Below are 72,089 nucleotides of genomic sequence, written 5' to 3'. Positions count from 1 at the left end.
GTGACCAAGAGACATTCATGAAACTCCACAGACATGATTTTGGCTGATGCTTCTCCAGGGAGATTGACAGTTGTCACTGGTAATCACAATCTTTCCTTTCTCACTTCCAGCCCTGAGAGACAGAGAGCTACTGTATCAATCATGGGAAAATTCTCACTACAAAGAGCAAGAAATAGAAATTGAAGAAAAAGCAATGCCTCTTATTGTAAATGGTTTAAATTGCTTTCCAGAAAAGCAACAACCTAAATCTTGCTCTCCAACTAACAAATGAGGAAATAGGGTCACACGGAAGAGAGCCAAACCCTTCACCCACTGACACAAGATCATCCAAGGACTGCCAAACAGAACAATGTAGTCCATCCCCCACTAACCTCCCCTCCAGTGCCCTCAGTTTGTTATAAGAAAACACAAAGAGAGTAACTTTACTGCACATACTAAAAGCAGCTTCAAGAAGCTTAATATTTTAAAACAAGCTAAATAATATGAAGGAAATTATAGAAGCTACAGAAGAATAAAATGAGTCAGAATTTAAGGAAGCACTCTTCAAAAAGTAAAGGAGAAAGGAAGATTAGAAAAGAAAGCTAAAGGGGCGCCTGGGTGGCTCAGTCGGTTAAGCGGCCGTCTTCGGCTCAGGTCATGATCTCGCGGTCCGTGAGTTCGAGCCCCGTGTCGGGCTCTGTGCTGACAGCTCGGAGCCTGGACCCTGTTTCAGATTCTGTGTCTCCCTCTCTCTGACCCTCCCCTGTTCATGCTCTGTCTCACTGTCTCAAAAATAAATAAAAACTTTAAAAAAATATATAGAAAAGAAAGCTAAAAATGTGAGGAATAATTATTCCTTTTTTTGAAATTGAAGACTGGTATCACAGCAACATAGAACATGCCTTAAAAGAAATAGAAAAAGCAAAGGAGGATGTTTTCTTAAATTCAAAAAAAGAAATGAGAAAGAGATGAAATAAAAAACTAAGAAAATGTGCAAATGTGTTTCGATGCTATAAGAAGATACTTTAAAAATTAAATATGATTTGAAAAATACACATGCAAAGGATATTTTGTGCATCTTAGAAATTCAACCCAAATGAATCACAGCCATGTTATACTCTGTAAAGTTATGAGAGCCTGAAGGAAAAGAAAAAGTTATCATCAGACTTTTCAACAGCAATCCTTTATGCTGCAAGATAATGTGATAATATACTGTAAAATAGTCAAAGACTAGAAATGTGAGCCAATGTTTGTATATCTGGTAAACTAGTCTTCATGTGTGAAAGGCACAGAAAAACTGAACGTGCAAGAACTTAGAAAATGTATTTGTAGAAATGTTCTTGAAAAGAACAAACAAGGGTCAACAAAAATGGCAGGAGTGATATTGTTGACAGGATTTGCACTGAGCATCAAATGTGTATTGTTCTATTGTGATAACATTAAATTGCAATTACAGTGCTTTCACGATTTTCAATGGTTATAAGTTGTGACAATATAAAGATAATGGTGGGGAGGTCATGAGAAAAGTATATGAAAAGATAAATGATAAATATGTACCAGACTGACTTATAGGAATTAAATGGGAATAATAGGATATTACTTCAAATTAGATGCTGGTGGAAAGGGATGGGAAATAGAAGTTATTAGCTAGTATCAATCTTGTTCATAGTAGAGATTCCATAGAGATAGGCCCTTCTTCCATAAAAGAGAGAACTATGGTTTATTATTCAGTAGTATTGCATACAAAACTGGCCAAGATCCCAAATAAAAATCAAAAACCTTTTCAATATCAAGGGAAGGGAAACAAAAATAATATAAAGAAAGGGAGGGGGACAAACAGAAGAGACTCATAAATATGGAGAACAAACTGAGGGTCACTGGAGGGGTTGCGGGAGGGGGGATGGGCTAAATGGTTAAGGGGCATCAAGGAATCTACTCCTGAAATCATTGTTTCACTATATGCTACCTCATTTGGATGTAAATTTTAAAAAATAAAAAATAAAATTAAAAAAAAAAAAGAGTTACACCAAAACTGACCACACACAGATAAACTGCCTGGTGTAAGACTATATAAAACACACACACACACACACACACACACACACACACACACACACACGTTCACATAAAACAATTTAAAGAAATGAAAGTTAAAATTATTGCAAATGGGTTTAACTCACTTATAATAATAAGGCAAGCAGATTTTAGTCTGACTTAACAAACAAAATCAGTGGGGAGGAAAAAATAAAGAATTCATAAAGTAAAGGAAAAAAAAATAAAAAAAAATAAAAAAATAACAGGTTAACACACAAAAGAAGACCAGGAATAACAATATTGATTATCTGTCACAGTGGAATTGAGACCAGAGAGTGTTAAAGGGAGAGGGAGAGCAAGAGAGAGGGAGAAAGAGAGAGAAGGGCATTTTATAATGCTTAAGCCTGAAATTTACCTAAGGAAATACCAGTTATTCATATTTATGCACCCAGTTAACAAAGCAACAGCTTTCATAAAGCAAAAATTCCTAGAGAACAACCAGAAATCAAAACTCAATAGAAGACTTTAAAATACCTCTCTCAATATCCACATATGAGTGAAAACATATGATATCTGTCTTTCTCTGCCTGATTTATTTCACTTAGCACAATACTCTCCAGTTCCATCCACATTGCTACAAAAGGACAGATTTCATTCTTTCTCATTGCCAAGTAGTATTCCATTGTATATATAAACCACATCTTCTTTATCCATTTGTCAGTTGATGGACATTTAAGCTCTTTCTGTAACAGAAGACCATGGGGGAGGGGAAGGGGAAAAAAGTTACAGGGAGGGAGGGAGGCAAACCATAAGAGGCTCTTAAGGACTGAGGGCAAACTGAGGGTAGATGGGGGTTGGGGAGAGGGGAAAGTGGGTGATGGGCAGGGAGGAGGGCACTTGTTGGAATGAGCACTGGGTGTTGTATGGAAACCAATCTGACAGTAAATTGTATTAAAAATAAAAAGATATGGGAAGAGAAGCACCCACTGTCTAAACCCTTTCTTAAAGAAAAGTTAAAAAAGTCTAAGTAATTTAAAAAATAAAAAAATAAAAATAAAATACCTCTCTCAACCTAAGACAGATAAAGCAGTAAAAAATTAGAGTATAGAAAATCTAAACTACGTAATCAATAAGGTAGATTTTATAGATTTAAAACCACAACGTTTTCTGGCTGTGATAAAATTCACATGTTCTCTTGTCTCTTGTCAACATTAGCTCTCTTCCCCTTGCATGTAAATGCTGTTCAGAACTCTAAAACACTACTCATGCTGTTATCACCTAGCATTTAGAGGGGTATTCATATTTAAGTGTATTTTACAAGGTTTAATTGGAATAATATTAGATACTAAGAAACACTTGCCCTTTATAGAGGGTAGTCACCCAGAGATGTGTTAAAGGGAACAATTTGATGTTTCTTAACAATAATTGGCTCATTATGTTGTATCCACTGTAAAAAGGAAAGAAATCCATTTTTTTTAAGTAGCTTTCTTTGTACCAGGCACTTAGCATCTATTAATTGATGTTTGAGGCTGACAAAGGTTTGAAACCAGATGAGTCAGCCTCCTCTTATGATTCTACCATAGTATATTATCTTTGTATTCTTTTACAGTTAACCCAAACTCATAGATACAAATTTTTGTCATTGTGGTTGGTATGTATGATAATATCAGTAAGAATAACTTACCAGCTTATTGTGGCCACTTACTCAAGGCCTTGTATGTGCCAGGAACTAAAAAGAGGTATATTATTTCCTATAATTTTTAACACTTAGAAAAGCCCAGAGAGGGGGCACCTGAGTGTCTCAGTTGGTTAAGCATCAGACTGTTGATTTTGGCTCAGGTCATGATCTCATGGTTCATGAGATCAAACCCTATGTTGGGCTCTGTCCTAATAGTATGGAGCCTGCTTGGGATTCTCTCTCTCTCTTTCTTTCTCTATCTCTCTCCCCCACCCCGTCCCTCACTCGTGAATGTGCACTCCTGCACATGCTCTTTCTTTCTCTCTCTCTCTCTTTCTCTCTTTCTGTCTCTCTCTTAAAATAAATAGACTTTAAAAAATCTCAATGAACTATTGATACAGGATCATTTTTGGAGCAAAATGATTTAAAAAGTCAAAGTGATTAGCAACATCTCACGGAGCACCTGGGTGGCTCTGTCGGTTAAGTGTCCAACTTCGGCTCAGGTCATGATCTTGCAGTCCGTGAGTTCGAGCCCTGCTTCGGGCTCTGTGCAGACAGCTCAGAGCCTGGAGCCTGTTTCAGATTCTGTGTCTCCCTCTCTCTCTGCCCCTCTCCTGCTCATGCTCTGTCTCTCTCTCTCTGTCTCAGAAATAACTAAACGTTAAAAAAAATTAAAAAAAAAAAAAAAGTGATTAGCAACATCTGAAAGTTGTTCTTTAAACCTGGCCCCTGATCCACTTGAGCTGATGAACAGATGAATAATAAGTATCTGGGCCAAAATTAAAGTCTGTTTCCTTTTTGAAAGTTGATTTATTTTTGAAGAGAGAGAGAGAGAGAGCGCACAAGCAGGGAAGGGGCAGAGAGAGAGGAGACAGAGAATCCCAAGCAGGCTCCACATTGTCAGTGCAGAGCGCATGCAGGGCTGGAACTCACGAACTGTGAGATCATGACCTGAGCCAAAACTGAGTGCTATGGCTTTACTGACTGAGGCACCTGGGTGCCCCAAGCCTGTTTTTTTTTTTTTTTTGAAGGCAAAATATGTGCTTTCTTTCACTTGACAGTCTTGCAGGTTGCCATATCAGCTCTATTTGTCTATTTGTTCCTAATCATCATGAGAAAACACGTCCCCACCTGGTGTGCTGTGGTTGTATTTTCCAACCTTGGCCATAACCCCACCCCTCTCGTAAGCCCCTCCAGAAACTTGTCACTTCCCTATCAGGATGGACAGTCTAATTCTCAGTCCTTTGATTGCCTGTGGTCTTTCTTACCAACAGGATGCAGTGGAAGTGTCACTGTGCGACTTTTGAGGCTAGATTATAAAGCCACTTTGGCTTCCCCTTTGCTGGCTGGCACATTCCACTGGAGCGCTGAACTGGCACATAAACAGACCAATACCACAGTGCCACTGTGGTATGAGGAAGTCCACCTGACCCATGACAGCAGCCAGCTTCTAGTTGCCACTCCTGCAGCTGCCATCTAACTACAATCGCGGAAGAAATTTGAGCTAGAACTCTCCAGCACCGTCCTCTCCGCATTTCTTACTTACCCAGACTGGGAAACTTTCTGCTTTAATTAATTTATTGTTTAAATGTTTCATTTATTTTTGAGAGAGAGAGAGTGTGAGTGGGGGAGAGGCAGAGAGAGAGGCAGACTGAGGACTGGAACCAGGCTCCTAGCTGACGGCAGCAAGCCAGACGTGGGGCTTGAGATCAAACTGTGAGATCATGATCTGAGCTGACGTCAGATGCTCAACTGACTGAGTGACCCAGGCACCCCAGAGACATTATTCTATTTAACCAGTTTTATGTTGATTTAGTGCGCAGCAATTACTGGAATAGGTACCAATGGCAAGAGTTGCCTCCTGTGCATACAAAGTCTGGCCCACTACCTTTTTTTGTAAATAATATTTTCTTAGAACCTAGCCATACCCATTTACTTATGCATCACCTAACGTCTTTAACACTAATAAGAGTGGAATTTAGTAATTTCAACAGAGACTGGTCTGTGAAACCTAAAATGTTTATTATCTTACCTTTTACAAAAATGTTTACACCCCCGACCCCAGCCAACCGGTGTCTTTCCTTTTTCATGTTCCTGGGCATGCACAGAGCAGGAGCTAGTTTCGAATTTAATTTTAATTTTCTCACTTAATGTGCCATTTGTTAATTGGCATCTTTATTTCCCTCCTTGTATCAGAGCCTTTGTGAGGACCCTCCCATGCTGACTCTGAACTTGTTCCTGAGACTTTCTTTGGCCACTGTGATGCAAGCAGAAACTTGAAAAGTAAATGCACAACAGCACTTGTGCTCTCTTGCTGCTGGGAATGTCACTGCCACCACCTGAAAAAGTTGGGGCTCATCTTTTGGAAGATCAGAGACCATGTCCAAGCTATAATATGCACCGCCAGTTCCAATGGTGAGCTGGCCCAGACCTGTAGCCGAGAACAGAGATGTTAGACCAGCTTGGATGAGCAAGCCCAGAATCATGAAGCTTATTGGTACCCATTGTTCTCAGCCATTGAGTTTTGGGGTGGTTTGATACACAACCAAAGCTAACTGATAACGTCTATAAAGCCAGCTCTAATGCTCTCTGCCTGTACTCTTTTTTTTTTTTTTTTTGGTAATGTTTATTTTTGAGAGAGACAGACAGAACGTGAGTGGGGGAGGGGTAGAGAGAGAGGGAGACACAGAATCTGAAACAGGCTCCAGGCTCTGAGCTGTCAGAAAAGAGCCTGATGTGGGGCTGGAACCCACAAGCCATGAGATCATGACCTGAGCCAAGGTTGGATGCTTAATCTACTGAGCCACCCAGGCGCCCCTGTCTGTACTCTTTACATGGTGTAGAGCAAATTTAGGGAAATCATCAGCCTATATAGGCTAAAAACCTATATAGAATACAGAAAAAAAAAGCTGTCTAATGGTATATTCATTTTTCTTTAATGTGAGAGGCTAGGAATTAGGAGTTTGCATAGAAAAGAATGATGTTTCACATCCCTGATCCTTTGAGTATGATTTTTAATTATACTATCCTAGAAGAGGAGTCTTTGGTCCTAACCCAGGGTGACCTCATTTAGGTTCTCATGGATTTCAAGAGACATAACAATCATATGAAGAAGAATCAGGAAGAGATGGAGATTTTCAGATTAAATGAACAGGTAAAGAAGCATTTACAGGAAAAAAAAATGTGTCAGGAGCAGATCACTTTAACAGCTCCTAATTTCATTCCATCAATGGTAGGCAAATTAGCTCTAGAATCTAGGGCAGCCAACAAGCCTAGAGGTTTGGTGGGCGAGGGGGGAAAGTCTCCTCTCAATGCCCCCATTCTCTCCCTCGGAGAAAGATACTTATATATGTGCTGTTACCACATGCCTGAATAAAATAATCTTTCAGCAAATTTCATTTTCTAGCATTTCATTTCCCAGTGGTAATGCCGAATAAAATGCAGATAAAAACATTAAGTGTAGTTACCTGCTGCTTCAGCACTGGGCAAGATTCCATCTGGACGCATTCTAATAAGCTCACAATGAGCGCTTTTTGTGCTGCTGTACAATCACGGGATAATTTAGAACAAAAAGTAAAGGTCAGGCCTTTAATGCTGCTATGAGCGACCTTTTCAATCCCAACTCTTTGTAAAAGCATCTGTATTAGCAAGTTTAGATGCATCTCTTAAAGAAGCTGTACAATTCCCTCTAGGAACCGTGTTTCCCCTTTGAAAGGGCCCCCACGGGGCATGGAGCTCTGCTGAAAACACTGGCAGGAAAGCAAAATCCTCCCTGTTCTCCTGAGAGATTCCGTGACAATGGGAGAGGCTATGTAGGAGAGCCAGCAGTGCCCATGCTAAATATTAATACTGAGAATTCAGATACTTTCATCTTCAGAGTCCAGCACGTGCCGCTTCCCTTTCCTCCCCAGGAAGAATGTGGGCTCTGTCAAAGGTCAGCTGTATTATGAGCCTTGGGTCCACAGTGTACTTAACTGGCTATTATAATTCTGTTATTGGATGACCTTCAGCAACAGAATGAGACATTCTCTTTAACCTGAATTCCCAAGGTCACGTGAAACAAAAATAGCATCTTGTAATAGAGCTGGAGTAAGTGCTTATTGTATAATAAATAGCCAATAGATGTGATTTAATGAAATCAATCGCTTATGTTATTTCATTAGAGAAGAAACTGCAGATTCATATTTTGAAGAAAATAATGGGAAAAACTGGATTTCAGTTCAGCAAATTGCATTGAGCACTCACTACAGATACTCAGAAAATTGAGAAAAGTCCATACTGCATTCCTTCACAGCTAATCTTCTACACACATTGTCCCCAATTCTCCAATGTGTCAATAACATAGTGAGTTCTCTACAGTTCCTTTTCTAATTTTTAATTAAAAATTTTTTTGTGTGTGAGGTTCATCAGAGAACTCTATTCCTGTATCTAAAAGACACGATTGGGGTGCCTGGGTGGCGCAGTCAGTTAAGCGTCCGACTTCAGCTCAGGTCACGATCTCGCGGTCCGTGAGTTCGAGCCCCGCGTCGGGCTCTGGGCTGATGGCTCAGAGCCTGGAGCCTGCTTCCGATTCTGTGTCTCCTTCTCTCTCTGCCCCTCCCCCCTTCATGCTCTGTCTCTCTCTGTCTCAAAAATAAATAAACGTTAAAAACAAATTTAAAAAAGTATTAAAAAAATAAAAAATAAATAAAAGACACGATTATGTTTTCAATTTACTTCATCTTTTAGTAGCACTGAAATCAGTATAATTTTTTTTTAATTTTATTTTCTGGAAACACACACATCCTAACTTAGTGGTACTCTTTCTCAGTTTTGATTTCTGGATCCTGTCCCCAATCTCCCTGGGCTCCAGCATTGGAGTATAGACCCACTTACTGTCTCTATTTGTACTCTTTTCCTGGTGATCTTATGGACTGCCATGGCTTACCACTGCAGAGTTTATATCCCAGCCTGGAAGTCACTTCTGAATTCATACTTGTTCGTTCATTCATTCATTCATTCATTCATTCATTCATGACACATGAAGGAAACTGTAGACATTTCTCCTGATGTTAAATCAAGAAGTAAAAATGTCTAGGGGAGCCTGGTGGCTCAGTCGGTTAAGCATCTGACTCTTGATTTCAGATCAGGTCATGATCTCATGGCTCGTGAGTTTGAGCCCCATATTGGACTCTGTACTGACAGTGCAGAGCCTGCTTGGATTTTCTTTCTCCCTCTCTTTCTGCCCCTCCCCTTTCCTGGCCTCTCTCTTTCTCAAAATAAATAAATATTAAAAAAACAAAAAAGAAGTAAAAGTGTCTAATAGAGATATGTGAAGGAGCTGCCAGAAAGAGTTGAAGGAGGTTGACTTTGAGAAATAATATTGGGGTTTAGGAAAGGGGAAACAGTATATCTTTCTTTGCATTATGAATGCCTCTGTCTCTGGTGATTATGGACCTGCCACTCACGGACTGCCTCTTCAGAGTCAACATGGCTGATTGTAAGACCCTAAACCAGATAAATCAAATCAGAACTGCTAGTGTTACTGCATACATGGTAGACTTTATGAGCTTCAGTTCTAAAATATTACTTTGGCCTCACGTCCTGGATTTGGTGTGTTTTTTGTTGTCGTTGTTCATTTTACTTTGTTAGTTTTTGTGCCTACTATTTAATTTGAGTTTTGCTTTTGTCATTGAACTGGTAGATACTTATTTTCAGCTGTATATATTTTTTGGTAGTTCCATTGTTTTATTTTTATTTATTTATTTATTTCTAAAATTTGTTTTTAATGTTTATTTACCTTTGAAGGACAGAGATACGGAGCATGAGCAGGGGAGGGGAGGAGAGAGAGGGAGACACAGAATCTGAAGCAGGATCCAGGTTCTGAGCTGAGGCAGGGCTCAAACCCACAAACCATGAGATTGTGACCTGAGCTGAAGTCAGACGCTTAACTGACTAGCCACCCCGGTGCCCCTGGTACTTTTGTTGTTTTACAGTGTTTAAATTCTTATTGTTTTGAACTGTGACCAGAATCTGAGACGTTTCTACATATTTTTAACAGGTTTGTTGCTGTTGTATTTGAAATATTTAAAATCTTAAAATACAGTGTATATTTGACAATAGTGTCCATTTTCTGGTTGGCATGGATTTTATATTATATCGTGGATATTATACTTTGAGAATTTCAATTTCTTTGTAATTTCCTGTAGTTCTCTATTAAAGATATTAAGATCTGAGAAAAGTGTATTAAAATTCCTATTATGAGTGAGTATAATTTTTTTTCAGTTTCACCTTCCAGTTCTAACACGTTTTACTTTATATATTTCACTATTATATTCTTGAGTACAAAAAGGTTCATGGCTATTATATCATTTTTAGAGATTTTACCTTTCATAATTATAAAATATTTCTCTTTGTCCTTTTTTAATGGTTTTCACCTCAAAAGCTACTTTCTATGTTATTAATATTGCCACATCTGCTTTCTTTTCTTTCTTACTTTGAGTTTTTTATTGGCCTGAAAGATTTCTACTGCATCTGTTATAATAAGCATACAGGTATATTAATTCAGAGAATCTGAGAGTTTAAGCTATTTAAACTACAGGGTTTTTTTTTTTTTTTTTTAACAGCTAATGTATTTTTTCTATTTTCATCTAAGGTGTCTTCTCATTGTTTTTTTAAGTTTATTTATGTATTTATTTATTTTGAAAGAGAAAAAAAAAAAAACGCAAGCAGGGGAGAAGCAGAGGAAGAGGGAGAGACAGAATCCCAAGCAGGCTGCGAACTGCAAGCACAGAGCCCAACACAGGGCTCAATTTCCCGAACCATAAGATCATGACTGAGCCAAAATCCAGTTGGATGCTCAGTCAACTGAGCCATCCAGGTGTCCTGGTATTGTTTCGGTTTGTTTTGTTTTGTTTTGTTTTTGATAAATATCTCTTGCTGGGTCTTATTTTTCCTAATCTGACAATTATTGGTTTTCTTATGTTTTATTCAGTTTTTTTTCTCTTCTATGTATGTATAAATTCTATATTTCATTATCTTGAAAATGAAATTGATGAATTAAACAATAATATTTGCTTTTATTTAAGATAGGATCTTTGGGATCCTTTTAGTTATATGTCCTCTTTTCTATCCCATATTACACCTACCCACTGTAAGTGTTCAAGGGGATATTTGTTTGTTGTGTTTTATTTTAATTTTGTTCACCTTTATGCTTGTCATGAATCAATATAATGTAAACTTTTATTTTATTTAAATCCAATTTTATGCGTCATCCTTTTGCATTAAAGCCTACTCCTGTATATGCAGCAGCGTCACTAATTTCTCTGAATATACACATTGGAATTCTTGGTTATTCATTTGTGTGCTTTTTTCCTAAAGTCTCCTTTCCCACCAAATCTTCTTAGTAGTGGCTCTTTTGTGCAATTGCTTAGCTTGATGCTTCTTGTACTCCAGAACCCCCTTAATTAATCAGTGATATTTCCTTGTCTGATATAATCAGTAAGTCAGAGAGAAGGAAGGTATGCCAAGGCAGTATAACAATATGGATCAGAGCTCAGATTTCAGGGCCAGACTGTCTGAGTTACATGCCTGGAATGGTGCATAACAAGGCCTCCAGAGGTGTTAAATATTACCATTTACTTTTGTGATAGCTTTAGGGAGATACAATTCACATGTGATAGAATTCATCCATGTAAAGTCTATCATTCAGTGATTTTTAGTATATTCAGAGTTATTTGACCATTATCACTACCAACAAGAAACTGTAACTTTTAGCCATCACCACACTCACCCACCCAAACTCCCCAGCGCTAAGCACTAATATAGACTATGTGTCTATTGATTTGCTTAGTCTGGTGATTTAATAAAACAGAATTATGTAACGTATGACCTTTTGTGACTGTCATCTCTTACTTAGCGTACTGTTTTTCAAATTTCATTCGAGTTTTAGCTTATACCGGTACATCTTTTCCTTTTATGTCTGAATGCTATTCTATTGCCTAGATTTACCACATTTTGTTTATCTATTCATCGATCAATGGATATTTAGATTCTTTCAACCTTTGGGTATTATGAATAACACTGCTATGAATATTTATATATAAGATTTTGCAAGAACGTATATTTTCTTTTCTCTTGTGTACAGATCTATAAGCGGCATTGCTGGGTCAAATGGTAAGTCTATGCTTATTAACTTTTGGAGAAACTGACAAACTGGTTTCCAAGTAGTTTGTAATTTTACATACCCGCCAGCACTATATGGGTGTTTCAGTGTCTCTACATTCTCATCAACTATCATTACTGACTTTTTCATTTTAACCATCCTAGCAGATATGCATTTTAAAATGTGCATTTCATTATAAGTTAGGTATTGGTGAGGCCGATAGATCGGGAGGTGACTGCCATTGGAAAGACGGTTTGTTATTCATAAAGAGAAGGGATTTGCCATGCCATGCAGGGCCACACATGGAACTCAAGTGTTGGGTTCCATAGGAAAAAGAAGGGAAGGTGGAGTAAGCAGGATTAGGATTGGCTAGTATGAATGACTTCAGAGGCTCTGAGTCATAAGGCTGTCTCCAGTTTTCTGGTATCTGGATCTGGGATTAGGGCAGAGGAATATTACATCCTGGAGTATGAGAGCCAGATAGAGAAGCTAGTGGGGGTATGGGCTCTGGATTGGTAGGTCTACATATGAAAGACACGTCTCTAAGAATTAACTTCCCCTAGGAGGGATAGTCTCTCACAGGTCAGCAAAACTCCAGATGCCAGAACATTAAAAATACAGAAAAGAAGGAAATATAGTTAATACAGGACAAAGTGGCTCCTCATTGTAGTTTTGATTTTCAGGTTGCTGATGTATAAGCTTTTTTTTTTATTTCATAAAAATTTGATGAATGTATTCTGCGTGTCAGACATCATTCTAGGCACAAGACATAGCAGAGATAAGAGGAGGAATTTGCTCTTTTTCTGTTTAACATCTTGGAAGATTATATAGACAGTAAATCAAGTTTTTTTGGCTTGTTTGTTTTTGTTAAAGGAGAATCCTGTAGTGAAAATAGAACAGGGTGATACGAGAAGGCATGATTGGTGTTTCAGCTAGTAGAGAAGAAAGCTTCATGAGAAGGCAGCCTTTGGCTAAACCCTGAATTAAAAGGGAAGACAGTAGTAGAAAGATGAAGAAAGAACATTCCAGACTCAGGGAATAGCCAGCACAATTGTCTTAAGGTTGAAGCAATCTTGGGATGTTCAGAGAACAGAGCACAGGTGAATGTGGTGGGAACCGAGTGAAGTAGGAAGATAATGATAAGGGATAAATTCAGAGAAGAAGCCAGGAGCCAGATCTTGTAGAACTCTGTAGAGGTTATCTGTAATTTTCCCAGGGCTGCCGTGACAAAGCACCACAGACTGGTTGGCTTAGAACAGAAGTTTATTGTCTCACATTTCTGGAGCCCCAAAACAAGGTGTCAGCAGGGCTGTGCTTCTTCTGAAAAAAGAAGGATGTTCCGTGGTTTCTTCCTGGTGTCTGGTGGCTTACTCGCAACCTTTGGTGTTTTTTTGTCTTGTAAATGCATCTCTGACCCTTCATTTCACTAGGCACCCTCCCTGTGTGTTTCTTTCTTCTATAGATTTCTTCTTATAAGGTCACCAATCATATTATATTAAGGGTCCATCCTACTCTAATATGACCTCTCCTTAACATCTGCATTGATTTTATTTCCAAAATAAGTTCACATTTTGAGGCACCTGTGTTAGGACTTCAACTTTTTTTTTTTTTTTGACATGGGGCGAGGAGGCAGTTCAACCCAAAACAAGGTAAGTGCTAAACTATTTAACAATTCTCATAGCATAAGATGTACAGAATTTGTTGATTAAAATGATGTGAGAGCTTATAGGAAAAAAGACATTAGAGAGAACTCCTGGTTTTCTGTCTCTAGTAGTTGAATCATTGGTGTGACCTTTTAGCAAGATGTGTAAGACTAGGGCAGTTGTATGTTTGGTCGTGCATAGAAGTCAGGTGTTCTCTTTTGAACCTGTAAGTTTAAATGGCTATTATATGATGCGTGAATAAGGCAATTGGAAATCCACATCTTTTCAGTTAAGTGGTCCAAGCTGAATATATACTTAGACTTCATTGGCATACCTGATCATTTAAAGCCTTAGAACATTACTAGCAGGATAATGAAGGTACAGAAGGGAATGGGGGCACCGGACTGAATCTTCAGAATACCTATATTTAAGGTTTTATTTTTTAATTAATCTCTACACCCAACATGGCGTTTGACTTTAGAACTCTGAGATCGAGTCACATGCTCTACCAAATGAGTGACCAAGGTGTCCTCAAGTGTCAATATGTAGAGAAGAGATGAGAACCCACAAGAACAGGAATCAATGAATTCAAAGCAACCAGAAGAGTGCGGTGTCATTAATATCAAAAGAAAGGAGTTTTTGAAACTGACTCTGGGTCAACAATTTCAAATGGGACTTAGAAGTAGAATAAGTCAATCAGGGAAAATTTTATTTTATCTAAAATCTTCTGGATCAAATGGTGGTCCATGTGTCTAGTGCAAAAGTACATTTGCAAATATTCAATACAAATTATTAAACTAAGCATACAGACTGAAATTCCAAGTATTTTTCTTTGTTTTGATTTTGTTTTGATCTGAGAATGACAATCCTGGTACAAAAACCAAGATGGCTATACATGATAAAATGTTGGTTACAATTACTTTGGTCATCAAAAGACTGTTGGGGCACTAAAGTGGCTCAGTCGGTTAAGTGTCTGACTCTTGATTTCAGCTCAGGTCATGATCTCACAGTTCATAATATAGAGCCCCATGTTAGGTTCTATTCTAACTGCACAGATCCTGCTAGAGATTCTCTCTCTCCTTGTCTCTCTGCCCCTCCCTTGCTCTCTTGTGCTCTCTCTCTTTCTCTCTCTTAAAATAAATAAATAAATAAAGGCTTTTAAGCAATTTGATAAGGAGAATATATTTGCAAACATTTATCCAAAAGGAGCCTGTATCCAAAATATATAAATAACTCCTACAATCAAGTAAAATTGGTAACAAATGAGCAAAACAGACTATAAAGGAAGGTATATAAAGGGCCAATAATCACATTAAAAAGTGGTCAGCACTATAAACAAAACCACTGAGCAAACCTGCCAGATAGAATAAAAGTTTAAAGGAAAATAATAAATAAATAACAAATTATAATTAAATAAGAATTCAAGGTGGCAAAATCTTCAAATGTCAAAAGAAGGATTTTCTATAAGGAAATTATAGCCCATTTTTTTTAAGTGACAAATAAAAGACTAGAAGGTAAAACGTAGAGAAAAACAATAAAAATTATGGCACTGAAGGGCACCCAGGTGGCTTAGTTGGTTAAGCATCTGACTCTCAATTTCAGCTCAGATCATATTCTCAGTGCTTATGAGATCAAGCCCTGCATTAGGTTCTGTGCTGACAGTGTAGAGTCTGCTTGGGTTCTCTCTCCCACTCTCTCTACCCCTTCCTCCTGCATGCACTCTCAATCAATCAATCAATCAATGATAAAAACTTAAGTAAAATTATGGCACTGACATAAGGATAGTAAAGATACTCAGGTGGCATCATGAAATTTGAACCATGATTGGTTGGAAAAAATATCCCAGAACTTGTCAGAAAGGAAAACAGACTTACTACAGAAGCTGCACAGATGAGAGTAGCTGAGGGATTGTTACTCTACCTTTCTCTTCACATGTCCTTCTTACACTAGTAGCTGCTACATGGCCTCTGAGTAATCCATCCCCCCCCCCCCCAACTCCTCTTATCTTTATATTATTTCAAATTCTATAGGCAGGCTACATACACCCAGGGGGTATGATAGAAAGGTTTTTTGCAAGCATTCAATAATGATCTGCATTACAAAAGATGATAAATGTATGAGTCTTGGCCTTTAAAGTATTAGGCTTGTTTCTACTTGTACACAATCCTACTCTGGCATCTGTTGTTGACTCCCCTGGCAGACTCTAGCCCTGAGAGCTGAGTGAATATTCTTCAAAGAAATGCAGATGCCAATGGATGAATGAAAAACTATCTTTACTAGTAAAAGGAGGAAAACTGAAACAACCGCAGTAAGCTTTTCACTTTTAGGGGATTTATATGCATAGATACATAGTCATCTATTTTTCTATCTTTCTACCTATCATCAATCTATATATGTATGTGTGTCTTTATGTAGGCACATAGATGTATATGTATACACACTTATGTATACATACATTACATTATATTACAAATTGTATATTACATAACTTTAAGATAGCAATTACACTTATTGTGATGCTTTCATAATGTATACAAATGTCAAATCACTGTGTTGTACACCTGAAATTAATATAACATTGTGAACTATACATCAATAAAATTGTATGTTATACGATACAGTTTATGGTATATATATTAGAAATATATAATTTTTTAAGACAAAATTTCCTTGAGACGGTATTTTAGCAATGTCTTCACAGAACTATGAAAAAAAAAAAAAACATGACATCTGTGACCCAGTACATTTTGTTTAAAAGGGTCTTTTTCTCATGAATGATGATGTGAACTAAAGCTTCCATAAACGTTGGTCATACACTGTGGATGGAAAAGAACATGAAGTTTCCATTTGGTTGACTCAGACTTTAGCCTTGGCTCCTTGTTTTGGTAGTTATGCTGTACAACTTATTTAACATCTGCATCTTCAGTTTCCTCATAATTGAAATGGATGTACTGCAATCAAATAATGTTGAGACTTACAGAAAATGCCTATGAGTGTCCCCTTTAGGGATCAGCATATAATTGTGACAATTTTGTGTTAGCTGCCACTCCTCTGGTTAGTATCGGTGCAAAGGAAGCATTGCAAGTGTAGGGGTTCAGAATGAATCCTCCCAACTATGTGCCATTTGGCATGTAGTTTATTTTGAGCTACAAGCATTAAAGGCCAAATGACTCCGGAAGGACCTTTGGCCTTCCTTTTAAATGCCTAAAAGAATTTAGGAAGGGAGCTGTCATCAAAAATAACTACAGTATGGGGGCACCTGGGTAACTCAGTCGGTTAAGCGACGGACTTCAGCTCAGGTCGTGATCTCACCGGTTTGTGAGTTTGGCCTTGCGTGGGGCTCTGTGCAGGCAGCTCAGAGCCTGGAGGCTGCTTCGGGTTCTGTGTCTCCCTCTCTCTGCCCTCCCCCCACTCACACTCTGTCTCTCTGTCTCTCTCAAAAATAAATAAACATTAAAAAAATAATAACTAGGGGCGCCTGGGTGGCTCAGTCGGTTAAGCAGCCGACTTTAGCTCAGGTCATGATCTTGCGGTCCGTGAGTTCGGGCCCTGCGTCGGGCTCTGTGCTGACCGCTCAGAGCCTGGAGCCTGTTTCGGATTCTGTGTCTCCCTCTCTCTCTGACCCTCCACCATTCATGCTCTGTCTCTCTCTGTCTCAAAAATAAATAAACGTTAAAAAAATTAAAAAAAAATAATAAAAAATAATAACTACAGTATGATATGAACTAGGCAGAGCAGACAGGGAGGCGCCTAGCAAGACCTGTTTGATCAAAGTCTTCCCTCTGTCCAGTTGTTTCTGGATGGCAGAGCAAACATTTGTTTACCAAACACTTATTCCTTTTCATCTTCCTGTGCATTGACTTCCTTCCTTTTGAAGCCTTGATCCTTGGGGACCCCTGGGTGGCTCAGTGGGTTAAGCCTCTGACTTTTACTTCAGCTCAGGTCATGATCTAAAGGTTCCTGGCTTTGAGTCCCACCTCAGGCTCTGTGCTGACAGCTCAGAGACTGGAGCCTGCTTCGGAATCTGTGTCGCCCTCTCTCTCTGTCCCTCCCCTCCCCCCTTTCAAAAATAAATAAATACTAAAAAATATTGGACTGGACCCCTACCCCATTCTCCTTATTTCAGGATGGCTTATATTCCTCATTCTGTCTGATTGTCTTTGAAACCTCTCATATTTATATGGATTCTTCACATGTACTTAGATTTTCTCCTGTTAATCTGTCTCATGTCAATTCAATTTTTAGATCAGTCAGAAGAAACTTGAAAGCTACAATAAATTTTTTTTCTCCCCAACACCAGAAGCCAAATTGTTCAAAAATAGGAAACAGTTGGAATAAATGGATACAAAAATTTAATGAAAAATTTACTGATGTGTGAAAATACTCATGATATTTCAAAATAGAAAGCAAAACCATGTATATACATATACATACATATATATGTGCATGTGTGTATATGTGTGTGTGCATATATTCAGGCAAAATATTAAAAAGTGATAACTTTGGTGTGGGTGATGATATTATTGGTGATTATCATGTTTTTCTTTAACACTGGCCTATATGTTGGATGATGAGTAATATTAAATGAATTAGAGAAAAAGAATAGACATTATTTTTTAATGTTCACTTATATTCCCCAAACCGTACCATAATTATTGTCATGTTTTGTGTTCCCTTTTGATACTTAATCCGTGTTCCTACATATTTTTATATTACAGTAAAAATATCCATAGTTTTGTGTTCTGTTTTCACTTGATTGTATGTATTTAGAATTTTCCACGATACTTTGTAATCTTTACATTCATCATTTTAATGATTGCATGGTACTATCTCGAGTTAATACAGGACATTTAGTTACCTAATGTAATAGTGTAGGTTTGGTTGTTTCCTCCATTATATTTTTGCCTTTAAAGTTTATGCTGCTATGAAAATCCATGTACATGTAATTTATTTCACTTTGTCTGAATTCCTTAGAATAATCTCCAGGAGTGGGTGTGTGATGTTAAGTGGGAAGAACATTTTCTTTTGACTTTCATTACCTATCATAATACTCTAGTGCCAAAGACAATTGCTCTGATTCACTACATTCTTGGCAACACACAACTTTTCAGCTCTCCCAAGCTCTGCCAAGGTTCAGAATCATAAGCATTTTGTTTTTAAACAACGATTAATATATATTACCTGAATAGCATAATCATTGCTTTGATAATCTGAATGTCACCTTAATATTGTTTTAATTGGATATCTGTGGTGATTGAACTTTGGGCCGTATTTCATTTACTTTAATATAATGTCTTCTTTGAGTTCTTTATTCAAACTATTTGCTAATTTATCATTTTGAAATTTTATATAACCATTTCTGGATCCTGATTCAAAAAGTGGCTGTAAAATACATTTTGAGAAAGATATTTTATTATGTACTAAATATAAGGTGACATCAGGAAATTATACTTAATTACGTCAGGCAAAACAATGGCATTGTGGTTTTGTAAAGAGTCTATGTTTTTAAAGGATCCTTAATGAAATATTTAGAAGCAAATGGCTCTTTGAGGTTTAGAATGCTCCCTTAAAGTAAAAAGTAAAAGAAGAAAACAAATGAATGGATATAGCAAAAGTGCCAAAATCATAATATTTACTTTATATTTAGTTGATGAGTTTAAGAATATGCATTGTATTATTTTCCCTACTTTTGTCTTTGTTTGCCAGATTGTAGACATAATTTTAAATACATTGAAAAATGCATCCGTGTTTGAGCAGACTTTAAAAATACATTTTAGATTGGTGTAACCTTTTGTCATATTTGTAGACTAAAGACAGTGTATCTACCCTTTCGGATTTTGAAACCTGACGTGCTAAATATCATGTTTCAATTTTTTAAATAAAAACTGATGACAAAGTTTAGGATCCCTGGGTCACATCACCAGTGTCTCTTCTAGGGGGCCAGGCAGGCCTCTCTCAACCATAACCTTTCCACAATAAACATGTTTGCCTTCCTGTCATTAACATTCACTTTCTGTTTGTGATTCTGACAGCTTGTAGGATTAAATTCTCCATGTATCGATTTGGATGTGCTCCTTGCCCTGTCTTGATCAAAAGAAACATCGTTTTGCCTCTGCACTGATAAGGTACAGTAGATAGACTGCATAATCTTTCACAAAAGTCATTTCTCAAGTGCTTACCCTTTCCTGACAGTCACATGTGTGTTATTTCTCCTTTTGAATTATAAATTAAGGTGTTGCCATTTATTAGAGATGAAGATGATAATTTTTTCCTATGGGCAGAAAAGGCCATCTCGATTCCTAAACTCGAAACTCCAAAACTGTCCATCGGCATCAGTTTAAGAACAGAAATCTCAACGAACTGTTTTTTAAAAATGTCATTAGTGAAATCAATTAATTGGTAGGGGATCAAAGACTCTATTTTGATTTTTGAATAGATGTGCAGTTGAACCACTGTCTCCAGGGAAGGGAAAGAATTTAAAATCTACTCAAGGTGTATACCCAGAGCTAGTCACACTCAAAGATAATAATCTCCTCTAATTTGCTCTTGAGAGTTACTTGTTGAGGTCAATCTAGGAAGAAAGATCCAAGGACTGGCCCAGTGCCCTGAAGTTGAGTGAAGGATCTGTGTTTTGCAACTCAATCTTATCTCATCCCAGGGACTGCTTGTTACTCCAGATTCTGCTAAGCAATTCTATTCTGTGATCAGGTGAATCCAGGAAGGATTCTCCACAAACCCTTTGAAATGCACCACCCAAGTAAATGACCATATTTAAATGTCCTAAATGTGATTTCAAATGCGGCAGATAGATAAATCAGCCCTCCCACCTTGATGAATGCAAGCAAAAATGAACAAAGGTATATACCTCAATGATCTAGTCTCCAGATAGTAAGCACTGAATAAGATACACAGTAGATTCCTCAATCCTCAATTCCTCAATCCTTTGTTTCATTTCAAAGAATGAAAGAGGACTTTGGAATCTTTTGAAAACCCTCACCACTGTCCTACAGCAGTAAATTTTCCTTTCTTCACTTTTGAAATGGGATGGATATCTTCCTTTTCAAACTTGCAACATTGCTTTAAGGCTCAAAATGAGGCAAGATATGAGCTGTACTTCCCTTGGTGCTCAATTTGGGGCCAAATAAGCTTGTAAGAAAGAAATTGTTTCAATCACCATATTACGATTTCAACATTATCTTATATTTGCCACAGTCAGTGAATTTGGGGAATAATTATGTGGGTGAGATCGAGATGTCACTCTTCATACTCTGAGCCCTATAATCTTATAGGAAGACCGCTGAATGTGGGAGGGAGAGGGTCCTACCCCAAGCGAACAATCCCACCAAATGCCAAAGGATCCTTGCACAAGTAGCTGTTCATTTGATTGAATGTAGATTTCATTACCCAGACCTGTTGTGCCAAAACTAATGAACTTTTCTCTGGACCCTAAAGTGTTTCTCATTTTCAGGGGATTCTTGCCTGTGTTGAACTGTCCCTGAATGTTCATTAATTTTGATGTGAGGTAAATGTCAGCTGGAAACTAAAGGTGACCTAAATGCCGCGACACCCTACGAGTATTAAAATAAAGAGTGCTCATGAATTAATGAGCCTCATGGACCCTCATTCTGTATGCAGAAAAAGAGGCTGCATCTCAAGTCAGCCTCATCTACAGGCTGGGGAAACCCGGGCATCCCTCAGCCACCAGGTCACCCTGTGTAGGAGAGAACCATTTGCTTAGGAGTTACAGAATGAGTTGGCATGATTATTTTAAATGTTAATCATACATGTCAAAAGTGCTTGGGCCACTTCCCAAAACAACCTAATTCTAGCTCAGTGGGAGGGAGTGCCCTGTGTGGTATAAGGAACACAGAAATAAAACTGGGGATACCCTGCTCTTGAATTACATTTGTCCCCAATTCATTGTGCTAGCTCAGAAAAGGTAACTGGAATCCTCCACTGTTTCCTTGACTCCCGGATTCGCCCACCCTCTGACAAGAAATGCTTTGTTTCGCTTTTATCAGTGTAATATGTCAACCTGGTTAAAAGTAAAATAAATAAAATGGGAAGGCAAGGAGTTTACAATGAGAAGCAAGAGTCCCTTGTCCTAAACTTGCCTTTATCTACTGCCCCCAGGATATAACGATGACAACTTTCCACTACACACAGGATAGCACTCAAAGGCAACCAGTTTTAATTGGTTCTACATTTCATTTTCTCGCTCCCTCCCTTTCTCCTTCTTTCCTTCCTTTCTTCTTTCCTTCCTTCCTTTCTTCCTTCCTCCCTCCTTCCCTTTCTCCTTCTTTCCTTCCTTTCTTCCCTTCCTTCCTTCCTTCCTTCCTTCCATCCTTCCTCTCTCCCTCTCTCCTTCTTTCCTTCCTTTCTTCTTTCCTTCCTGCCTTCCTTCCTTCCTTCCTCTGTCTTTCCTTCCTTTCTTCTTTCCTTCCTTCTTTCCGTCCTTCCTCCCTCTCTCCTTCTTTCCTTCCTTTCTTCTTTCCTTCCTTCCTCCCTCCCTCTCTCCTTCTTTCCTTTCTTTCTTCTTTTTTCCTTCCTTCCTTCCAATTTATTTATTTATTTACTTATTTTACTTATTTGCTTATGTACTTATTTTTACATTTTCTCTTTTTTCTGGAACCTCTATTGGTAATGGTGGGCCTTCCTGAAGTTGATTCTCTATCCTACTTGTCTTTCACCTCATGTGTTTCATCTCTCTTCATTTAGGTTTTTCTTGATGGAAAACTTAATAAAATATATTTCTACCCCTTCTACTTAACCTTTTGTTATCTTTTTAAATTTTTCTAAAGCAGTCTTATTTTCTGAGAATTCTTTCTGCACAGTATCCTATCTTTGTTTTATATGCTAATTGAAGGCAAAACTTATAATTATGATCCATTTTCTTTTTATCTTAGGTCTTCCGGTTTATTCACCTTTGCATTTTTAAAATTTTTTTTTTAATCTTTATTTAATTTTTAAAGAGAGAGAGAGAGAGAGACAGAATCTGAAGCAGGCTCCAGGCTCTGAGCTGTCGGCACAGAGCCTGACACAGGGCTTGAACTCACCAACCAGGAGATCATGACATGAGCTGAAGTCAGAAGCTCAACCAACTGAGCCACCCAGGGGCCCCACCTTTGCACTTTTGTACTGCAGATTTTTCTCACATGGGTGATTATTCTCAATTTTCCTGATATATGTATTGATGACACATGAAAAGCTTGATTTTAGCTTAGACTATTTCCTACATTGTATGCTTTAGTTCCATCTAAGCAATTCATTTAAACTGTTGGGAAAAAAAGGTAACAGTTCATTTTTTTTTTTTTTTTCTGCAAGGGAATGTCTATTTCCATTTATATAGAAGAGTCGTATATTTCTTGATGTAAGGATTTCTAATATTACCCTTAATTTCTCTTTGTTACATTCTGTGAGGCCTATATTTGCCATGACTCTACTGTTTTTTCAGGGTTCTGTTTAAATGTTTCCTCATTTCTTCTTTTCTTCCTTCCAGGAAGACTCTAAAATGCAGGGTCATTAGTCAGGGTCCTTGCGTACATATTCTGTTTTCGAGGAAATTGTAGAAATCTCTGGTCTGCAGATGGTCCTGGTCCATTCTCTTTGCTTTTATGGGTACAAAACCTTCAGACTGTTTATTTTATTTATTTATTTATTTATTTATTTATATTATTTATTTATTTTTTTATTTTTTTACAGAGAGACAGAGCACAAGTGGGGAGGGGCAGAGAGAGGAGACAGAATACGAAGCAGGCTCCAGGCTCTGAGCCCTCAGCACAGACCCTGATGTGGGGCCCAAAGCCACAAACCGCAAGATCATGACCTGAGCCGAAGTTGGATGCTTAACCGACTGAGCCACCCAGCCCCCCCTGGACTGTTTATTATTATTGTATTTTATTAATAGCAAAAGTAACAAGGCAGATATGTGAACTCAGCTTGTCATCTTGTTCTAGATTGCTCATATCTGAGAAACTACTCCAGCTATAGTGTGGTTATGCAAAAAAAGGGCAAGTGTGGAGACAGGTCAATTGTGTGGAAGTTGATCACTTAGGAGTAAAATAAAGTAACTGTGGCAGTGGGAATGAAGAAGAGGGCAATGGAGAGACATTTATGAAGTATGATTCCACAGGACCTTGCAACTGTTTCCCTACCTGTTTTTATATGCATACAATGAAGTCATTGCTGTAATGATATGTTTTGCCTAGACCTGTCTTACTTGTTTTTGACTTAGTCTCACTGTCTGTATTTTCCCTACTCTTCAGTCTTATGGTCCCATCACCCATTTGAGTCCTATTCCTTCATTGCTCTAAACTTCTAAGGCTGGGACTTGGTCTTACACCAGTGGAGCACACTCTTTGGACTATATGAAGTAGTATATCTCACCAATAGAGACTTGGGTTTTGGAATCCTTCCCAAATCTCAACCTGTACCTTCATTATCAAGACATGTGGATTCTAATACAGAACAAGCTGCTGTAAATTTCTGGCACCTTCCCATTGTTTGCTGAAACGGCATCTGGAATGTCAAAGGCCATAGGAAACTATATTTTGATTCTAAATCTATAACAAAGTCTATATGCTCCTGTGAGTATTGTGTTTACTTTTTCTTTTCCTTAAATAATACACTCAACCACTCCCTGCCTGTCACTTTATCTATATTACCTTTTGCTACACCACCTCACACCATTTTCCATTTCTCTTATTTTCTGGTTTCTAATTTTCATCTGTCTTCATGGATTTAAGCTTGTCTTCCTTTTCTTGGCTTTCCCCCAGCAACAACATCTATGACAGATTTCAATCTCTTTTCAATTTCTATCACTACAAGAGCATGTTCTGGTGGTGGTTCTCAGTGCATTAACCTCTCCTGAGCCTCCTCTCAGGGGTGGGGGTTGGTGGGGGATGAAGGGCGAAGGACAAAATGGAGGACAGAGAAAGGGCTGGCTTTCAACCAGCCCAAGCAGTTATTTGAGGACTGAGAACTCAACCAGGAAATCAACATAAGCCCTTTCATAATTTTTTTTCCCCCTCTGGACTATCAAAACGGTCTTCATTTGTCTCTCTGGCTCTAAGCACATCCCTGATAATCCATATGCTAAACTGCTGCTAGGGTTATCATTGTAAAGTAGGCAGCCAATTACTTTTTTGCTACTTCCCTATCACAGACCCATCAAAACCTGCAGCCCCTGATGAGATAATTTTTCATGAAGAGATGAAGAAAAAGGTGGTTTTCCTCCACTCCAGGTTTCAAAGAACTAAAGGCAGTAGAGAAATTTAGCAAGCCTGCCATGTAGGAGAGTGGACAGGGTGGGAGGTGGGCTACATATTCTAATGATGTGTAGGAGGGGCACAAAGGTAGCCAGGTGATATAGTGGAATAGTGTGGAGTGTCATATGCTCCCGACCCATCCTCATGGTCTTTAATAAAGCAAGGAAACAGCAACGGCTCAGAGTGGGATTTGATGTGCTCTGGTAAACAAAGAAGGAGGAGACCTTTGCGTCTTGTCTGGTATGATTCAGAAGCAAGAAGGCTACAGGAGGAGAAACGAAGGAGTCACCAGGATATAAAGTATAATTGTAAAATGGTTAGGGAGGCTCTGACCTTATATGGGAATTGGGAATTGGGAATTGGGAATTGGAACTGAGGATTAGGACAATTTATACCCTATGCTACTAAAGGGCAAGATAGCCCATTCACTCATGTATTGTTTCATCTGTTTTCTGCCTAATTCAGAGTTCCTATCCATAGCATCTCTGTGCAGTGAGGGGAAATGGATGCTGAAGTCTGACAGAGCTGGCCTCAAATATACTTCTCACTGTAAACAGTGTGACATTGAGAAAATCGTTTCACCATTCTATGCCACAGGTTGCTCACCTATAGAATAAGAATAATAAAATCTACTACCCAGGGTGGCTGTGGGATTTCATGGAAATAAATTTTTAAACCCAGATGCATTTTACCTGATCCATGTTATTTTGTTTCACCAACTTTGCCCAACTTGTGTCCTCGTAATGACTGAGAATCTCTCTATTTCCTGAGGAGCAAATTTCAGTGATAGGCAACTGTGTTCACCAGGGACTTCTTCCTTCTATCAGGCCAAAATCTATATCCCTGCAGCTTTCACTCACTAGCTCTATAGTAGTTTCTGGAACCATAGTAAGAAGATAAAGTCATCAAAAGTCAGATTCTTGAACTAGATCACAAAATATATGGTCAAGAAGAGGCATTAAACTTGAATCTCCCATGGATTTCTATTCCCCAAGAGACCATTTCTGAGAATTCATCCTAGGTGGGTAGAAATCTTTTTTCTCTGGCATCCTTTGAAAATGAGAACAGCAATAAATGTGTAGCTATATAACTATATCCCACTGTTAGAGAGTGTTATTTTGATCACCCTTGATAATAACACAGAGTGCTCACAATGAACTATACAAACAATTTCATATTCTCTTTGAAGTAATTAGAACACATCAACTTTGTCTCCAGCAACCTTTTGGGAAGCTCTCTCTGGCTTTCTGCAAACCTTGAAGACAGCTGGGTCACTGTGAGCTTTAATCCAGGGAATATTCCATGCCTCTCAGCATGCACAGGTGGTAGCAAGCTTCTCTTTGTTAGGCCTCCCTATTAGGCAGCCACGTTTGACAGTTGGATGTCTTGAGATGGATGTGTTTTAACAAGGGCCTTGAGCCTTGGGCCTTCAAGATCACTCAGTGATTTTAAGGGAAAACATGCATTACAGGAGTAATTTTACACTTGCCATGCTTAATAATCTTTAATAGTGTACAATCACATTTGTTCTTACTTTCATATCAGCAGACAAACTATGGGGAATACTAAGTAGTTAGACTTACCATTATTATTGCAATCTATCTGATTCTTTTCCTTGTAAATGAAATCTTTAATTAGTCAAGTTACCACTGCGCTCTTGTTGACATAGTGAAGCTCTTTAATACAAAGTTCCTGAAATTTAAGATAAACAATAATCTCTGGCTTTCTATTGCCTCTCTATAGTATAATACATGTGTACCTTACTTGCTGCAAAGATTGTTTTTGGGCTTGATGATCCACCAGAGTCAAGTATTTAACTTTCTAACTGTCTAGCTGATGAATACCAAGGAGAGCATGCAAATGAGTCATCATGAAGCACATTGAGTTTAGCAATGGCAAATTCTGGGGCACCTTCCTGATTTGTCCTCTGGATGCCAAATCTTTGTCATCTCTATGCAAACAATGCCTGTAAATAGGCAGAAATGATCTCAGAGTGGGCACTCTGGCTTTAGGATAATACATATTTATTTGCATGACCTTCCATGGAAGCAGAATTCCACAGCCAGGCATCAACTCACTCATTACAGGCGAAAGGAATATATATATATATATTTTTTTTCTTTAATATAATGAGATGAACGATAACCACAAAAGAACATGTTAAAGAAATCTGAGGAGGGGCGCCTGGGTGGCTCAGTCGGTTGAGCACCTGACTTCGGCTCAGGTCATGATCTCACATTCCGTTAGTTCGAGCCCCATGTCGGGCTCTGTGCTGACAGCTCAGAGCCTGGAGCCTGTTTCAGATTCTGTGTCTCCCTCTCTCTCTGAACCTCCCCCATTCATGCTCTCTCTCTCTGTCTCAAAAATCAATAAAGGTTAAAAAATTAAAAAAAAAGAGAAATCTGAGGAATCAATCTGTTGGTTTGTTTAAGAAGACAGACCAACTAGACATCTGGAGCTCTTACGAGCAGAGGTCAGGTGTGAGGCAGGTGACCCAGAAGAACCAGCACAGACCTTGTGAGGTTTGCACATCAGCCTTCAACAAATGCCGATGTTTTTACTTCTCCCTAAGGAGAGAAGGATGAGGATGATAATGAAGACAGTGATAGTTAAATCAGAACAATAATAATTGTAAATACCATGATAGAAATTTAGTGAAAATAAGTAAATTTCTAAGGTAAGATCTAACCGGAAGAGGATCTTTGGGATTAAAACCCAGGCACTCTGACTTCAGAAATGAGTCCTTCATTAGAACTTGATGACCAGCCCAGGGGGGTACATCATCACAAACTCAAAGACTTCAAAGTCAAGGAGGACTGCTGCCACCAAGTAACTTCCAAGTCTGGGTTTTCAGAAACAAAGATGTGTGTTTTAGTTACCAAACTCAGCAAAATGAAAGACGCATAAAACTGGTCTTTTCTCTAGAACATCAGAGATCAATGGAAGGTGGATGAATGCATGTGTAGATGAAAATCATGAAATATTTACTCCTAAGGCCTTGTATTTGAAGACTCCTCTTTAATAGTATAAATATCCTTTTGTTAGTTCATGATGAATTATCAAATTTGGCAGAAGGAATAGACTAGCATGATTTATGTATGAGTTCCTGTGCTCTACTCTCCAAAAGGCTTATATATTTTCCCCAATACCATTGCCTGTGTCTGGGGTTTTGTTAGTTGATTTGACTAAAACTTACCTTTTACAAACTTGTTCTTTCCTTTTCTTTCTTATTCATAGTTGTGAAAAATTTTAGGATCATAACTAAATTGAGAGGAAGGCATGGAGATTTCCCATAATCCCCCCTGTCCCTGCATATCCATAGTCTGCTGCATATTTAGTATTCCTCATCAGACTAGTACATTTGTTATGATCGCTGAACCTATATTGACACATCATCATCACCCAAAGTCCACACTTTACATTACAGTCCATTCTTGCTGTGGAAAATTCTATAGGTTTGAACACACATATATTGACATATACTCATTATTATATCATCAAACAGCATTTTTATTGCCTCCAAATTCTCTGTGCTCATGTAGTCACCCTTCTCTCCCAAGCTCTTGGAGTCACTGCTCTTTTTATTATCTCCACGGTTTTTCATTTCCCAGAGTATCATATAGTTGAAATCATACAGTATGTTGCCTTTCCATATTGGCTTATTTTACATAGTAATTTGCATTTAAGCTTCTTCCTTAATAACTCCTTTAAGTACTGAATAATAGTTCATTGTCTGGATGTACCACAGGATATTTATCCTTCACCTACTCAAGGACATCTCGGTTGCTTTCAAGGGTTGGCATTTACGAATAAGCTGTTATAAACACCCATGGGCAGTTGTCTTATGGATGTAGTTTTCAACACCTTTGGATAAATACTAAGGAGGAAAATTGCTGGATAATATGGCAAAAGTATGTTTAGTTATGTAAAGAACCTACGATATGACTGTACCATTTTGCATTCCAAAGAGCAGTGAATGAGAGTTCCTGTTGCTCCACATCCCCATCAGCATTTGGTGCTGTCAATATTCTGGATTTAGGCATTCTAATAGATGCATAGTGGTATCTAATTATAGTTTTAATTTAAATTTCCCTAATTATATATGAAGCAGAGCATCTTTTCATATATTTACTTGCCAAAAAGATACACATATATATTCATATATATATATATATATATATGAATATATATGTACATACACACATATACATGTGTACATATATTTATATATTTATATATATATGAGGAGATTCTGTTCAGTATTTGGCTTATATCTTAATTGGATTGTTATTTTATTATTTATTTTTATATCAACATTATATATATTTTAGATAACAATCTTTTACCAGATGTGTCTTTTGCAAACATTTTCTGTTATGTGGCTTGTCTTCTCATTCCATTGACATTGCCTTTCATAGAGCATATATACCACATCATCTTTATCCATTCATACACTGATGGACATTTGGGCTCTTTCCATACTTTGTCTATTGTCGATAGCATTGCTATAAACATTGGGATGCGTGTGCCCCTTTGAAACAGCACGCCTGTATCTCTTAGATAAATACCTGGTAGTGCAATTGCTGGGTCATAGGGTAGTTCTATTTTTAATTTTTTGAGTAACCTACATTCTGTTTTCCAGAGTGGCTGCACCAGTTTGCATTTACACCAGCAGTGCCAAAGAGATCCTCTTTCTCCATATCTTCACCAATATCTATGGTTGCCTGGGTTAATGTTAGCCATTCTGAACAGGGGTGAGGTGGTATCTCATTGTGGTTTCACTTTCCCCACTGTTATTCAACATAGTATTGGAAGTCCTAGCCTCAGCAATGAAACAACACAAAGGAATAAAAGGCATTCAAATCCGCAAGGAGGAAGTCAAACTTTCATTCCTCGCAGATAACATAATACTCTATATGGAAAACCTAAAAGAGTCCACCAAAAAACTACTAGAACTGATCCATGAAGTCAGCAAAGTCACATTATTTAAAATCAATGCACAGAAATCTGTTGCATTCTTATACACCAATAATGAAGCAACAGAAAGAGAAATCAAGGAATCAATACCATTTACAATTGCACCAAAAACCATAAAATACCTAGGAATAAACCTAAACAGAGAGGCAAAGAATCTATACACTGAAAACTATAGAAAACTTATGAAAAAAAATTTAAGAAGATAAAAAAAATGGAAAAATATTCCATGTTCCTGGATTAGAAGAAAAAATATTGTTAAAATGTCAATATTACTAAAGCAATCTACAGATTCAATGCAATCTCTATCAAAATAATACCAGCATTTTTCACAGAGCTAGAACAAACAATCCTAAAATTTGTATGGAACCAGAAAAGACTTCAAATAGCAAAAGCAATCCTGAAAAAGAAAACCAAAACTGGAGGCATCACAATCCCAGACTTCAAGCTGTATTACAAAGCTGTAATCATCAAGACAGTACGGTAACGGCAGAAAAACACTCAGATCAATGGAACAGAATAGAGAACCCAGAAATGGACCCACAAACGTATGGCCAACTAATTTTTGACAAAACAGGAAAGAATATTCAATGGAATAAAGGCATTCTCTTCAGCAAATAGTGCTGGGGAAACTGGACAGTGAGATGCAGAAAAATGAACTTGGACCACTTTCTTACACCATACACAAAAATAAACTCAAAATGGATGAAAGACATAAATGTAAGACAGGAAGCCATCAAAATCCTCGAAGAGAAAGCAGGCAAAAACCTCTTTGACCTCAGCGTCAGCAACTTCTTACTCAACAGGTCTCAGGAAGCAAGGGAAACAAAGCAAAAATGAACTATTGGGACCTCATTGAAATAAAAAGCTTCTGCACAACAAAGGAAACAGCAAAACTAAAAGGCAACCAATGGTATGAGAGAAGATATTTGCAAATGACATATCAGATAAAGTGTTAGTATTCAAAATCTATAAAGAACTTATCAAACTCAACACCCAAAAAAAAAAAAAATCCAGTGACAAAATGGGCAAAGACATGAATAGACACTTCTCCAAAGAAGACATCCAGATGGCTAACAGACACATGAAAAAATGCTCAACACCACTCATCATCAGGGAAGTATCATTCATTTATTTCTGCTCTAATTTTTATTCTTTCTTTTCTTCTGTTGACTTTGGATGCAATACCGTCTTATTTTTCTACTTTCCTAAATTTGAAACATAGATGATTGATTTGGGGTCTTTCGGCCTTTCTAATATGTGCATCTAATGATATAAATTTCCTTCTAAGCGTTGTGTTGCTGCATCCAACAACCTTTGATAAATTGTGTTTTCATTTTCCTTTAGTTCTGAATATTTTAAAATTTCTCTTTGTTGAGATGTTGTTTTTGACTCATGTGTTTTTTAGAAATGTATATTTAATCTCCACATACTTTTCGTATTTTTCAGTTATTTTTCTTTATTGATTCCATTGTGGTCTCAGAGCAGATATTGTATGATTTCTATTCTTTTTAATGTATTAAGGTGTGTTTTGTGGCCCAAAAAGTGGTTTATCTTGGTGAATGTTCCATGTGAGCTTGAAAATAACATGCATTCTGCTGTTTCAGGATGAGATAGTCCATGAGTGCTGATTACATTCAGTCAATTGATGGTGTGGTTGAGTTCTACTATATCCTTACTGATTTTTTGTCTGCTGAATCTGTTTATTTCTGATAGACAAGTGTTGAAATCTTCAAATATGATAGTGGATTTATCTATTTCTCCTTGTCCTTCTATGAGTTTTTGTCTCATATAATCTGATGTCTATTGTTAGACACACGTACATTAAAGATTGTTATGTCTTTTTGGAAAGTTCTTCAAAACTTGGCCCCTTTATCATTATGTAATGTCCTTTATCTCTGATCAGTTCTCTTGCTTTGAAGCCTGCTCTGCCTGAAAATAATATCCCTATCCCTGCTTTCTTATGGTAAATGTTACCATGGAAATTTGCTTCCATCTCTTTACTTTTTTTCTTCCTCCAATTTTTATTTAAATTCTAGTTAGTTAACATATGGCGTAATATTAGTTTCAGGTGTAGAATTTAGTAATTCATCACTCACATACCACACCCTGTGCTCATCAGAAGTGCCCTCCTTAACCCTGTTACCTATTTGCTTTTAATTTATATGTGTCTTTATATTTAAAGTGGATTTCCTATAGAAAATTTATCATTGTGTCTTGTTTTTTAAACAATTCTGAACAATATATGTCTTTTAATTGGTGCATTTAGACCATTACCATCCAAAGTGATTATTGATATAGTTGTGTTAAAATCTACCATACTCATTATCTGTTTCTACCTGTTGCCCTCATTCTTTGTTTCTATTCTTTTCTTCCACTATTTTGCTGCCTTTGTGGTTTTAGTTGAGCATTTTTAATTTTTTTTTTCTCTTCTTTCTTAGCATGTCAGCTACGCTTTTTTCTTTACTTTTTTTAGTGGTTTCTATTGAGTCTGCAATGTATATTTATAACTAATCCAAGTCAACTTCCAAATAAAACCTCATTGCTTCATGGGTAGTGTGATTGCCTTATAATAACAGAGGAGTCCTAACTTATTCCTCCTGTCCTTTCTATCTTTCTATCATTGTTTTCTATATATTTTTTTTTTTTGTTTCAAGATTTTATTTAAATTCCAGTTGGTCAACATACAGTGTAGTATTAGTTTCAGGAGTAGAATTTAGTGATTCATCACTTACATATAACACCCAGTTTTACCATCTCTTGCAAAGCATATCCACTGGCAACAAATTTCTTCAAGTTTCTTTTGTCTGAGAAAGTCTATTTCTTCTTCACTTTTGAAGGACAGGTTTTCAATGTACAAAATTCTAGGTTGCTGTTTTATTTCTCTCAGCACTTTAAATGTTTCAGTCCACTCTTTTATTGCTTTCCTGGCTTTGGAGAAGTCAGATATAATTCTTATCTTTGTTCTCATATAGATAATATGAGTTCTTTTTTTTTTTCTTCTGGTTTCTTCCAGAATATTTTCTATATCCTTGATTTTTCTGTAGTTTAAAAATTATATGCCTGGGTGTAGTTGTGGGTTTTTTGTTGTTGTTGTTTGTTTGTTTGTTTGCATTCTTCCTGCTAGATGTTCTTTGAACTTACTGGATATGGTTTGACCTCTGACTTTAATTTGAAGAAATTCTTCGTTGTTGCTTCAAATATTTATTATATTTCTTTCCTTCTTTTTTCTCCTTTTAGCGTTCCCATTTTGCATGTTTTGTCTTTTTTAGGATACTATTTTGGTTCAGGTTTTTGCTTTTGTTTTTGTTTTTTGTCAGTCTTTGTTCTCATTGCTCTTCAGTTCTGGAGGTTTCTATTGAGATATCTTAATCTCAGAGATTCTTCCATGTTTAGTCTACTAATTAACCCAGCAGAGATATTCTTAATTTCTCCTACAGTGTTTTTTTTTTTAACATTTATTTTAATTTTTTCTTAGGATCTCTATTTCTCTGCTTGTATTGTCACCTCTTCTTGCATGTTTTCTATTCCATGTGGAATAATAATTGATACTTTTAAAGTAGAATTAATAGCTAAAATAGGTAGTAACTTTTTTTCTATATCTATAAGAAAAAGCCAGAAATCCCAATGTTTTTCTCTTTTTTTAAAGGACGTTGGATAGGCAATTCTCTAAAAGGGGAAATCTAAATGACTAACAAATTGCACATGAGCAATTTTCCTTTTTGTTTTACTTCTCTTCTGTAATTCACTAAAAATGAGGGGAGTGTGCACACATAAATAACTATTACAATGAGATGTCACATTACTGAAATCGGATTGATGAGAATTAGAAAAAACAACGATCCCAGGGTCTGGGAGAGTGGGGAGGACTGAGAACATTTGTGCAATGCTTGTGGGAGGGATATCTGGCATAGAGAGTCCAGTGCATTTTGTAATTATGCCCATAACCTAAGACCCAGAAATTCCATTTCAAAAAATAAATCCCAATTATACACAAGAAGACTATAAAGAGACTTGAACAATGATAACTATTAAAGCATTATTATTTTTTTGTTTTGTTTTGTTTTATGGAGGGTTGAAGGTATCTAGCGACTGGATAATTAGTACATAGTGGATATAAGGAATATTGTGGAATGTTATGCAGGATCTAAAAGCAATGGTATAAATGTACATGGTGAAACATATGTACTTCTTAAACACATGATGGATGGAAATACGAGAAATGGAAGGTGTCCTACAGTCAATATCATTTAGATGAATTACAAATAAATACATAAAATAATGCTAATTAGTTTACAAGGTGTATACATGTATCTACATACATATGTAAAACACATGAAGTGCCTATGAAGTGGAAGAGAAACAGGAGTGGAGATCAGAAGGGAGTAGAGGAAAATTAAAGAAAGTTGTTGTGTATATACATGGGATGGTTGTGTACCATGAGCAAGGATATATGATGAAGTCAACCCTCTACATATGACCAAATGAAAAGGAAAGAGTAGACATTAATTCATAAATAATGCGAGGTAAATAAATACTCCATGATTATCATTGGAGATTTATTACATTTATTATAAGATGTACAGAGAACTGAGAAACTTCATCATTACTGCAAATAGTGTGAACCCATCACCCAGCCAGGGGTAATGATAGCAGAGTCCACAGCACCATGTGGTTCTAGTTTCTGACCACCCAGCAGCTGGGCTTCTTCGTTCCTGCTCTCATGCTGAGCCATTGTGCTAAGTCACCTACTCTCTATGTTTGTTTCTGCGGCACCAGCTGCTGCCAACTTTTGGGTTGTGTGAGCCTCAAATTCAAGCTCTTGAGATCTGACTGGTGTGATGCATCACCCTGTGCTGTCTCTGCTGTGTTGAGCATTTTTCCTCACGACAAGCAAACACCTACACTGCTGGACAACCCCCAGGTGGTGAACAGTCAGGTAAGTCCTGCTTCTTGAACCAATCTTTTATGACCAGCATCATCTTCTCTGACGGGGTGAGGCCTTAAACTCACTGGGTACACCCAAAGATCCACTGTCACTTCATAGTTGCAGTGATGCCTTGCCACTACTGGATAATGTATAATCAGTATGGAATGATGGTTTCGGTGGTAGCGTGAAAAATATCTAGAGCTTGACTATCACATCTGGATAGCAGTGTTACTGTGCATGCTAAAGCCAATTTCCTGACAATGGAAGTTAATTTTTCCTGGTAATTCAGGGTGAACAGGTTGAGAATAAAGGTATTTGACTGATTTCTATTTGAATTTCTGTGCAAACTCCTAGAACGCCAGTCTGTGTTAGGAGAGAGCATCACCATCAACCTCTTGTTCCATGACGAACTGTGTAGACTCAAGAACCATGCTTAAAATCACTTATCATCTTTCAACCTGTTACAAGTTGGATGCTATGCCCAGAATCTACTTTTTGCATTTTTGCAATAAGCAGTAACTTATTCTCCATATTCATGACAGAGTGCTAATTTTAGCCAAATCTCCCATTATGTCCTCAGAGGATTACCCCAGTACATGACACACACGTAAATCTTAACTCAGAAGGCTCTATGCATTGCAGGCACTCAGAATGGCACAGATCCCCTCCAGAAAATAACAATTCCTCTCTATAAAATAATAAGGTGTGTGGAAATATATAAACATACATATGTTCTTTAGAGGACCATTTACATGATATGTTACTTCTGAATGACAAGAAGTAGCAGGCATCATATTTTCCCTTCCACCTGAGTCAACAACAGTAATACGGGGGAAAATCTGAGACACTATTGTTTGAGACAGTGGAAACCAGACGATGACCAATAATGATCACTTAGAAGTGGAAAATAAATAATGTGAACACTATGATTGCCCCAGGTAGTGCCTTAGCAGAGTCTCCACTGTGGCACAGGGAGGATTCACCCAGGCAGAGCTCAGAAGTTATACCAAGTTAGGAAGATGAGGTTAAGAGTCCAGGAGGTAAATTTAGTTAGAGTTTGCAGGACAGAGTACCCATGAAGAGAAAGATACTCAAAAATATAATTCTAGACAGCTGTAGAGGGTCTGTGTTGAATATTCGCCAGAGTACTGATTGGCGAATATATGTGAAGAAATTGCATAGGGCTAGGAAAGAAGCATCTGACAGGATTAGAGGGAACACTATCCAGTGCGTCCAGAGGTCTGGGAATAGTGACTGTTCCCACAAAGCCAACTGGAAAATTGTATAATTCTTAGGGTATAGGGTACACAGAGCAAGATAGGAACAAGGCAATAGAAGGGGGGCACTCAATGAGCAAATTTAAGGAGGCAAGTTCCTACAAGTGCAGGACTGGCACTTATGTTTTACAACCTGGAACCCCAATTATAAGTATGTACTTATGCCCGGGTAGACACATGTAGGAGCCTAGGCATGAGTGCATCCTTATATTTGCACCCTGGATGCCTCACTTGCGTCACTGGAGCCCTACTAAGAAGACAAGAATAATTTGTTATAGACTAAACACAGGTGTGGTCTTCTTTAAAAATATATTTTTATTGTGATTTTTTTTATTTGAACTGGACCTACAATGTTTCATTTGTTTCAAATGTACAACATAGTGATTCAACAAGTTTATGCTTGATTCTATGTTCACGTCAAGTATAGCTACCAGATGTCCCCATACATCACTAGCACAATGTCATTGACTGTACTATATTTCTCATGCTATGCCTTTTATTCTCATGACTTATTCATTCCATAAATGGGAGCTTGTAACTCCCACTCCTCTTCATACTTTTTTTTTTTCTCCAATCACCCACCCTCCTCCCCACTGGCAACTCTCAGCTTGTTCTCCATATTGATAAGTCCGATCCTGCTTTTTGTTTGTTCTTCACTTTTTTTTTTTTTTTTTAGATTCCACATATGAGCAAAATCATATGTTTGTCTTTCTCAGTCTGGCTTATTTCATTTAGCATAATATTCGGGATATTAATATTGTCTCAAATGGCATGATCTCATCCCTTTTTATAGATGTGTAATATTCACTCTGTCTCTGTATATTGATGGACATGTAGGTTGCTTACATAGCTTGGCTCTTGTAAAAAATGCTACAATAAATATGGGAGTGACTATATCTTTTTGAATTAGTGCTCTTCTTTTCTTTGGGTAAATACCCAGTAGTGGAATTATTGGATCATATGATATTCTTATTTTGTAATTTTCTGAGGAACTTCCATACTATTTTCACAGTGGCAGCTAAACACCAGAGAAGCAAACAATACAATTAAAAAAAAAATGAGCAGGGGAACTGAAGAAACATTTTTTTCCAAGTAAAAAAAAAATTATCTTAAAAATAAGTTCCAAAAACATCAAATTGTTTCCAAATTAACTGTTCCCTAGAACAAAGCTCAAGATATTTATAGGAATAAAAAAAATAGCCAGTATTCACCCCCAAAGCAAAAAATTTACAATGTCTGACAATCAGATATGACCAGACATGCAAGGAAGGAAGAAAAGATAATTCATATTGAGGAGTAAAACCAAACCAGAAGTGACACACATATTAGAATACCAAAACACATATTAAAGTGATTATTATAATTGTGTTCCACATATTTAGAAGTTAAGTAGAGACATGGAGAATACAGAAAAAGACCCAAAGCAGTAATATAAATGATTAAACAATGAAGCATAAAGAGGAACAAAAATCAAAGAAATGAAAAAAAAAACCCCAAAAACATCAGAATTTGAACACAGAATTCAAAGGGGAGAAAACAGAGAGGAGTTTCAAGAAATAAACCTGAATTTTTTTTAGATTCCATGAAAACTATAGACTCAAGTTTCGACAAGCTAACTGAGCTAATTTCAATAAATAAGAGCACAATCACAGCAAGGTACATCATAAGCGACTGCTCAAATAAAAACATGATAAGAGGAATATCTTAAATGAGCCCTTGATAAAAAAAAGAAAAAGATACATTACACACAGAAGAAATAGAGATTAGAAGACAGCAGCTCTCTGGTCAGAAACCATACAAGTGTGAAACTAATGGATCAATGTCTTTTAAGTACTGAAAGAAACCAGCAAACAAAGGAAAAGGAAACTTATTGAGCTAGAATTCTATGCAAGCAGAGTATCTTCCCAAAACGAAGGTGATAAAACATGTATACAAAAGCTGAAAGAATCCGTTACTATTCCACCTGCTAATGTTAAAGGAATTCCTTTTTATGGCAAATCAGCACTTGAAGTGAACTCAACTGTTCATCAGCAGGAAAATATAAATTAAAACCTTGGTAAGACACCTCTACACACACTAAAATGCCTAAAAATAACAAGTCCGGCCACATCAATTATTGTCAAACTTGTGGAGTAACTGTGGCGCACTCATATACTCTTGGTGGGAATAGAAAACAACCATTTTGGAAAGCAGTTTGCCAATCTCTAAAAAGTTAAATATACACCTACTGTATGATTCAGCTTTTCTGCTCATAGGTATTTACCTAAGAGAAAAGAAAGAAAAAAAAGCACATATTTTACAGAGATTTTTACACAAATGTTCACAGAATCTTTATTTTTATAGCCCCTAGCTGAAATAATCCACATGTACGTCGGTAAGAGAATGTATGAGGAAAATGTGGTGTATATACATATAAAGGATACTATTCTGCAAGTAAAATAAATGAACCGTGTTATACGCAACCCACCCAACCACACGGCTGAATCGCAAATTACTCATGCTAGTGAAAGAAGCCGAGCAATATTGAATATATACGGTATAATTCAATTTGCATAAAGCTCTATGAAATAAAGACTATGACAAGAAGACTGTGACAGAAGGGAGATTCATAGCTGCCTAAAGCTGAGCTGGGCAATTACAGAATCCTGAGGAAGCGTTAAAGGGTAGTGGATATATTCATGATCTTGTGTGTGGTAGCACTTCCACAGGTATGTATACACCAAACCTTATCTCATACACTTGTAATGTATGTGGTTTATGTTAATTCTATCTCAGCAAATATGTTAGAAAATATTTACAATGATGAAAGTCCAGGAACCATTTTAATGTCAAGCCAAGCTGACTGGTTACACGTAGCTATGGCACAATTCATGCACTAGAATGCCGTGCAATAATTAAGAACAATGATTTAGAATTAAATTTACTGACCTCAAATAATGTTCATAATATTGTTAACTTAAAAAGAAAATCGGCCAATCTAATCTCACTTGGTAACAGAATAACATGTACACATGCAATGAAATGAATTTAGAGGTCTGACTCTCAAAATATTTTTTGAGAGTTAATTTTGATGGCAAGTATGATAAGTAATTTTTATTTTTTTCTTTATAATACCCTGATTTTTTTCATTACACTCAAACAAATAATTATATAAAACATTTTCACAAAACTTTATTTGTACATAAAACTATTATTTATGAATAAGAATGTCAGACATGTAATATGAAATAAGGGGGAAAAAAGGACAATACAAAGGTCTCATCAAGGGCCAGAATAGACTTCCTCAAAGTTCTCAGAAAATAAGGCCATGGTCCATGTAAAATAATTGACTACTGAAATTGAAAAGAACTTCAATGGCTCTCCTGGTACAGAGTCCTCCTTTCAACAAGCAAGTGATAATTTTCACTAGGGTAAAATTAAATCCCACAGAGACAACTGACTTACTTAATGTCACACTATTATTATATATCACTGAAAAGGACAGGTTGACAAAACTTGATCACTTTTATCTAGTGTAATGGTAAGTCCGATGCCAGCCAGATTTTTCTTTCATACTTTAGACTTTTACATTTTCATTCTTTAGACTTTCCTTAGAAATTCATCCTGTTTCTGAATACTTCGTAGAGAAAATCAGTGGAATGATTTCTTAGCCACTTCACTCTGGCCCAAACAATGTAAACTAGCTTCTACAACACTCTCTATTTGTCTAAGAATGCCAAGTTTTCTCATTCAATGTCCTCATTTTTGCCTCCTTTGTACCAAGCAAGGAAACACAATCAGTGGGTATTATGAAAGAAAGAGATATTTACCATCTTTAATGATGGTTTAGTTCGTTCTCCACACACTCCAACCCTGTACTTTGAGAGGAGAAATTAAATGGTGTTGAGCTATGACTTCATGACTTCTATGCAGTATTTTCTGAACAGGAATGAGGTGTCTTCTGAATAGGAGTGAGGTGTCCAAAAACATTGAAATGATATTAATGGTCATCACGTCTATCAATGCCAAATAGTATGGAATCATTGTATAACAGATAGCTTGTGTTTACTAGATAAAGTGTTTAATGACCATGATTTTATTGGTTTGCTATACTAGAGCCAGGGATAAACTTAACATATTGGTCATTCTGTCCTTTATGATAGCCTGCCATTTTTTTTCATCCCATATACGTTACATAACATAAAGTAAAAAAAAAAAACAAAAAACCCACACACACACACAAAACAAAACAAAAAAGATATCAATGAAATCCTTCTATAATTATCCACTAGAGATGTTTAGAAGACTTTAATATTATTATTCCTTATACGGAAATATCATCATCATACAAATGTCTTAAAATACGGAGACATAGGAAATTTAGAAATTATTTACACAATTGCATTTACAAATGATAAAATAAAGATGCATGTTCAACATTACATAGGGAACTATTGGCAGAAGGAAGTCCATAACTTAAATCTCCTGACTTTCAATTCTCTGAACTGTCTCTTAAATTGTGTCTGACTTTTCAGGAGAATGTGCACATAGAAGAGTTATCAGTTTGTAAATTAAGTAGAAGTGAAGATTTGACTTCTCAGCCTATGTTGGCCATATTGCTAAATAAAAGAGTTTATACTTGTTGAAAATGTCAGAATGTTAGAGTTTTATAGCACATAACAATCATGAAAAATGAATTAATATTTATCTAAGTTAAAGGGATGATAAACATTATGCATACAGATTAAACACATTTACATAACTATTATTAACAACAGTAATAAAAATGACCCTTTATTTTTCATGGCCAAGATAAAAAAGTATTAATAATTCATTATGTTAGCAACCTTCTTCTCATTATGTCCTAAAATGTCATGATTCATAGATGTTCTACAATTAATATAATGTGCTGTACAGACATGTACTAGCATCTACTTCTTTGGAAATACATTATTGGCTTACCTTGAGGATTATCATATAAACTGGTTATTCGTATTTATTATTTTATTTGCTTTAAGGGTTTTATTAATGATAATTTTTTAAATGTTAGTCTTTTCTTAAAGAATACTATGACATAAATTTTTCTTAGATATTATGCAAAGAAATGGTTGTGTTATTACTCAACAATTTGCTTTATTTTTGATTCATTTTTTAAATCTTGTCTTACTCTTCATAGTGGGTGTAAGGAAGCTCACTACCCACAGTCCTGGATATTACACTTACTTTATCATTGCTCATGTTTTCTCAATTATTTTTTAAGACACTACCAGATTTTGGGGGTTGACTGGGTGGCTCATTTGGTCAAGCGTCTGACTTTAGCTCAGGTCATGATCTCATGGTTTGTAGATTTGAGCCCTGCATCTGGCTCTGTGCTCACAGCTCAGAGCCTGGAGCCTGCTTCAGATTCTGTGTCTCCCTCTCTCTCTGCTCCTCCCCAACTTGCATTCTGTCTCTCTCAAAAAGAAATAAACTTAAAAAAATGACATTAACATATATTTTAAAGTTTATTTATTTTTGAGAGAGAGAGAACATTAGCAGGGGAGGGGCAGAGAAGGAGAGATAGAATCCTAAGTAGGCTCTGTGCTGTCAATGTGGGCCCAACATGGGGCCTGAACTCACAAACTGTGAGATCATGACCTGAGTGGAAACCAAGAGTTGGACACTTAACCAACTGAGCCTCCAGGCAGCCTAACATATTTTTTGAGTTGGTCTAAGTTCCAAAGAGTAATTTTTGGCATACATACTTTTGTCAATAAATATGTATAGATTTTTTGTTAAAGGTGATAAATCTCTATCTATCTATCTATCTATATTATATATAATTTATATAGTTAATATATAATTTATAAATAAACATATATATCTTATATATACTTACTAATGTCATCTTATTAATTGTTTTCTAGCTGCCTTGTAGTTCTCTTGTTCCATTTATCCTCTCTTACTGTCTTCTTTACCTATTAATAATTATTCCAAAAGTAAATAGTTTCTATTCTCAATCAAAAGACATAGAATGATTGAGTGGATTTAAAACAAACAACCAAACAACTATATGCTGCCTACAGGAGACTCATTTTAGCTTTAAATACCCATAGGCTCAAGTGAAGAGATGGAAAAAGATATTACATGCAAGTAGAAATCCAAAGAAAGTGTGAATAACTAAACTTACATCAGACAAAATACATTTTAACCGAAATGCTATAATAAGACACAAAGATGATTATATAATGGTAAAGGGTCAATTCATCGAGAGGATGTAGCAGTCAAAGCTATATGCACCCAACATCAGAACTCTTGAATATATTTAACAAATACTAACAGATTTGGAGGGAGAAATAGACAACAATACAATAAAAGTAGGAGACTTCAATATCTCACTTGCAACAATGAATAAATCATCCAGTCAAAAAACTCAATAAGGAAACATTGGACTTAACTATATTTTAACTTGAAAAGATATAACAGACATCTATAGAACATTCCATCCAACAGCAGCAAAATACATATTCTTTTCAAGTACACATGCAACATTCTCCAGGATAGATTGTACGTTAGGTCACACAACAAGTTTTAGCAAATTTAAGAAGATTGAAGTCATATCAAACATCTTTTATAGCCACAATGGTATAAAATGGTAAGTAACATTCCTGAACAATCAATAGGTCAATAAAGACATCAGAGAAAATAAAAAGAAATTTGGAAAAAAAAATGTTGAAACAAATACAAATGGAAAGACGACAACAAAAATTATGGGAAAAGCAATTCTAAGAGGGAAATTTAGAGTGATAATGTCTATTTTTACAAAAAACTTAAAAAAAGATCTCAAATAAACAACCTAATTTTGCAACTCAGGAACTAGAAAGTAACTCAGGAACAAAGTAAGCTCAAAGTTAGCAAAAAGAAGGAAGTAACAAAGACCAGAGCAGAAATAAATGAAACAAAAAACAGAGAAACAATAGAAAAGATCAATGAAAGTAAGAGCTGATTTTAGAAAACATAAACAAAATTTACAAACCTGTTAGGTTAAGGAAAAAAAAATCAGAATGTCAAATAAATAAAGTCAGAAATGAAAGAGGAGACATCACAACCGCTAGGGTTAGCAAAACCCAAGTTAGGCTCCTGTTGCTTGAAATACCAATATTCAAGAGACAATGTTGTTTGGAAAGGAATATGAGCTTTATTCAGCAGGTGGCTTCTGCCTGGCCCAGAGACTTTTGAAGGGATTTAGGGCAGTTAATGAGTTAAGGGAGTGCAGATGTCTGTGACAATTCTTGATTAGGAGCAGTCTCCATGGTGCCAGCTACAGACATTATCATGGTGCTTGAATGTTGTGCAAGAAGAACTGGTTCCTTGCTTCCCTGGGCAGGGGGTGGTGGGGGGGAGCATTGTGCAAGAGAGTCTCGTTCCTTGGTTCAGGAGACCCTGGTGATGTGTAGAATTAACTTTGTTCTTTGTAGGAAAGAATACATGATCTATATCTATAAAGAAAGGTTTGGTTAACTGATCATGATAGTTAAGGGTGCTCGTTAAAACTTAAAGACTACTAGGTTGCCTGGAAAGGCCAAGGTGGCTTTAATACCACAGAAATATAAAGGATCATAAGAGAGTACAAACAATTACATACCAACAAATTGTAAAACCTAGAAGAAATGGAAGAGTTCTTAGAGACATACAGCCTACAAAAACTGAGTGATGAACAAGTAGAAGATCCAAACAGAGCAATGATGAATAAGGAGGTTAAAACACAAGAACAAAAACAAGAAAACTAGGACCAGATGGTTTCTCTGGTGAATTCTAGCAAGGATTTGAAGAATAATTAATGCTAATCCTTCTCAAACTCTTCCAAAAAACTAAAGGAGATGCTAAAAAATTTATTTTACAAGGCTAGCATTATTCTGATACCAAAGCCAGATAAAGACTACAAGGAAAAAAAAAAAAAAAAAACAACAACAACAAAAAAAACCTACAGGCCAATATCTCTGATGAATTATAGATGCAAAAATGTTCAAAATCACATTAACAAACTGAATTCCACACTGCATTAAAAGGCTCATACACAATTAACAAGTGGGATTTATCCCTGGCATGCAAGAATGGTTTAATGCATGCAAATCAATAAATATGAAACACCCCCTTAATAGAATGATGATAAAAGTCACATGATTATCTCAATAGATGCAGAACAAATCATTTGACAAAATTCAACATCCTTACATGAAAAAACGTCTCAACAAATTGGTTACAGAAAAGAGATATATATATATATATATATATATATATATATATACACACACACACACACACGTATATATATATATATATATAATACGTATATATGTATATATATTATTTTATATATAGATATATATATATATATATATATATATATATATATATATATATATGTAGGAAGCCCACAGTCAACATCATACTCAATGGTGAAAATGTGAAAGATTTTCTTGTAAGATCAGGACAAGACAGGGGTGCCCACTCTCACAACTCCTATTTAACATAGTACTGGAAGTCATAGCTAAAGCAAATAAGCAAGAAAGAAAATGGTAACAAGCATCTGAATCTGATGAGAAGAAGTAATATTGTCTATATTTGCAGATGACATGATCTCGTATATAGAAAATCTTGAATGCTCTACAAAAAAAGATTTAATAAATAAATTCAGTGGGGTACCTGGGTGGCTCAGCCGGTTACACATCTGACTTCAGCTCAGGTCATGACCTTGCTGCTCAAGAGTTAGAGCCCCGTGTTGGGCTCCGTGCTGACAGCTTGAAGCCTGAAGCCTGCTTCAGATTCTGTGTCTCCCTCTCTCTCTGCCCATCCCCCACTCACACTCTGTCTCCGTCTCTCAAAAATGAATAAACGTCAAAAAATTATATAAAAAAAGAGAATAAATAAATTCAGTAAATTTTCAGGATACAAAATCAACAAACAGAAATCAATTGTGTTTCTATACATCAATGATGAAATATCTGAAAAAGAAGCAAAGAAGTCACTCCCTTTTATAATATGAGAAACAATAAAATAACTGGGAATGAGTTTAACCAAGTGAAAGATGAGTGCACTGAAAACTCTTTGACTTTGATGAAAGAAACTGAAGAAGCCAAATGGGAAGACATATACCATGTACATAGATCCAAAAAATTAATATTGTTAAAATGTCCATACTACCCAAAGCCATTCATAGATTCAATGCAATCCCTACCAAGATTCCAATGGCATTTTTCACAGAAAAAAAATTTTTTTTCGAAAATCTGTATGGAACCAGGTAAGACTCCAAATAGACAAAGCAATCCTGACAAAGAGGAACAAAACTGGAAGCATCACATTTCCTGATTTAAAATTATTCTACAAAGCAATAGTAATCAAAGCTGTGTGGTACTGAAATAAAAATAGACAGACCAATGGAACAGAATCAACTGACCAGAAATAGACTCTTGTGTATATGGTCAACTAATATTTGGCAATAGACCCAAGATTACTTAAAGCGGGTCACCTGGAGAAAAAATGAAATTGGACCCCCACCTTACATCACTCACAAAAATTAACTCAACATATATTAAAGACTTAAACATGAGACCTGAAACTGTAAAAATTCCAGAAGAAAACATAGGGAGAAAGTCTCTTTGACATTAGTCTTGGCAATGTTTTATGCTTCTAATATGGAAAACACAAGCAATAAAAACAAAAGTTAAATAAGGAGGACTACATCAAACTGAAGAGCTTCGGCACAGCAAAAGAAACAATTAAAAAATGAAAAAGCAGCCTATGGAATGTGAGAATATTCTTCCAAGCCATCTATCTTAGCATGGTTAATATTCAAAATATGAGAAAGTCATATACCTTAATAGCAAGAAAACAAATAATTCCATTAAGAAATCAGCAGAGAACTTGAATAGACATTTTTCCTAAAAAAACATACAAATGACAAAAAAATTTATGAAAAGATGCTCAGCGTCACTCATCATCAGGGAAATGCAAATCAAAACCACAATGAGGTATCACCTCATGTCAATTTGAATGGCTATTATCAAAAAGACAAGGTATGACAAGTGTTTGCAAGGACATGGAGAAAAGGGGACTTTTGTACACAGTTGGAGGGGAATGCGAATTGGTATAGGCACTATAGAAAACAGTATGGTAGTTCTTCAAATACTTAAAAACAGAACTACCATATGATCCTGCAATCACACATCCAGATATATATATCCATAGGAGATGAAATCATAATCTTGAGATGTCAGCACTACAATCTTCATTGCAGCATTATTTACAGTAGGTGAGATGTGGAAACACCCTAAGATGTGGAAACAACGACTATGGATGAATGGGTAAAAAAAAATGCACACATACACACACACACAGAATATTATTCAGTAATGAGAAAGAAAAAATATTTTTTTGTGTGACAACATGTATGAAACTTGAGGGCCTTATGTTAAGTGAAATAAGTCAGACAAAGACAAATACTATGATTTCACTTACATGTGGGATTTTATTTACACTTTTTTTTTGAGAGAGAGTGCAAGGGGGCGGGGCAGAGGGAGAGAATCTTTTTTTTTTTTTTTTTAAGTTTATTTTAAGAGAGAGAGCACACAAGCAGGGGAGGGACAGAGTGAGAGAAGGAGAGAGAGAATCCTAAACAGTCTCCATGCCTTCAGCTCAGATCCCTATATGGGGCTCAAACCCACAAACCGTGAGATCATGACCTGAGCCAAAATCAAGAGTCAGTCACTCAACCGATTCAGCCACCTAGGCACCCAAACATATGGAATTTTATAAAAGCAGAACTCATAGAAACAGACAATAGAATGGCAGGGGTCTGTGGGAGTGGGGAAAATGTTGGTCAAAGGGTACATATTTCCAGTTATAAGATGAATAAGTTCTAAAGATCTAATGTACAGCATCGCGCCTATGTTAACATTAGTGTATTATATACTTGAAAGTAGATCTAAGAGGGTAGATCTTGAATGTTCTCACAACCAAAAAAATAAAAGTAATTTTTTGAGGAGATAAACGTGCCACCGAATCCTATTGTGGTACTCATTTCACAATACACGCGCATCAAGACATCACATTGTACAGCTTAAATTTATATGAATGTTATTGGTATTTCAGTAAACCTAAAAGAAAAAAAAAACACAAAATACTAGTTAAAAAGAAAAAAAAACACAGTATAATTCTACAGTGGAGAAGTCTGGCAGATAGCGCCTTAATCAAGCGATTAAAGTACGCATCACCAGTAATGGGACAAGTCAAAATTTGTACCACTTGACAAGACACAGTCAGCATCACTGCTGTGCTATTCCTGCCATAAAGGGATAACTTGAATCTAATTATGAAGAAATGTCAGATAAACCCAAACTGATGAAAATTCTACAGAATAACTGTCCTGCAATTGTCAAAATTATCAAGCTCATGAAAGTCAAGGAAAAATCCAGGAACTAATGCTGATTGAAAGATACTGAACAGACACCACAACTAAGTGGAGACCATGATTCTGAGCTGGGTCCTTTTACTATGAAAGATGGGATTGATACAATCGGTAAAATTCAATGCAGTCTGAAGACTCAGAAAATAATATTTCACTCAATTTTATTTTCTGTTTTGAATATTTGTATTATGAATATATAGGAGAATATCTTTTTAGGAAATTCATGCAAAACTATTCAGAGGTAATAGAGCATCGTGCTAACAACTCACTTTGAAAAGGTCAGGGGAAAGCTCTTCCTGCTATCCTCACAAATATTCTATGATTTGACATCATTTTCAAAATAGAAATGCATAATTAAAAACTTCAGGGCCATATATATATATCTCTTCATGCACTGCTGATAGCTGATTAAAGGGTGGCAAATAACAAAAAAGGTGTAAGTTCACATAAACTAAAATAATAGGATGTAGGACGACTGATGAAAGATTTCCTCTTTTTTTTTTTTCTTTTTAAATGTAGAAGACAGCAAGAGCAGAAAGCTGAAGAAACTATGGAGCCTTCTAGCACACACCCTGCAGAGCCACAGGAATCAGAGAGACTAGGGCAATTAGGGAGGTGTGGATAAAAATAAGGCTGAAAACAGAGAGAAGGAGTTACATTCTGAATAAAGAGCAGTTAGAAGCCCAGGTCTCCTCTCCCACCATGGCAGGAAGAAAGATTTATTCTGGAGACACCTGGAACCAGAGAAAGTGTGAACTCAGAGCACCCCAGAGGAGCTCAAACCCTTGTAGGGAAACCCATCCGCCAGTAAGCCCCTCCCACCCCAAAGAGGCCCCCACCTGATTCTAGAGTCTTACTCTTGATTCTGAATGAAGACCTTAGCCTTGCTGAATACATGAGGAAAAATTCCAACATGCAAAGCAAAGAAAAAAGAGAGCTTTGAGGACGCAATGCAAGTGTCAATGCCAAAAAAATAAACGTTCAGAATGAGTATTATAAGATAGGTAGAAAATATATTGCATATAGGTTCTGGTTATCTATTCCTGCATAGAAAGCTGTTACAGAACTTAGTGGTTTGCACAAATTTATTGTTATCCCTCCTGGTTCTAGGGTTTAGCTGCACAGTTCTTGCTTGTCATCAGATGGCAACTGGTTCTGAAGGCGTCTGAAGGGATCTACTCTGAACACTGGGGCTTATGGGGACTCTTCCTTTGCATGACTTACCCTTGTGGCCACCTTGGGCTTCCAGACTGAAGTGACAGGGTGTGCTGAAGGGCCAGCTCTTTGACCAAAGTTGATTTTATCATCTGGGGCTCAGTCCGGGAAAAGGGAGTTACTCTAAGTATTTTACTCAGAAAAAGGTTTTGTTTTCCAAGAAGGACAGACTTTTGTTTCTTTCTTACACAACCGTAGAAAAGTGAGTTCAGAGATGGCGGATGACATCTTACGCTCTCACAGTGCTGGTGGCAGAGTCATGAAATTAAGGTGTCGATTCTCTCTGCAGGCTCTAGGGAAGAATCCTTCCTAGCCTCTTCCTGGCTTCTGGTGGTCGTTGGCAATCCCTGGCATCCTCGGGTCTGATGCATCAGTCTGATCTCTGTTCCTCTCCTCCCATTGTTTTTTCTTCTCTGTGTGTCTCTGCATTCAAAGATTTCTCCTTATAAGGCCTAGATTTAGGGCCTACTCTGATTCAGTACGCTTGCCTCTTACTTAACTTGATTATGTCTGCAAAGATCTTATTTGCAAAGATCCTCACAATCACAGATACCAGGGATTAGGACTTGAACATACTTTCCTGGGAACACAACTTAGTCCACAAAGCAAGTCAAGACAAACATCGACATGATTTTTATCAATTTGTAGTTCTGACTAAAATTGTCTTAAAAGAAGTATACCTTTACATACAGAAAATGACTAACTTATCAGTGAACAGGTCATTGAATTTAATTAGTAAACAAATCATATGTCTACTCAGATTATAAAAAAGGAAAAATAAGAATAGCAATAAAATCTGGGATCTCCCTGATGACCCACCGGACATGTTCTTCCCAAGTAAGTTGGCCACTATCCTGATTTCAATTATCACAGGATGGTTTTACTTATTCCGATTTTTCTATTGCAAAGCTATATAATAGTTACTGTTATGTCTGAGTACTTTCATTGAATATTATGTTTATTAGATAGAGTGAGTTTTGCAGGTAGCAGACCTAGGAATGATGACCCAAATGCCACAGAGCCGACACAGGAACATAGCTAAGGCCACAGATGTGCCAAACACCTGAGTCCAAGAACGAATTACAGGAGCTGCTACCCCAGAATTCAAATGGCTCAATCTGGAAACTGATCAAATTCACTGCTACCTCTGTGCCTCTTGGGCTGGGAGAACAAAGAATGGAGGCTGAAACACTGCAACACAATTACAGGAAAAACCTTACAGCTCCTTCCAAGAGCATTTAATTAACAGAACCCTCTTGACATCAAGAAACGTAGTTGCAAAAGGAGCTTAGGAAATGCACTGTTTAGCTTTCCATTCTCTGAAGCAACAGAAGGCACCTGAGGAGGAAGGAGGGGAGGGAGGCTGGGCAAGCAGTCTGTAGCCTCTGGTCTGTCGCAACAATGTACATACATAAAGGACTTGAGGATTGCATTGGATTCCCAGAAGCAAGAGGGTGTCAGAGGAGGTCATGGAGAACACATGGTCGCTGATTGACCCATGAGTTGAACCCAGGCACTTTCTTGCTCCCAGAGGCTGCACTAAGGACATAGCCTTGAGTCAGGAATGTGCTGTGAGAACACCTGCGGGGTATACATGACTGAACTGAGTTAAGCCCTCCATATAAACTTTTAAGATGTGCTGGGTAGGTGTGGGGGTCCACTTGTCCCACAGCCGCCCAAGACAAGCCTTGTATCTAAGTTCCCTTTGCTTTGCAAAACTGCCACTACCAACCTGAGTGGTCTGCCTCTTTCTTCCTCCTCTCTCTGCCTACCTAGTATGGGAAGCAGTTTCAGATTACACGGGGAAACTCCCAAGAAATATGACACAAGCCAACAGTTTTCAGGATCTACAGGAGACTGAAGATGTAGACCTTGGGAGGCAACCATGGGGAAAATCTTGAGTTGGCCATTGGCCCGTGTGTGTGTGTGTGTGTGTGTGTGTGTGTGTGTGTGTGTGTGTGTTGGGGGGGGGGGGTGGGGAGGATGACCTATATGTCAGATGCTTATGAACTGCAGTGTGAGTACAGAGGCATCCCCCAAATGCCAGCTGCTTCAAGGAGCTTGTTTGGGGAACCCCACAGAGTGGGCTGGCCTCTCATCTAGAGACTGAAGATCAAGTTAGAACTGCTGAGGTTAGAGAAGGAGGGACCAGTGTTCACTACTGTGCTAGCCAGGGGCTGGCAGCCAAGCTGGGAGGGCCTTCGTGTGCTGATCTGTGAAAGTAGGAGGGTGCACATTGCCTTGGATTAAGATCCAGGCACTTGTGACAAAGCCTGGTTAGAATGCTGAGAGGTGGAATCTCTGGGAAAGTGAGAAAAATGAAGCACTGAATGTGGTAATTGATGAGGAAACAGACAAAATGCCTCATGCCTCACTGACCTCTAACACAAAGGAACATTTTGAATAGCAATTACCCCAAAAGGACTTCTGGGAGAAAACTTGCATTCTTTCTCTGTCCCTTGAAGTTGCAAATCTTACCATGTCTTTGAAATGTAGACACCCAGGAGAAAAACAACACTGCCCACAGAGACTGAAGGATAAAAAGAAGGAGGGGGAGAGGTTTTTTAAAATACAGGCTGCTGGTTGGGGGGGGCGCCTGGATGGCTCAGTTGGTTAAGCATCTGACTTCGGCTCAGGTCACGATCTTGCGGTCCGTGAGTTTGAGCCCTGCGCCAGGCTCTGTGCTGACAGCTCAAAGCCTGGAGCCTGTTTCAGATTCTGTGTCTCCCTCTCTCTCTGCTCCTCCCCCATTCATGCTCTGTCTCTCTGTCTCAAAAATAAATAAACTTTAAAACAAAATTTAAAAATACAGACTGCTGGGGAGCCTGGGTGGCTCAGTTCAGACTCGGAGTCTTGATTTCAGCTCTGGTCATGATCTTCATGGTTTCCAACCCCGCATCTGGCTCTGCTCTTAGGTGCAGGACCTGCTTAGGATTCTCTCTCTCTTCCTCTCTCTCTGTTCCTCCCCTGCTTGTGCTCTCTCTCTCTCTCAAAATAAATAAGTGAACTTTAAAACATAAAATAAAATAGAATAATAAAACCAAATGAAATAATAAATAGAAAGAATAGAATAGAATAGAATAGAATAGAATAGAATAGAATAGAATAGAATAGAATAGAATACAGATTGCTGCAGGAATTCCCTTGCCCCAAGTCCAGTGCACAGCCTCCCTAAGATCCCAGATAAAAATGAACAGCTTTAGCCATGTAGGAGGGGACCTGATTCAGCCTTTGAAATACAAGCTGAATGGATATAGAAAGTTACAGAAGGTTTGTGTAAGAGGAATGTTGAGAAAGAAATTTCATGTGCTGCCTAGCTAGGATTGGAATGGATTTATGTAAGTTAAAATGGGGGGGGGGGGTAGGAGAATTTTAATGTCTAAAGTACACTGGTGTAAAATTAGAATTTAGTTTACTCTCTGTTAAAAGGACAAAGTTTTCTGGGGCGCCTGGGTGGCTCAGTCAGTTGAGCGTCCGACTTCGGCTCAGGTCACGATCTCGCAGTCTGTGAGTTCGAGCCCCGCCTCAGGCTCTGTGCTGACCGCTCAGAGCCTGGAGCCTGTTTCAGATTCTGTGTCTCCCTCTCTCTCTGACCCTCCCCCGTTCATGCTCTGTCTCTCTCTGTCTCAAAAATAAATAAACGTTAAAAAAAAATTAAAAAAAATAAAAAAAAGGACAAAGTTTTCTTAGATTATCCACTTGCTCTTAATGAAACTGTAAACAGAAGTTTTTCTTTCCTTTTCATGTAATCTGTTTAGGAAACAAAAATTCTGTGCTTTGCCTTTATCAGGTATGTGATTACTTAAGAAAGCAGAGTCTCCACTTTAAAAGAGATTTTTGTAACGTTTTATATATGTTAAATTTCATTGTCAATGAGACATGATGCTGAACTATTTGTATGAAATTCCTAAAACTCTGATGTGCCCTGGCAGAATGTTATCAGACTTAATTTTGAAATGTATGTTGCAGAAGTAACCAAATTCCCTTGTCGATTGCACTATAATGGACTCTCCTCAGATCTTTAATCATGGTTACTTTACAGTCTTTGGTCATTTGCAGACAGTTATTGTTTTACTCTGATGCTTTGGCCAAAAGCTATCTTGCAAAAGTGCTTTGCCATCAAGGAGATTCATGGAAAAGACTTTCTGATAGCTGAGATCAGGTTTCTGATAACTGAGATCATGTGGGAAGAACAATCATGAGCATTTCAAGTGCTTCCCCGAGTTGTGATTAATAAGGTGCGAGCCCTTGTAAGGATTTCGGGGTTCCTTTGGAAGACTTTCATGCCAAGTAGTCCCTTCTTTTGCCTGGTAAAGAAAGGGCACATGCAGGACTAGGGTCAGAGCAACAAACTGTCTTTGAGAAGGCAAAAATACGAGTGAAGTTGATTAATTTTCTGGGCATCTCCCCAGCAGGGTTACTGTAGGTGTTAGTCATCCAACATTTAGATGACTAACTCCACAGTAGTCTGTGGCCCCAGCAGGTATGGGTCAGGCACCGGCAGAGACAACAGAAGGGGCAAGTGCCCCTAGGATTTTGGCTCCAGCTCTGGAAGGGGGCAAAGCCCAATATACCTCGTAGAACAACAGCTCTCACCAGTATATACCATACTTCTCCCTCTAGAACCCCTCACAAGTCAGCCAGGGGAGCAACTAGGGGCTGAGCTCAGTGTGTTCTGGCTGGTAATAGAGGGAATTAGCTATGAGGACAGTGAATAAAGAACATTTCAGGCAAAGGCGAGAGAAAATGCTGGGCAGGTTCTTGGAACCACTGTAAACTGTAGTCTACTTTGAGATTACAAAACCTGCTAAATGACACTGCAATCAAAGAAGAGGCTGATCCATTTGGATTTTCATTTTGTTTTTATTTTAAGGAGCAGTGCTTTTTGGTGGGATTAAAATAATATTTTCATGTGGCAAAAGCCCTAACTGAGCAAAAGTACAGACAGTGAGAACACAGACTCCCGCCCATCCCTCTAGGGTCCTAGCTCCACCCCTCAGAGTCCGCCCCTGTTGTCACCTTGTTGTGTTCTTTCCCAGGGAGTTTAAACAAGTAAAGCATTAGAAGCATTTAATTGTGTCTGCAGGTATAGATGTATCCCAATAAGAGGGTACAATAAATACATTCTACTGTGCATTTGGATTTTATCCTAGAAGTGTTTCCTAATTAGCACATACAAATCTACCTTGTTTTCAAAATTAGCCGCTCAGCATTTTGTCTGAAAAAACATCTTGGTATGTTTTCTCAACCACCCATTGAGGGCCATTTAAAATGTTCTTGTACCTATACCTCTTGTGAATATATATACACACACACACACACACACACACACACACACACACACACCTGTACACACAGATGCACACACACACACACAAATATATATATATATAATATATATAATATATTATGTATAATATATAATATATATAATATATAATATATATAATATGTATTATATATAATATATAATACATATAATATGTATTATATAATATATAATATATATAATATGTATTATATATTATATATAATATATCATATATATGATATATATATATCAATATGATACAATATAACATAATATATATCATATATATATCATATATATATGATATATATACAGTTCTCTTACATATAAATATGAATGGGGTGCCTGGGTGGCTCAGTTGGTTGAGTGTCTGACTCTTGATTTTGGCTCAGGTCATGATCTCACAGTTTGTAAGACTAAGCCTCGCATCTGGCTCTCTGCTGAGTGTGGAGCCTGCTTGGGATTCTCTGTCTCTCTGCCCCTCCCCAGCCATCTCTCTTTCTCAAAATAGATAAATAAACATTTAAAATAAATAAATATATAAATAATATGAATACATAGCACATATAAATATATGTACATACTTGCTTTATGAATATCAATACATATATTTGTCTAAAGGATACATTGTAAAAAGAATTTTACTGGGTCAGATATGTTTATTTTTAATTTTGATGCATATTGTCTTCCAAAGACATTGCCATAAGTTTTACTTACAAAAACAGCACCTCAGGGTGCTGAGTTTTCTACAGGGTGCTGATTTTTCAAAATCAGGGTGTTGATTTTTCTACAGTTACATCCACAAAATAAACATTTACTGACATTAATAAATTGCTTGGATTCACAAACATGCCAAGGTTAATCAAAAGGTAGAAAAAGAATTTATTATATTTTAATTTGCATTTCTTTACTTATAAGTCATATTGGATCCAACCATTTGAATCTCAGGACAATGTCTCTGGAGGATCTGTATAGAGGCTAAATTTGAGATTTGAAGAGGATATCTCTCCAGTGAGGCAAAGGGGGAATCATTTTCAATTAATAAATAAAATACATAAATAAATATAACTCTGCAGATGAGGAGAGAGGATTTTTTACCTGAGAAGTATATAGGAAGGGGGAGAATATTTACTTACTTTCCATTCAACGCCATGTTTGACTTAAGCATGTTAAGCTTTTTAATTGAATTTTTCTTTTCAAGTGATAATTGCTTTCCCTGGCATTTTGATGGAAGCTGGCCCTAGATACCATAGGAGAAGACTGGTCAAGAATCAGATGCCCTCTCCCGATCTGAAAACCTACTTGTATTCCTGAAAAATAGTTTGTGACACATGGAATGTTTTTACAAAGCCATCCATTGAGTTTGAGTGATGTGGCAATGAAATTGTAGATAGTATCATTTTAAGGGGTTGTTCTTCAAGAAACACTGGAAATAGAGCCATGATTTAGAAACAAGAAAAGCCAAGCATCAAAACATAGTAATAGCTGGTGGTTTGGAAGGAAAAACACACAGGCTGACCTACTTACAAATAACCCCATTTATGCCCCTCTCTGTTATGAGGCTGTTTTTAAACAAAATGAGCATGTGGGAAGGTGCTTTATTTTTCTTTGTTTGGCAAAAGCCAGCATGCGCTTTTAGTCTCCAAAAATACTCCATGTTCCCCCAAAACCAGATGGTATAGATTTGAGAATTCCGTACTAACAGGTTCATCTATGCCAATTGCTTCTTATGTAGACAGAAATGGATAGAAGTGGTGATATTACTAGAAATTGACCTAGCTAATTATGGGAAGAAGTGAGAAAAGATGAGTTTATTGTGACTCTTCAGCTGGTACTCTTGCAATATACAGCCAATTATACCACTGTGATATCAGAAATAGCATACATTATTGGGGCGCCTGGGTGGCTCATTCATTTAAATGTCTGACTTCAGCTCTCCTTATGATCTCGGAGTTTGTGAGATCGAGCCCGGCATTGGGCTCTATGCTGACAGCACAAAGCCTGTTTAGGATTTCTTCTCTCCCTCTATCTGTCTGTCTGTCTCTCTCTCTGGTCTTTTCTCTCTCAAAATAAATTAATAAATAAACATTAAAAAAGAAAGAAAGAAAAAGGATACATTGTAGAAATTTTAAGTATAAAAAAACAACTATTGTGGCTGCATGGACTATAGTATTAATGGAAGATCTGATGGCAAATACACTTAAATTATTAGTTATATTCAGATTCTGCGTCTCCCTCTCTCTCTGCCTCTCCCCTGTTCATGCTGTATCTCCCGCTGTCTCCCAAAAATAAATATACATTAAAAAGTTTTTAAGAAATGGGGCGCCTGGGTGGCTCAGTCAGTTAAGCTTCCGACTTTGGCTCAGGTCATGATCTTGCAGTTCGAGAGTTCGAGCCCTGCTCTGGGCTCTGTGCTGTCAGCTCAGAGCCTGGAGCCTGCTTCCGATTCTGTGTCTCCCTCTCTCTCTGTCCCTCTCCCGCTCATGCTCTATCTCTCTCTGTCTCTCAAAAATAAATAAACGTTAAAAAAATTAAAAAAATTATTAGTTATAAAGTGAACATAAATCCAGCCACGTAAATATTATACTACATAGTTTTGTACATATAAAACCAAGCATTCCATCCACTTGTCCTCGGAAGAGAAGAATAAATCTTTTGTAGTCTAAATTATAAATATATAAGGCCCAGGGGGCGCCTGCGTGGCTCAGTCGGTTGAGCGTCCGACTTCGGCTCAGGTCACGATCTCACGGTCCGTGAGTTCGAGCCCCGCGTCGGGGTCTGGGCTGATGGCTCAAAGCCTGGAGCCTGCTTCCGATTCTGTGTCTCCCTCTCTCTCTGACCCTCCCCCGTTCATGCTCTGTCTCTGTCTCAAAAATAAATAAACGTTAAAAAAAAAATTTAAAAAAAAATATATAAGGCCCAGTGATTTTATTTCTTTTTTTCCTCTACTCTTTTTTCCCCTATGACTACACTCTCTTATGCCTTGTGGGACAGAGATGGTAAAAGGAATGGCACCAGCATTCTTACATACTCAAGTGAGGTGTTACCTGACACTATACTAACACACAGCTTACACTGGATGTGTGTTGCAGAATGGGATGCCCCGTATTCTTAATTCTACCATGCTTGATCACATTTTAACTTTTAAGGCATTAAGAGGACACATCATTCAACCACCTAGTAAGAAAAAAAAAAATAGGACAGGAAAAAAAAAAAACAAAACAAAACACCTAAACCATTTAAACTACCCAAGTATTTTACATGATCCGCAATGGTCCAGCCATAAAAAAACCCACAAAATGGAATGAATGTTTTGATTACTCCCATTCTCTTTTCATTAAAAAAAACATTAATTCATGATGAAATTGGATTTTAAAAGCCTCCTACTGTCTCTGCTGCTCCTCCCCTACCTTTGCCCTAGTTAATTTTTAGCGAAGTTGCTGGAGTAACAATTTTAAGTCAAATCTGGCTAACATCCTTAAAGTTCTCCCAGTTGCACTTGTAATTAACTCCAGATTCCCCAGCATGCTAAGACTCCCGGGGTTGCTGCTGATTTTTTCTGCAGCCTGGGTGATGATCCCCTCTGCCCTCATCTATTAAACCTTATACATTTCCCATGAAGATGCATGTCTGGCTGTGTTCGTTCATCTGCGGGGAGGACTTCCTCCTGTTCAGACCTGCTCTATCTTTGTGATCACATCCCTGTCTTGAAGGCTCAACACGAGCACCATCTGATTTATCATGTATGTCCCATCTCTCCCCCTTAAAGTCACTCTTTCCCCCTTTTCTGCCCTAACCCTGTGCAGTGGGCATTTAGAGCTTCTTCCTCCCCTACCCCCTACACCCTGTCTCCCTGGGGGAGTGGGGGCTGTACCTCCTTCATGCTTGCTAGTGCCAATGAGGATGAGGATTATAGTCCTCCTCATTGACCATGCACTATTGCCTCATTTGATGTCCAGAAAGAAAAACCCAAGGTATCAGTCAGTGAACCATTGCAGTTTAGTGTTACTACTTATGTTTTCAAACAAGGTTGAGGAGGGCGGATAGTGTGGACAGACGTGGGGCTGCTGGGAGCCAGAGTTCTAGTTTCATGGATTAAGTGAATGTTAAGAAACAAAATATTATAAGGAAGGAAGTAAAGATGCAGAGAGAGTCACAGTTCAATGCCTGTCCCAGGTTCCAAGGTATTTGCTTTTTTTCTGCTGTTTTCTGACTCACTACTTTCTTTTTCCTACTTAAGCTAGTTAGAGTTGTGTTTGTTTGTTTTTTTTTTTTTTTTTGTCTGTTTGACCAATGGAATACTCTTGTGTATTATGTCACACTATGTGGGCTTCTATAGGTTATAATATTTTATTCAACACATTTATTTCTATGCTTCTGGTTCCCAGTGTTTTAAAATCCAAAATTAGCTACTCACTTAATTTAAATAAATGTACTTCTTTCTGAAATTAAAAATAAATTAAAGGGACATTATCAGGGACTGATGGTTATACCAAAGAGGGTATATTGAGACAGCCTTGGGCACCTGTGATAAAATCACCCCAATCTCATTAACTGTAAGACCTCCTTTGACATAGAAACAAACTGGAGTTGTCAACAAAATAAATGTGGGTACTAAAACTGTGAACACTTTTATCTGAATGGTGTTTTCCCCGGTCTATTGTAGAATCCATTCTGCTAAGCATATGTGATGGGGGCACCTTCAGAATTTCTGCAGCAAGACTTAGGCTCTTGTCTCTGGTGAGCATTCTTAAGGCGACCTCACTTAGTGGTTACCATTCCATTTCCTCTTTCTTTCTTCTTTCTTTCTTTCTTTCTTTCTTTCTTTCTTTCTTTCTTTCTTTCTTTCTTTCTTCTTGTTTAATAGTTATTTATTTTTGAGACAGAGAGACAGAGTATGAACAGGGGAAGGGCAGAGAGAGACGGAGACACAGAATCCAAAGCAGCCTCCTGGCTCTGAGCAAGCTGTCAGCACAGAGCCCAACATGGGGCTCAAACCCATGAACTGAGATCATTACCTGAGCCAAATTTGGATGCTCAACCATTGACTGAGCCACCCAGGAGCTCCACCATACCCTGTTTCTTAATAGGGCCATCAGATTGAAAATTCTCAGGTGATAGAACCCCACAGAGCCGCCAGCAGGTGTCAAAGGCAGTTGGAGGAAACCATCACCTGCTCTAACCCTTGGTACTAATTAGCTTCCTCTTTGTTAATTACAGGCAGTTGCCCAGAGTCTATTTTGTTGTATAGTTAAGATCTCAGAGATCATTGCCCTGTGTAACTTCAAACAGTAGCAACCCACGAGGGTCCTTCCTCAGGGCTAGGCTTAAGTCCCTCCTGTCTCCTACTGTGGAAGTCTGCTAGGTACCCATGCATACACAACCCAGAAGTGGGAGGTGAGGCAGTATCATGTCCCTACACAGAAAACCTTCAACCAGTGGGGATGGGAGCCCATGGAGAAATGTGTCACCTTTCTCCAGCTGGGATCCACCTCTTGTGCCTTATTCCATGTGTCTTCTCTGAACGTTCTGTAGGCAGAGCACTTACAGTGGTGGCCATACCTCTAATTCATGCTTATATTGACCCCCTCTTCAACAGTTCCCATCTCTCACTTCTGTTCCTGGGAATTACATTCTCCATTGATACTCAGACCTGAGCTGTCATCACAGACTGTAGTTTGGGAGGAATGTAGGCGGAAGCAGTCACTACTGGTCACAACAGAGAAAAACAACTTAGGATTTTATTAGTGAAATCCTTTTTACAACAACAGTTTTCCAGGAAAATAATTTTCTGGTTTTATAAAAAAATATGTTTTCAGGAAATTTATTAGCTTGATGTATGTGGATATAGGTATATGGTCCGTATGTGATTTGAGCATCAGTTCTATCGTTCATAAGTGATTTAACAGTCAATTTAATTACCTCAACAAGCTACAGTTTTGTCATAAGTGAGATATGGGTGAGAATAATCCCCATACGGGGTTGTTGGGAGTCTTGAATGTAATAGTGAATGAAAAGGGCCTCTCAGAACTGAAATTCTGAACACGCAGTTTTGTCCTCCACTACCTAACAACACATTTCTGTAGAGGTGCACGGTTATCAAATGGAGAAAAGCAAGCTATTGTCTTCCATTGTAACCATGACTTTCAGGCATAGAAGACTAAAACTGTTTAATGCATTTAATAACACATGGATTTTGAATATTTATTTCCATCATTACATTTTCCTTAACTTTTATTTTCTCTTTAATAGCTTAAGTTTACAGAGATCAATCTGATGGAAGCTAAGGAATAGTTCTTATCAGCATAGAAGACGACTTTTAGTCTCAATTGCATCAGTTTAAGAAACATTGAGTTCTTATCACTTACATCAGCACATCCATTTTTCCATTTTCTTCCCTTTGTTGTTAAGTCATCAGGTAGGGTACAGCAATATTCACAAAACAGTACTGTTCTAATAGATATGAAAATACCCATCAATCCAACCGATGGAGATCAGAATGCCAACCTGAAATAGCTCGAAATGTTGATTTATTAACTAATGTGCAGAAACTTGAATTCAGCATATGCAAGGTATTTGACACGTGTTCATTTAAAATGTATGAGATAACAGAAGAACAGAAGTCAAGTACATTAATGTTAGGACCTACGTAGTTTTGTTCTAAAATAAGGTAGTTTCTTTACAGCAAGAATGGTGTCTTTCCAATATTCTAGAAGTTCTGCCTAGGGTGAAGGGCTCCACTGCAACTATTAAATGGTGCTGCTCCATAGATAAAATACACATGAGGGGCTGGTTCAGTTGGTGGAGCATTCAACTCTTGGTCTCAGGGTTATAAGTTCAAGCCCTACATTGGATGTAGCGATTCCTTCACAAATAAATTTTTACAAAATTTAAAAAATAAACAGGGGTAATACAGAAATAGCATTTTTCTTTGTGTTGATTTGGTATCTGTGTATATTGTTCCAGCATAAAAATCTTTGAGAATACTTACTACTTCTGACTTAATTATTGGCATATATATCATCTTAAAAATGGCCAATTTGATGCTCAAAATAGTATTCTTTACTAGTTGTTTATCTCCTTAAAAGCCTTTACTAGCCTAGTGTTTAGCTCCTGGAGGTTGATCTTTGTAGAAAAAGCGAATGATTGAGTGTATCCCAAATATTGCATTGTGGGTGTGTGGGGTCTTTGCTTTGAACCAGAAGCCATTTCGACACCCTTGAAAAAGATGCCGGAGAGTCTGTGCTTTCCACATGGTTAATTGTCAAAATACTTCTCGACTGCTAACAAGTAGTAGCATAAATCTCTCCTTGTCTCAGCCTGCATATATGGAACCATCCTTTTTCATTACTACAGCTTATTAGTCTTATCACTTCTTCCTTTAAATAGTCTTATGTTCATAATGCTTTGATCCCCTTGTAAGCTCCTTTATTCACATCCTGTACACCTCTTGCTTGGATGGCTGTAATTGTTGACTATGAGGTTTACTTCCTGACTTTATTTTCTTCTTTGTCATTGATGCATTCACTGAGGTTTATTTAATCTTTCTCTTTTTTTTAAAGTTTTTATTTACTTTATTTGAATGAGAAAGAGAGAGAGAGTAGGGGAGGGGCAGTGAGAGAGGGAAAGGGTGAGAATTCCAAGCAGGCTCCATATTGTCAGCACAGAGCCTGATACAGGGCTCGAACTCACGAACCACAAGACTATGACCTGAGCCAAAATCAAGAGTTAGATGCTTAACTGACTGAGCCACTCGTGCACTCCTCTTTAATCTTTCTTAAATGTGTCCTTTTTTTTTCTCACTTGCTGCCCCCCACTGCAATACCTACATGTCTCCAGCCTATAACTTCACACCTAATTTTTCCATCAGTATTTTTTGTTTGGGTTTTTCAGCTACAGAAAAGTATAGAAGGGAAACATTAAATTCCACACCCCCCCGCCAAATCCCAAACCACCTGCTACCATGAGTCTCTATGCCATAGCTCCTCTGGAGCCTGACCTCCTTGCCAATATTAGGTTGCAAGCTATAATAAACTGCTTTCATTTATCTTATGATGACCTTCTTCCTCTTGGTTATTCTGATTTTTTCCCTAGATGTTTTCCTTTATTTCTTTCTCTATACTCTTCATAGATCATTAAATCCTATCCATTTATTACGTTCCTGAATCAGACCTCACAACTGCTATTCTAGAAAAACTATAAATGTATTTCTCATGTGTACTTCCATGATTGTTTTAAGGTAATGCATTCCATAATACTTACTATTTGTGAATTCCTGTCCATTTCTTGGGAATATTTGTGAATTCTTCAACAGAAAATCCTATATTTGGCTTTTTATTGCACCCAGTCTTTTGCCACAGAATCAAGCCAACTCAAACAAAAACTCTTTGAGCATAGACACCATATAATTTTTTTAAGTTTGTTTATTTGTTTGAGAGAGAGAGAGAGTGAGAGAGTGAGTATGAGCAGAAGAGAGGCAGAGAGAGAGGGAGAGGAAGAATCCTAAACAGGCTCCGCACTGTCAGCACAGAACCTAATGTATGACTTGAATTCACAATCCACAAGATTATGTCCTGAGCCAAAACCAAGAGTCAGAGGCTTAATCAACTGAGCCACCCAGGCACCCCCTCCCATATAATTTTTTTTAACCACCATATCCCCAGCAGTTTTTATAGTGGTCAGCTCATAGAAGTCACTTAATGAATACAAGTTGAAATAATCATGACTGGTTGATTGAATACACATATATTTCCTACATGGGAGCAATCACACAGCTTCATGTAGAATCCAGCTTACGTCAATTTGCATTACATCATGTGTTAAGCGTCTCATGACATTAAAACTCTTGAGAATATTACATATGTTATGTGATATTCAGTTATATGGATATAGCTTCCTTATTTATTATATTATTGGATGCTTCACTTGTCTCCATATTTTACTTTAATAAATAATGTGAGATGTATGTCCTTATTTGTATTTATGATTATATCTTTAATTTTTTTAATGTTTATTTATTTTTGATAGAGAGAGAGACAGAATGTGAGCAGGGGAGGGGCAGAGAGAAAGGGAGACAGAATCTGTAGCGGGCTCCAGGCTCCAAGCTGTCAGCACAGAGCCCGACGCGGGGCTTGAACTCACAAACTGCGAGATCATGACCTGAGTTGAAGTAGGACACTTAACCAACTGAGCTACCCAGGCGCCCCTGATTATATCTTTAGATTAGATTTCTACTTTTAGAACTATTGGGTCAATGGCATATGGTTTTTAGCTTTTTAATTTTAATAACAAGATTCTTTTCCAACAGAATTGTAGAATAGTTTATACCTTAACAAATAGCACATACAACTATGTTTTACCATATCCTTTGCAATCTTGATTATTTTAATTTATTAAAACACTTGTAGTTAAAAAAATTAGTTTGGAAATTTTCAAACACGTACAAAGAAAGAGAAAATGGTACAATGAATTTCCACATAGCCAGCTCCAATGAGAACCAATTGACTCTTGGACAATCTTATTTTACCTGTATTTCCACTTATATATCCTGTCCCTGGGATTACAGTGAGAAAAATTCCAAACATTATAACATTTCACCTATAAATATTTAACTACATATTTTTGATAGATAAGGGTTCTTTTTGTAAACAAAACACAATAGTATTATCACACCAGGTCTAAATGAACAATTATTTCTTAGTATCATTAAATACTTAGTGTTGAATTTGTGTGCTTACATATAGATTTATCTAATATTCCCCTCATTTATGTTTTTCTAATGTAATCTTTGAAGAAATCAGGTTACTTATTCTATAGAATTTACAAAAGTCAAGATATTGAACGGTGCATATTCATGGTGCCATTTGATTTACTCCTCTGTCTCTTTTATTTCCTATACATGGGTAGCCAGATTAATCAATTAATTAAATAATTCACTGAAGCCTACTTCACAGTGCTGTTGATAATTCATTCAGGAAATACGTACACTTATGTTTACCTTTTTATATTAGCAGCATTGATAATTATGAGTGAAGTCCATCAATCGATTAAGGGTTGCAAGTAGTAATATCCTAATTTTAAGATTCCCTCTTCATTTATTGGCTAGAAAACTTTCATAAGAGAAACTTCTTGTCAACGATTCCATTACTCTAAGGTACTGCTCAAACAGGAAAAGATAAATGCTTGATTCTTCCCTTTTATTTTCTAATTTTCAAAATAACAAGTGACTTCTTTAGTACTCTCAAAAGATGTCCAATCAACGTTGCTTTCAAAGTGTCATCAGGAGCTTATAGATTCAAACATAACTTGATGAGTTTTAATCCAATGCCTTTGTGATACTAATAGAGGCTCAAATCATCCTGTCCTTGGCAGTTAGAATTCATTCAGGTTGGGGTGTGCATCCTTATGCTATGGTCCTGGTAGTCTTTGATTGCTTTCTTATGTTCTCTTTTGACAAGATGTTCCATGCATGCATCTTGTACATTTTCCTGGCCAAGGAGCACTTTTCCCATTGACTCAGTTTTCAAGTTTTATAATCATAATCAAATCCTATGCAAATTTGACTTATATTTTCTTTTCTATTGTAATTCATGTGATTTCATTTTTCTGACAATTTCAATAGCAAACAGTTCCAATAAAATATTACACATGATTGGAGGCCATGACCATTCTTATGTAGTCCCTGACAACAATCATCTTTGTTTTTCCATTAGGTGAAATGCTTGTTTGGGCCTGGGAAACATTGACTTCCTTGATATCAAATTTATTTTCCCACTAGAAATAATACAAGTATATTGCACTTTCTATACAATTTCTCTTGAATAAATCCCCCTGAAATGAGACAGGTTTTCTCCAATAAAAAATTACTCATTCCCATTCCCATGTTTGGTTTACAAACTTTGTTACTGTTCAGTTTGGGCTTCCCTACCAGCATGGTCTATGCACTTAAATTCCATTTTTAGTTTGAATCTCATACCAAATGTACCTTTATGAGAAAAAAAAAATAAACTACTAGACTGAGAACTAAAGTTTTCTTTCTAAATCATAACAATTACATTCCTGAATTGTAAGTGTTTGATTTTTGTCTGACTTCCCTATTCAGTCTGGGGTTGCTGGATAGCACTCACATTTTTTTTCCTACTCTGTATTCCTGGAACCCAGCATAAGGCCTAGAACCAAAGAGGTCCTCTGGAAATATTTATAGAAGGGATAGTTAAAATTCTTGTGCAGCCCTGCCAAATGATAACCCTCTGATCTTCCTCTCAATCTTCTGTGAGTGTAAGCTTGGTCAACCCAACACACTCCCATTTAGCAGGTAGTTGATCCATAGTTACTTCTTATAAGTTAATTTTGTATTCAAAAATTTTTTAAGTTTATTTATTTATTTTGAGAGAGAGAGAACATGAGTGAGGGAGCCGCAGAGAGAGAGAGAATCCCAAGCAGGTCCCATGCTGTCAACACAGAGCCTGACGCAGGGCTCAAACCTACAAACTGTGAGATCATGACCTGAGCTGAAACCAAGAGTCGAACATCTAACTGACTGAGCCATCCGGGCACCTCAGTTTTGTATTCACAATTCACCTTAAACTCATTAAAGAGTGAAAATGTATTCATTAAGGTAATGCTATCTCATATATTCTACAAAGTCCAAAATAACACCATAGAAATATGTTACTCATTCACATAAAGTTTCAAACATATATTGTGTGATTCACCTCCAAGCCATGACTCACAGACTTAGCTTTGTATATCTGTTTGCTGTGCCGTTTCTTCATGTTTTGAACTTCTCTGCTGGATCCCTGGCTAAGCGTGAGCAGATACAGTAAGGATGGGTGGAACCAGCATACACTAGCCTAAAAGTGACCCACATCATCTTTGCTCATCTGTCACCTGCATAGTTGTGTGGGAAATAAAGTTCCTGGCTGAAAAGCCATTTACCAGATAGTATTTTACACAACAGAAAAGGAACAAGGATATTTGGCAGTCAGATGGCCATCTGTCTCTGTAAACATCTATGATGCTTCTACATTAACATTGTGTTAATGTTCAAAAGCATACTTTCCTTTAACTCACTATTTAAATTATTAAGAGTGTGTAACCCTATTCTATTATAGAATGCAAAGCTCAGAGCACCTGGGTGACTCAGTCAGTTGGGCGTCTGACTTTGGCTAACTTCATGATCTCATGGTTTGTGATTTCCAACCCCACATCGAGCTCTGTGCTGACAGCTCAGAGCCTGAAGCCTGCTTCAGAATCTGTGTCTCCTTCTCTCTCTGCCCCTTCCCAGGTCACACTCTGTCTCTCTCTCTCTCTCTTAAAAATAAATAAACATTAAAAAATAAATAAACAAAATGCAAAGCTCTTGTGGATCAGAGGAAGAGGAAGAAATTCACTTGGTGTCTGCAAAAATGCACCTGAGTGTGTAAGAAGATTCAAAGATTTATAAGTTTGTCACCTGTACAAAAGTATGGAGTATGTATGAAACAAAGATTTGGATGCTTGTACTAGTTACTTCTTGCATTTATTCATGTAAAATTTGAACAGTGATTTCACATATATTATTTCAGTCAGTTTACAAAGACAGACACACAAAGACATTCATTTCATTATAGTGTTGATTCTCAATGGCAGAAGTAACCACCATCTATATGTCCACAAATAGATAGTCATTTATATAAATTATAATCCAGATAATAAAGAAAATATGGAAACATTAAATATTTTGTGAACATGACTTTGCAACATACAAAGTCTTTTCAATATATTTCTTATGTGAATGGACTTCAAAATATGGTTGATAGTATAACTTCCTTTTATAAAAATTTCATGCATTGCATTAGTTGTCTATAGACACAGCATATTACCATAATTTTATCAGGTTAAAATAACACCTACTTACCTTATTGTCAGTCTGTTGGTCAGAAGTCTACCACAAGACAATTAGGATCTCTGCTCAGAGTCTTTCAAGGCTAAAATCAATGTTTGGCCAGCGTGCATTCCTTTGTGCAGCTTCTGAGGAATTCACTTCTGATCTCATTAACATTGCGGGCAGAATTCAGCTATTTGTGGTTGTGAGACAGAGGTCTCCATGTTCTTCACATTTGGCTTCCTCCGTCCACAAACCAACAGTGGCCAGTGCAATCCCCTCATGATTCTCATCCCTCTGGATTCCACTTCCTACCCTGCCTCCTCCTACCTCTTTTACAGGCATATGTGAATCACATTAAGCTCACTGACATAATTTCAGGATAACCTTCCTATCTTAAAGTCAACTGATTAGTATCCTTAATTACATTTGCAAAGTTCCTTCTGCCAGAAGGTAACATATTCTGTCACAGGGACTATGGTGTAGCATCCTCTTGGGGCCATAATTCTGCCTACCACACACATGCACACCATATATAGCCCCAAAACCAAACAATCTGAAGTAGTTCAGTTAAGTGTAAATGGGGGTGTGATTGTGTGTGTGTGTGTGTATGTATTTCCCAGAAAAAAAAAAACTGAAAAAAAATGTATAGGCTATCTGTGTTTCACAGCTGAAGATTCTTCAACCTTGACAATTTTGCATGGAGACAACACTGCTGCTTTTCTAGTTTCGATCTGAACACATGATTTCTTTTCTTTCTCTTTAAAAAAATTTTTTTTAACATTTATTTATCTTTGAGACAGAGAGAGACAGAGTGTGAGGGGGTAAGGAGCAGAAAGAGAGAAGCACAGAATCCGAAGCAGGCTCCAGGCTCTGAGCTGTCACTGCAGAGCCCGATGCGGGGCTTGAACTCATGAACCATAAGATCATGACCTGAGCCGAAGTTGGACACCCGACCGACTGAGCTGTCCAGGTGCCCCATAAACACATTATGTCTGATGCCTTTTCTAATTGTGTTCTCCCAGGCACCTTGGTACTGGGTAAGTCCTGTCTCTCTGAAATGTATACAAATGGGTTCTCGAGAATCGGTGTGAAATGGGATATGACAGAACAGGTTTAATGATATAAGTGTCCAAAATCCTAGGTTCATGTGTGTGCTTCTCAAAACTGTGTAATGAGATGGTGACTCTGTGGGAAATCAGATGTGTCCAGTCCTTGTAATGAGATGCTTGGCTGGTAAGCTGGAATGAGATGCTTGGTTGAGGCTCTAATAAGATGCCTTGCTGGGAGTGTGTAATTAGACATTTGACTTGTTGTAGGCAAAGAGGGTTGTGACTGGGAACATAATTACTTTGGCGTTGGGAGAGAGCGATGCCAGGTACATCTTGGCTGCAAAGAGGGGCCCAGGCAAGTGTGTGGGCTCATGCGCTGATTGTAATGGTGTGCACAGAGAGGGGAGTGAGTCACACAGGAACCTTCCATTGTGACAGCAGGGTTCTTTGGTCCTTTAGTAAGGTGTGACCATTAATTACAAAGAACAGAATGCAGGATGAGGCCATGGGAATGGAGTCACCCATGTGGCATAGAGGGTTGAGTGTGGACATTGGTGCTGAGGCTAGAATTCCCATTTTATCACTATCAGAACAGCCTTGGCAAATCACTTACATTCTCCCTGGCTCTCTCTTCAGCTCTAAACTTAAGTGAATGATACTACTTAACCCTTGTGTTCTAAGGCTTCAGTCAATCTATGGAGTGTTGAAAACAGTGCCTGGCATGTATGTAGGTAATGTACATGAGCGTTAGCTGTTGGGAAGGACTAGGACCTACCAGTGCATTAATGGATTGAGTCCTTAAACAGCTCTGTCAGGAAACAAAGGTGAGACATGCACTCACTTACCCGAAATTTGCACATGTAGTAATTAGCCCCAAACGATCTACCATGTGGAAAGTAGATTTCTGGTTTGAAGGACATGGTGCCCATTATTGAAAGAGCAGATTGTAAACCTGTGAGCCAGATTCTTTGGGAAGCTGTGACGATGAAAGAAAGAGCCATAGAACTGATCTGATAGATCTGGGGGAGGAGTGGCTGTAAGCCAGGCTTCAATTTCCTCAACTGCATATTGAGGAAAACAGCCCCACCTCTTAGGTCACCTTAAAAGTTACAAGTGAAATAGGGTGCCTGGGTGGCTCAGTTGGTTAGGCGTCCAACTCTTCTGTTGCTGCTCAGGTCATGATCCCATAGCTCATGGTTTCGAGACCTGCCTCAGGCTCTGTGCTGACAGCGCAGTCTAGTTGAGATTCTCTCTCTCTCTCCTTCTCTGCCCCTCCACTGCTCATGCTCTCTCTCTTTCTCTATCAAAGTAAACAAAAAAATTAAAAAAAAGTTACAGTGAACAATATGTTAAAGAGTTTAGCGCAGTGTCCATTACTTAGGATAGTATTTGCCTGCAGGTAACAAAAAATATGACCAAGAGTGACTCAAACAAGCATAAGGTTGGTTTGTTATTGTAAATTAGAAATCTCAACACAGGCAAGTCAGGGCTGAAATGGATATTACAGGGTTGTCATCAAGGACTCAGACTACTGCTCTTTTCCTGATTTGCCATGCGTATTATACACCATTCTCTCTACTGGTCACAACACAGTGCCCCCTGCACTAAACTTCTTACCCAGATTTCTGGAAGGAGGAAGAGATTTGAAGGGCAAAATGCATCTATGCATATTGGTTAGTCTGCTGCCTCATAAAAAGTTCCTTCATATTCCAACCAGTGTTTTCTGCTTACTTCTCCTTAGCTAGAAACGAGTCTGGACAAGCAGGTTTGTTAGCTTTCCAATGTATATATATATGGCAGTCTTAATGGTTTTCTTGTGGATTGGTATATGCTCTTTATTTATTAAGGATATTACTTTTTGTCATCATTTTAATGGTTGACATTGAGGTAAATCTTAATGATGGAGTCCTCACACTACAAAATTTTGGCAGACTTAAAACAAACTGAGGGAAAAATAAATTATCTTTTAAATGTTTATTTATTTTTGAGAGAGACAGGGAGGATGTGTAGGAAGGGCAGAGACAGAGAGACAGAGGATCCAAAGTGGGATCTGCACTGACAGCAGAAACCCCAAGGTGGGGCTCGAGTTCATGAATTGTGAGATCGTGAGCTGAGCTGAAGTCAGACACTTAGATTGAGCCTCCCAGGGGCCCCCCAAAATAAGTTATTCTTAAGGCATGGGGACTGTTATTTTACAGGGTGATCACATTCCTGTGATTTTCCATATTTCTTGCTCCACAAAAGATTACAAACTATGTTTTTCTTTTTCCAGGACATTTTGACTTTTCTTCCTTTACTTGTACCTAAAATAGGAAGAGCTTCATTTCTATGGTAGAAATACAAAAGCGGTTACACAAGAAAACCAAGCCAGCAAATTAATTTTTCTCTGTGAATGTGAAGGGTTAAAAGTCTCCCAACATTTCATAAGAGGCATTTTACAATCTCGACAGCTCCACAGTGGTCATTAGTTATATGCCCATGGAGCCACTGGTGGTCTCTTTCCTTCATCGCTTTCTCTAAGCTTGAAAAGGAAATTTATTGCACAGTACGAATTATCTGTCTGAAAAGAACCTTCACTTGCGATTGGGCACTGCTGTGAATTTCTCCTTTGATGATGAAAAGGTGATGCTGGATAATGTATTATTCAGGTTAGTTTAAGTTATGCTGCAGTAAAATAAAACCTCCAGATTTTAGAAGTTTAGCAAAATCAAAAGATTATTCCTATCCATGCCAGGTGTCCAAATAAGGTTGGTAAGGTGAGCTTCGCTTGCCAAAAGTCCTCAAAAATACAGGTGGACAAAGGCAACAGCGTCTTATCATGTCATTTGCTTAATACAAAGATCAGAATTCATTACAGTGTTCACAGAGAGGGCTGGAGAATCAAGTATAGAGTATTAGGTGCCTTAGCCTGGAAGTGACCTGTATTATTTTCCTCATATTTTCTTTGTCCAAAACGAGGCACAGGGTCATGCATCCAGAAGTTAGGAAGAGCTGGATACCTGTGAACATTGCTTATGTCAATCCTAGTTATTCATTTTTTCCTAACTCCCAAAGGAAAGACAAAAGGTTATATTTTCTCTATCCATACTCCCACTCTGGCTTCAACCCTCTGCTTCTTCTGAGGAAAGTTTTGATACAAAAATCTCTAATGCAAAGAACTGACATATTGTCACTACTTCGTCCTTAAAACCTACAAAACAGGCCTAAATAAGTAACCTGCTAAATGCTTAATCCTTCTTAAATTGTAATCACTGGATATCATTTCTTTAAATAGTTATGTGAGCTTCTTAGCAAGACCTGGCTTCAGACTAATTCTCACCTCATCTTATTATTATCCTAATATTTTAAATTCTATTTTGCTTTAATCTTCTTTGCTTTACCTCCATCACCAGTGTCTGCTTGTCTATTTCCCACCCTCCTCCCTCCCTCCCAAACTCCCTCCTTCCTTCTTTCCTCCCTCCCTCCCTCCCTCCTTCTTTCCTCCCTTCCTCCCTCCCTCCCTCCCTCCTTCTTTCCTTCCTTCCCCTTCTTTCTTTCCTTCTTCATCTCTTTTATCTGTTTTGTTTTTGCACTTGTATGGGCATGCCTTTGCTAATTTTCATTTCTATTTCTGGTGGAGGGATTATAATTCTCATATTTATTTAGAACTGACTGACAGTAATCATAAAAGAATGATAAATGTTTATTAAGGTACTTTTCATATTTTCAGTTTTCTTCTATTTAACAAATTTAATTTTGTGTAATCTTGTCTAGCCATTTTTACCATTTTTAAGTGTATAGCTCAATGACTTTAAGTATATTCACATTACTGTGCAACCATTATCAGCATCAATCTCCAGAACTTTTTTCATCTTCCCAAACAGAAACTCCTTGTCTACTAAATAATAACTCCCCATTCCCCATTGCTCACAGCCCCTGGAAACCACCCTCTACTTTCTGTCTTTGTGAATTTGACTACTGCAAGTTTATCGTATAAGTGGAATTATACAATATTTGTCCTTTTATGACTGACCATTTTTTCCAACGCTATTTGTCAAAATGGTTATCTTTTTGTCCTTGAATAACCTTGGTTCCATGACCATATGCAAAGGTGTATTTCTGGGCTCTCTATTCTATTGCACTTTATGCTAATATAACACGTTTTTTTTTTTTATTTCTTTTTTTAGTGTTATTTATTTTTGAGAGAGAGACAAAGAGACAGAGACAGAGACAGTGTGAATGGGGGAGGGGCAGAGAGAGAGGGAGACACAGAATCTGAAGTAGGCTCCAGGCTCTGAGCTGTCAGCACAGAGCCCA

The sequence above is a fragment of the Panthera pardus genome, unplaced genomic scaffold (assembly GCF_024362965.1).
Source record: "Panthera pardus isolate Hobbes unplaced genomic scaffold, ASM2436296v1 HiC_scaffold_10, whole genome shotgun sequence".
Classification (NCBI taxonomy): Eukaryota; Metazoa; Chordata; class Mammalia; order Carnivora; family Felidae; genus Panthera; species Panthera pardus.
The sequence above is the reverse complement of the archived record's forward strand: the minus strand, read 5'-3'. Positions refer to the sequence as shown.